This window comes from Bufo gargarizans, chromosome 1 (genome assembly GCF_014858855.1).
Source record: "Bufo gargarizans isolate SCDJY-AF-19 chromosome 1, ASM1485885v1, whole genome shotgun sequence".
Lineage (NCBI taxonomy): Eukaryota > Metazoa > Chordata > Amphibia > Anura > Bufonidae > Bufo > Bufo gargarizans.
Genome location: NC_058080.1, coordinates 640,769,552 through 640,841,640, shown reverse-complemented (window position 1 = coordinate 640,841,640; position 72,089 = coordinate 640,769,552).

The following is a 72,089-nucleotide window of genomic DNA, read 5'->3' as shown; positions in this document are numbered from 1 at the left end:
TACCTCCTACCTGGTCCTCTGGTGGTCCCTTTTGTTAGGATCGACCACCAGAGGACACAGGTAGGTCAGTAAAGTCGCACCAAACACTACACTACACTAGACCCCCCCCCCCCCGGTCACTTATTAACCCTTTATGAACCCCTGATCACCCATAATCACCCCATATAAACTCCCTGATCACCCCCCTGTCAGACTCCGTTCAGACGTCCGTATGATTTTTACGGATCCACGGATACATGGATCGGATCCGCAAAACACATGCGGACGTCTGAATGGAGCCTTACAGGGGGGTGATCAATGACAGGGGGGTGATCAGGGAGTGTATATGGGTGATCACCCGCCTGTCATTGATCACCCCCCTGTAAGGCTCCATTCAGACGTCCGCATGCGTTTTGCGGATCCGATCCATGTATCCATGGATCGGATCCACAAAACACATGCGGACGTCTGAATGGAGCCTTACAGGGGGGGTGATCAGTGACCGGGGGGTGATCACCCTGATCACCCCCTGTCATTGATCACCCCCCTGTAAGGCTCCATTCAGACGTCCGCATGTGTTTTGTGGATCCGATCCATGGATCCGTAAAAATCATGCGGACGTCTGAATGGAGCCTTACAGGGGGGGTGATCAGTGACAGGGGGGTGATCAGGGAGTCTATATGGGTGATCACCCCCCTGTCATTGATCACCCCCCTCTCATTGATCACCCCCCTGTAAGGCTCCATTCAGACGTCCGCATGTGTTTTGCGGATCCGATCCATGGATCCGTAAAAATTATACGGACGTCTGATTGGAGCCTTACCAGGGGGGTGATCAGGGAGTCTATATGGGTGATCACCCCCCTGTCATTGATCACCCCCCTGTCATTGATCACCCCCTGTAAGGCTCCATTCAGACATTTTTTTTGGCACAAGTTAGCGGAAATTTTTTGTTTGTTTTTGTTTTTTCTTACTAAGTCTCATATTCCACTAACTTGTGTCAAAAAATAAAATCTCACATGAACTTACCATACCCCTCACGGAATCCAAATGTGTAAACATTTTTAGACATTTATATTCCAGACTTCTTCTGACGCTTTAGGGCCCCTAAAAAGCCAGGGCAGTATAAATACCCCACATGTGACCCCATTTCAGAAAGAAGACACCCCAAGGTATTCCGTGAGGGGCATATTGAGTCCATGAAAGATTGAAATTTTTGTCCTAAGTTAGCGGAAAGTGAGACTTTGTGAGAAAAAAACAAAAAAAATCAATATCCGCTAACTTATGCAAAAAAAATAAAAAATTTCTAGGAACTCGCCAGGCCCCTCATTGAATACCTTGGGGTGTCTTCTTTCCAAAGTGGGGTCACTTGTGGGGTATTTATACTGCCCTGGCTTTTTAGGGGCCCGAAAGTGTGAGAAGAAGTCTGGGATCCAAATGTCTAAAAATGCCCTCCTAAAAGGAATTTGGGCCCCTTTGCGCATCTAAGCTGCAAAAAAGTGTCACACATGTGGTATCGCCGTACTCAGGAGAAGTTGGGCAATGTGTTTTGGGGTGTCATTTTACATATACCCATGCTGGGTGAGAAAAATATCTTGGTCAAATGCCAACTTTGTATAAAAAAAATGGGAAAAGTTATCTTTTGCCAAGATAGTTCTCTCACCCAGCATGGGTATATGTAAAATGACACCCCAAAACACATTCCCCAACTTCTCCTGAGTACGGCGATACCAGATGTGTGACACTTTTTTGCAGCCTAGGTGGGCAAAGGGGCACATATTCCAAAGTGCACCTTTCGGATTTCGCAGGCCATTTTTTACACATTTCGATTGCAAAGTTCTTCTCACACATTTGGGCCCCTAAGGGCTCTTTCACACCTGCGTTATAGTCTTCCGGCATAGAGTTCCGTAGTCGGGGCTCTATGCCTGGAAGAATACTGATCAGGATTTTCCTAATGCATTCTGAATGGACAGTCCGTCCTTCAGGATGCATCAGGATGTCTTCCGTTCCGGAACGGAACGTTTTTTGGCCGCAGCAAATAGCGCAGCATGCTGCGCTTTTTGCTCCGGCCAAAAATCCGGAACACTTGCCGCAAGGCCGGATCCGGAATGAATGCCCATTGAAAGGCATTAATCCGGATCCGGCCTTAAGCTAAACGTCGTTTCGGCGCATTGCCGGATGCGACGTTTAGCTTTTTCTCAATGGTTACCATGGCTGCCGGGACGCTAAAGTCCTGGCAGCCATGGTAAAGTGTAGTGGGGAGCGGGGAGCAGCATACTTACCATCCGTGCGGCTCCCGGGGCGCTCCAGAGTGACGTCAGGGCGCCCCAAGCGCATGGATCACGTGATCGCATGGATACGTCATCCATGCGCATGGGGCGCTCTGACGTCATTCTGGAGCGCCCCGGGAGCCGCACGGACTGTAAGTATACCGCTCCCCACTACTACTATGGCAACCAGGACTTTAATAGCGTTCGGATCCGTCTTCAAATGCTTTCAGTACACTTGCGTTTTTCCGGATCCGGCGTGTAATTCCGGCAAGTGGAGTACACGCCGGATCCGGACAACGCAAATGTGAAGGAGGCCTAAATTGCCAGGGCAGTATAACTACCCCACAAGTGACCCCATTTTGGAAAGAAGACACCCCAAGGTATTCCGTGAGGGGCATGGCGAGTTCCTAGAATTTTTTATTTTTTGTCGCAAGTTAGTGGAATATGAGACTTTGTAAGAAAAAAATAAAAATAAAAAATCATCATCATTTTCCGCTAACTTGTGACAAAAAATAAAAAGTTCTATGAACTCACTATGCCCATCAGCGAATGCCTTAGGGTGTCTACTTTCCGAAATGGGGTCATTTGTGGGGTTTTTCTACTGTCTGGGCATTGTAGAACCTCAGGAATCATGACAGGTGCTCAGAAAGTCAGAGCTGCTTCAAAAAGCGGAAATTCACATTTTTGTACCATAGTTTGTAAACGCTATAACTTTTACCCAAACCATTTTTTTTTTTTTGCCCAAACATTTTTTTTTTATCAAAGACATGTAGAACTATAAAGTTAGCGAAAAATTTATATATGGATGTCGTTTTTTTTGCAAAATTTTACAGCTGAAAGTGAAAAATGTCATTTTTTTGCAAAAAAATCGTTACATTTCGATTAATAACAAAAAAAGTAAAAATGTCAGCAGCAATAAAATACCACCCAATGAAAGCTCTATTAGTGAGAAGAAAAGGAGGTAAAATTCATTTGTATGGTAAGTTGCATGACCGAGCGATAAACGGTGAAAGTAGTGTAGTGCCGAAGTGTAAAAAGTGCTCTGGTCATGAAGGGGGTTTCAGCTAGCGGGGCTGAAGTGGTTAAAGCATAACATAGTTAACCATTACAAAAATACATATATATGCCATCATAGATTGCAAGCGGGTATCTTAACAATAAAGTTATACACCATTATAAACTACGAAGACATACTCCAGTAATTTATCCCCATTCAATTTAGCTTTTAAAAAAACCTCATATAACATCCCCCCCCCTCCCTTCCCCAAGAAAAACCTCCCTCCCTCCCCTCCACCCCTTTTTGGTTGTCTTGGGAGTATCCAAAAGGCCTTTCCTTTCAGTAACCTCTCTTCAGAAACCTTGTAGTTCCCTCACTTGTACTTTTCCTTATTTATTCATGGCTTCATCTGCCTGGCTTTCTCGTAACTTGTCACCCGTTCACATAAATTTTTCCAGTCCGCCACATTTGGCGGGCTGTCAGCTCCCCATCCTCTGGCCAAGACTACTCGTGCCAACATCAGACCTTTTTCCCATTTTCTTTCACTTTCTCTGTCCCCCCCAATTCTTCTAGTGTCTCCCAGGACTGCAATACTAATCTCCAAAGGGGCCGGTTTCCCTGTCTCTCTCTCAAGGTACTGAAAAACTTGCGACCAATACCCCTGAACAATCGGGCAGAGCCAGATCAAATGAACAAAATTGGCCCCCTCCTCTCCACACTTCCAACATTTTGCACCTCCAGTTTTATACATCTTACTCTTAACCCTTGGGGTAACATAGGTCCGGTGAAGAATAAAGAACTGCGTCAATCGAAAACTGCTGGATATTGTGCTCCTTTTAACATTTTTGTATATATTTCTCCAATCCAAAATTAAGGGTGCCACATCTTGTGCCCATTTCTTTTCACTGTTGAATCTACATTCCACAAAGTTAAAAAGAAAAGTCATTGAAGTGGCAAAACTGTGTGACCCTAAAACTCCTCAGCAGATTATGACTTTATTTACAGTGCTTTGTGAAAACACTGGATGGTTTAAATGGCCCTGTTTGCTGCTGAAATATTATGCAGGGTGACCAGAAGGAATTTTCTAACATTTTTCATTGTTTTGATTACCTTTTATAGTAATGCCATGACAACATGGCATAACTGTACGTTGTTGGTGCAGTTTAAAAGTATGGAGTGTGCTCATGTGCTAAGCCCGCTCCATACACAGGGGCTACATATGGGCTATATGATACAGCTGGCACTCAGCTGCAATGAACAGAATTGGCTATTTAACCAGTCTAGGTCATTAAACTGTGGCATCTGAAGGTTAGACAGAGGGAGCTGCATCTATCCCCTTCCCCCCCCAAAATAACAGTCTGAGGCCATGCGAAGACTACCAGCCCTGTGATAGAAAGCTGCCACCAAAGCCAGGAAATCACACATTCAAGTCCCCTAAAGAGACTAAAAATTACAATTAGAAAAGTATATAAAAACATTTTTTAAAACATGTAACAAACAAATAGATCACACAATTTCACAATTTTATATATAAAAAGAAGCAATAAAAATAATCACAATAGGTATTTTCACATCTGAAAATGTCATATTAAAAATATAAAAGATATTTTTCTGTGTGGTGAATGCCGTAATGGAAGAAAATAACGAAGATACTGTTTTTGGTCTCCTCTGCCCCATAAAAAAATTGAAAAAAAAGTGATCAAAAAATCATATGTACTCCAATACAAACTACGGTGTGCCCCACTAAAAACAGGCCCCCACACAGCTCTGTAGATAGAAATATACAAAAGCTATGGGAGTCACAATATAGCAATGCAAATAAGCAAATCATTTTTGAAAGGTTTTCATTTTCAAAAAAGTAGTAAAACTTAATAGCTATATAAATTTGGTATTGCCTTAATCGTAATGACCCGTAGAATAAGATTGTCATGTCATTTTTAGTACACAGTGAATATCATTTTAACCCAGTTTCACCCTACAAATAATTATTTTCCTGTTTTCCAGCACAATCTATGACATTTTTGGCTGTGTTTTTTTATGCTGTAACATTTTGTACCAGATGCCAAAAAACAAAATGCTCTGTATGTAGACTTTTCAATATTTTACTGCAGACTTTAAAATTACACATATGGGTTAAAAATGATCATGAGATGTGTGTATCTAGCCTAAGTGTTGTTCAGAATTGGACCTTCACTGGACATTCATCATTTATTATTGTTGTTAAATGTAAGGGTCAGTTTATCCACCCCAATTTTTTAAACTACTAATGATTGATAGTTTGAAAAATGGCTGAGAATTTGATGGAAAATGATAATCATTGATGGTGGGTATGAAATAACTCCTTATTTTTGCTTTGCTGCATTCATGCAGATTAAATATCAATATGAAATAAGCAAACTTTGGCCTCTTTTTTCAGAAATTACATGAACGGTCAAATTTGGATTAATACAGAATTTACATCAACATTCTTTAAAATAATTATTTATGAAAGGAGCTGTAATTCTGTAATGTATTTATTTTACCTTTATTGCTGCTCATTTGTCCCATTCTGGGCTCTGGTCACATGACCATGTCCATGCAGATCTTTCCCATCTCCCGTGACGTTATGTCCATGTTATGTACCAACACGACGACAATGCAGTTATATACGCACCTTAAATGATGATTGTTGATTGCATTCAGACAGGTCTAGTCATTGTGCCTATTGGCGAAAGGTCACACTATGCATATTTACATGAATAATTTTACAAGTATTTAAACAGGCATTCTTAGTAAAATTGTTTAGTTGTTAACTACATTCACATTACATGATGAATCGCTAGTATTTTAAGCGTAACGATTATCTACTCATCTAAATGAAACTTTAGTAAATGTAATGTATTACAGGCGTTATGAGGTGAAAATGAAACCGCAGTCCCAATTTCCCTTGAGTTGGACATGATATATTATTTCTGTTGGGTTGTGGTACAGTATTTATAGTCTATCTTCATCTAGTAAATCTTAAACTTGCTTTAGGCATACTGTGGACACAATTGCTGTGTTTGTCTGCTCCCATCAGAGATCAAGAGTTCAATATCACCTGCTAAAGTGGTGTGACTAGTCCATCAATAAATCTCTCTTAACATCCTGAAAAACAAAAGTTGAGGTTTTCATCGAACATGAATTTATTTTTCAGACATATTTATATTTCTTGTTTTCAGTTCATCAAAAATTGTGAGTCCCTAAGATGTAAGCTTCTTACCAGAGGGTGTTGTGCAATCCTGGGCAAAACCCCACAGCAGAGCAAAGTTCTTAGGGGAGCAGCAGGCTGCTGTGCCTTCCCACCTGACACATCCACTGGAGGCTGGAAGCAGAATCAAAGCAAAGACCACTTACTGTAGGTTCAAAAATAATTTTAACTATGCTAATATATATATATATATATATACAGTACAGACCAAAAGTTTGGACACACCTTCTCATTCAAAGAGTTTTCTTTATTTTCATGACTATGAAAATTGTAGATTCACACTGAAGGCATCAAAATTATGAATTAACACATGTGGAATTATATACATGTTGGGACCATCAGTTGTGTTGTGGAGAAGTCAGGTGGATACACAGCTGATAGTCCTACTGAATAGACTGTTCGAATTTGTATTATGGCAAGAAAAAAGCAGCTAAGTAAAGAAAAACGAGTGGCCATCATTACTTTAAGACATGAAGGTCAGTCAGTACGAAAAATTCGGAAAACTCTGAAAATGTCCCCAAGTGCAGTCACAAAAACCAACAAGCGCTACAAAGAAACTGGCTCACATGCGGACTGCCCCAGGAAAGGAAGACCAAGAGTCACCTTTGCTGCGGAGGATAAGTTCATCCGAGTCACCAGCCTCAGAAATCGCAGGTTAACAGCAGCTCAGATTAGAGACCAGGCCACACAGAGTTCTAGCAGCAGACACATCTCTAGAACAACTGTTAAGAGGAGACTGTGTGAATCAGGCCTTCATGGTAGAATATCTGCTAGGAAACCACTGCTAAGGACAGGCAACAAGCAGAAGAGACTTTTTTGAGCTAAAGAACACAAGGAATGGACATTAGACCAGTGGAAATCTGTGCTTTGGTCTGATCTGATAAGTCCAAATTTGAGATCTTTGGTTCCAACCACCGTGTCTTTGTACGACGCAGAAAAGGTGAACGGATGGACTCTACATGCCTGGTTCCCACAGTGAAGCATGGAGGAGGAGGTGTGATGTTGTGGGGGTGCTTTGCTGGTGACACTGTTGGGGATTTATTGAAAATTGAAGGCATACTGAACCAGCATAGCTACCACAGCATCTTGCAGCGGCATGCTATTCCATCCGGTTTGCGTTTAGTTGGACCATCATTTATTTTTCAACGGGACAATGACCCCAAACACACCTCCAGGCTGTGTAAGGGCTATTTGACCATGTAGGAGAGTGATGGGGTGCTGCACCAGATGACCTGGCCTTCACAGTCACCGGACCTGAACCCAATCGAGATGGTTTGGGGTGAGCTGGACCGCAGAGTGAAGGCAAAAGGGCCAACAAGTGCTAAGCATCTCTGGGAACTCCTTCAAGAATGTTGGAAGACCATTTCAGGTGACTACCTCTTGAAGCTCATCAAGAGAATGCCAAGAGTGTGCAAAGCAGTAATCAAAGCAAAAGGTGGCTACTTTGAAGAACCTATAATATGACATATTTTCAGTTGTTTCACACTTTTTTGTTATGTATATAATTCCACATGTGTGAATTCATAGTTTTGATGCCTTCAGTGTGAATCTACAATTTTCATAGTCATGAAAATAAAGAAAACTCTTTGAATGAGAAGGTGTGCCCAAACTTTTGGTCTGTACTGTATAAATATATATATATATATATATATATATATATATGTACTAAGGCTGAAGCTCAGCCTGTGTTTGTGGGAGGGGCGGAGGAGGCCTATTTAGCGCCGCCTCACGCTCCCATCAGAGACGCCGCGCTTTCACGTGACGTCTCTGCGCATCGAGGATTCAGTGCCGCTGCTGTTTGCCCACGCTGCTGCTCCCTCAGCCTTCGCTCGATCCAGTACCTCCCCTGGAACCACGCTCCCCCGGTAAGCTAAGCGGCGCCTTGAGCTGCTCCCTGTTGGGAGCCTCGGCGCCGCGCTCTCTCATACCCACACCCACACGTCGCTTCCTGGCCGCCCCTCGCTGCTCGTCAGGCAGCATCAAAACCGGGTCCCCAGCGCTCCCACTCACTGCACACGTCCGCAACCTGGCCCCACCTCCTGCACCGGCTGGTCTCCAGGCAGCACTGACGCCGGCCGCCCCCCCCGCCCCCCCTCCCCCTCTCCAGAGGGCATATGCCCGACACAGATTCACCATCTCACAAGAAAAGTGCCATCCTGGCCAGCCTGTGACAGCAGGTCTTCTGCTTTGGAGCGAGTGATGTTCCCAGGATACCAGCAGAAAAGACATGTCAGGAAGTGTGAATGCAGAGTCAGGACCCCGCAGACAGTGCAGCTCACAAATACCGCACTTGTTCAGGAGCCCAAATGACTGTTCTTTCTGGATGCTTAAAATGTGCATTCAATGCTCAAACTTGTAAAACTGACAGCTGAGGCCTCCCCACAAACAGGGGCCTCAGCAAAACAGCACACCGCACATTTTATTCCACGCCATTATCTACCAGCAGAGTCATGTCAATGTTTTTTCTTCCTTAAAAAAAAAAAAATAATAATTCATCCACGTTATCGTCTGCCACGCAGCAGATTCATGTCTTTTTTCCTCAGGTTCGCTTACAATATTGTCTGCCACGCAGCAGATTCATGTCTTTTTTCCTCAGGTTCGCTCACGCTATCGTCTGCCACGCAGCAGATTCACGTCACTTTTCCTCATGTCCGCTCACGCTATTGTCTGCCACGCAGCAGATTCATGTCAATTTTTTCTTCCTTAAGTTCCATCCACGCTATTGTCTGCCACGCAGCAGATTCATGTCAATTTTCTCAGGTTCGCTTACGCTATTGTCTGCCACGCAGCAGATTCATGTCAATTTTTCCTTCCTTAAGTTCCATCCACGCTATTGTCTGCCACGCAGCAGATTCATGTCAATTTTCTCATGCTCGCTCACGCTATTGTCTGCCACGCAGCAGATTCATGTCAATTTTCTCATGCTCGCTCACGCTATTGTCTGCCACGCAGCAGATTCATGTCAATTTTTCCTTCCTTAAGTTCCATCCACGCTATTGTCTGCCACGCAGCAGATTCATGTCAATTTTCTCAGGTTCGCTTACGCTATTGTCTGCCACGCAGCAGATTCACGTCAATTTTTCCTTCCTTAAGTTCCATCCACGCTATTGTCTGCCACGCAGCAGATTCATGTCAATTTTCTCATGCTCGCTCACGCTATTGTCTGCCACGCAGCAGATTCATGTCAATTTCTCATGCTCACTCACGCTATTGTCTGCCACGCAGCAGATTCATGTCAATTTCTCATGCTCGCTCACGCTATTGTCTGCCACGCAGCAGATTCATGTCAATTTCTCATGCTCGCTCACGCTATTGTCTGCCACGCAGCAGATTCATGTCAATTTCTCATGCTCGCTCACGCTATTGTCTGCCACGCAGCAGATTCATGTCAATTTTCTCATGCTCGCTCACGCTTGTCTGCCACGCAGCAGATTCATGTCAATTTTCCTTCCTTAAGTTCCATCCACGCTATTGTCTGCCACGCAGCAGATTCATGTCAATTTTCTCATGCTCGCTCACGCTTGTCTGCCACGCAGCAGATTCATGTCAATTTTTCCTTCCTTAAGTTCCATCCACGCTATTGTCTGCCACGCAGCAGATTCATGTCAATTTTCCTTCCTCAAAGCTCCATCCACGCCATGGTTTACCACCCAGCGGAACACCTCAGTTCCCGAGCATGTTTCAGATTTCATCCACCGCCTCGACACGTATCAGGCACAGGTTCGCACGCTCACGCACCACTCACCCGCCCCGTCCCGACCCAGGCGCTTCAACGCGCCTCACGAGCTTCACTTCCAGCCCGCAGCTAGTTCACGGGTTCGGCCGCCTGTAAGGCATCGGATCACTCAGGGGCCGTCCTTCGCACCCTGATTCACGTCAGGATTTCACCTTCTCCTGCTTATTTCAACGTCACCCCATGTTTCTAGGGTCCCTCCGGAGGCCTGCTCGTGTCAAAATTCGCTAGGCGAATTCCCCAAGGTACCAGTCCTAGGTCACCTTTCATCCAGGTCGTTTTTCATTTACGATTTCATCAGCCGAGTCCAGGTAAGTTGGTTTCACTACTTTAGTTCTTAGGGTCAGACCAGCATCAACAGGTCCTTCTTTCGGGGGGCTGAGGCCAGCGCATCAGGTAGGTTGGGCCTCTTAACCTCTTCCTGGTAACGGATTGGGTCACTCTTCGGTGTCATTCTGAGGGTTTCACGGACTCACTCACTGGTGTCAAGTGGCTCAACCACCCTTCTCACTCTCCATTTTCCTTTTCACAGCATAATGTCCCACGCATCGGACATCGCCGAGACTCGCTCCATCCCGGAATCACCCGGCTCAGCCCACGGAAGCAACTTTTCAGGCAGGCAATGGACCATTCCTAAACTTATGGCCGAATTAACCAGGAGAGGCATCCGCTATCCTGCCACAGCCCGCAAAGCGGACTTGTATAGGCTGCTAACGGCAAGACCTATCCCAGCGGCTGCAGAACAGGTGTCTCTGTCCTCGGTCCAGACTGCGCTGACCCAGCTTCATGCAGCGATCAACACTCTCACCAGCTCAGTGTCCGACATGCAGACCAGGTTGCTAGCGGTGGAAACCAGGCCATCAAGCCCAAGCACTCCCATCTCTCCAGTTCCAGGCCCGTCTACCGTCCATGCCCCAACTCCGAGCCAAGCCCCCAGCTCCTTCACAATTTCCCCATCACATTTTGTTCCCGACAATGTCCGGAAGGATATCTTGGCAGGTAAAGACGTTAATTTGGCTTCCATACTTATTTCCACCCACGACTTCGATGAGAACAGGACCATTGCCTGTGGAGATATATCGGTGGTTCTTAAGTCCAAGGATGCCCGGCTGCACAAAAAACTCTCCATCCCAGAGTTCGTGTTGGCCTTCAGCCTTTTCCGAGACATCTTGTGCTCGGCCCAACCGCATCGCAGAGAGGAACTTGACACCTACCTCTACAGGGTCACTGATTTGGGACACAAGTACGGAGGTCACGCATTCTACGACTACCATCGTTCCTTCTCGGCCAAAGCCGCCGCTGCTCTGTCCCAGTTCCGGCACATCACGGACTGGTCCATATTAGACATGGAGCTCTTCTGCAGGCACTTCGCTGGCCTCAAAGCTCCCACCTGCGCCAACTGCCAGTCCATCCTGCATTCCTCCGACTGGTGTCCCAACTCAGGGGCCCTGGCCCAAGGCAGACCCTCCGCTCTCCCTTCCACCTCTTCTAGTTTAGGGCAGAACGCAGACAAATGGGGCAGGCCCATAGTGTTTTTGGGCAGAAGCCAAATCTGCAACAATTTCAATTGGTCCGACTGCTATTTTTCAAAATGCAAGGCCCTGCATATTTGCACGATCTGTTTCAGGGCCCACCCCCAGTCGTCTTGTCCGCAAAGGTCATCAAAACAGCTATGACTAGCCGGAGTCAACATTGATCTGCTAGCCGCCCTCCTGCTGCATCACCACGATCCCGCCTTTGTGCAGTTTTTGGTCTCCGGATTCTCACAAGGGTTCCATACAGGGCTAGTTTCCTACCCGCAAACCACTTGGGAAGGCCCCAATCTTCGTTCTGCCTTGGCGGATCCCGAATCAGTAGACACCCTCATCCAGTCTGAGATCAGCAAGGGTTTCCTCCTGGGTCCATTCACAGTCCCCCCCTTCGACATCTGGAGGGCCAACCCCATTGGCCTAGTTACGAAAAAAATTTCAAATAAAAAAAGGCTGATATTTGACCTCTCTGCTCCTCATGTTTCCAGCACACCTAGCTTAAATTCGCTCATCCCTTCAGAAGATTTCTCCATGCGGTACTCCACCTTGGACGACGCCATTCGGTTGATCCTCCAGCTGGGGTCGGGCGCGTGGCTTTCCAAGGCGGACATCGCCGACGCATTTAAGCTGCTTCCGGTCTCACCCCATCTGTGGAAATATTACGGCATCAAGTGGAGGGAACGGTACTATTTTTCAGACAGACTGACATTTGGTTCAAAGAGCAGTCCCTGGCTCTTTGATCAACTAGCCACAGCTCTTCACTGGGTCTTGGTCAACCATGGCGGATGCTCCAGGGTCATCCATTATCTCGATGATTTCCTGTTGATCGAGACCGCAGACCAGGCACCCAACCAGCTCCAGGTACTTCTCGACTTGTTCTCCAAGTTAAACGTCCCGATCGCCCCAACAAAAGTCGAAGGTCCATCTTCAGTTATAACATTCCTGGGGGTCATCTTAGATACCGGCAAGATGGAAGCCCGCTTACCGGACGAAAAACTCCTGAAAATCCAGGATTCCATCAGGAGGTCTGTCGCGGCCAGGACCCTCACTAAGGTCGAACTCCAGTCAATTCTGGGGATGTTAAATTTTGCTTCCAAGATTATGCCCCAAGGGCGGGCATTTACCTCCAGACTGCTGCAACTTTTACCTGCTGCTTCGGATCAGGACTCTTTGATCCACCTTGACGCCGCCGCAACGGCCGATCTTCACATGTGGCACCATTTCCTGACCAGCTGGAATGGCATCTCCCTCTTCGTCCCTTCCTGGGACGATAGTTCTCCCACCGTGTTTTCCGACGCAGCAGGTTCAAAAGGGTTTGCAGCCATTTTCAAGACCCACTGGTTCGCAGGTCCCTGGCCGCTTCAGATATCTTCCACCCAGAGTTCCATCAGATCCTCTCCACTGTTAGAGATTTATCCCATCGTGGCAGCTGCCCAGACCTGGGGGGAAATCTGGAAGAACAAGCCAGTCGTCTTCGTCACGGACAATCAGGCAGTGGTAGAAATTCTCACCAAAGGCCGCTCCTCCTCCCCACAAATCATGCCCTTCCTCCGCAGATTAGTATGCCTCGCCTTAGAACATAACTTTCATTTCTCATGTCGTTTCATACAGGGTTCAGCAAACACAGCAGCTGATGCCCTCTCCCGTTTCAACTTCCCGGTTTTCTTTCAGGTGATGCCAGACGCCGATCCATCAGGAGTTCCTCCACCCGCCATAGAGACACTGATGATGGATTGAGCAAACACGTCAGAACTGCCAAGTTACTCATCCACAACTCCCTATCCCTCAATACAGCCAGGAACTACAAGACCGGGTGGGAAACCTTCTCTCGATTTTCCATCAAGCACCCACAAGGACATCTGGATCAAATAACTCATCTCATGGCGTTCCTGGCCTATTGTCACACAGACCTTCACCTATCTTTCAGCACCATCAAATTGTACCTGGCAGGGGTACAGCATTACCTCACTTTAGATTTCCCATGCAGCCAGTCCCTATTTTCTTCCCAGGCCATCAAGTCCACCCTCAGAGGGATCCAAAAGAGCACCAGCAAGCCAGAGTCCCGCAGGAAACCAGTCACTGGGGCAATGTTCAGAGCCTTTTCCACTTCCCTAGATAACGATCCTTTCGGGCCATACAAAAGCATTGTGATCAAAGCTGCCATGTATCTCTGTTTCTACGGATTCTTACGGCCCGGGGAATTCACTAGCTCTCCAGGACATGCAGGCCCCACGTCAGACCAGCTGGTCTGGCAGCAGACTCATTGCACCCTGTCTCTCCCTTCCACCAAAACTTCCCAGGTAGGTCCTCCAGTCAAAATCATTTACTTCCCGACCTTCAATGATTGGTGCCCGGTGGCCGTATTCAGCAAGCTTCTCGCTATCTCAACAGTTTCCGCGCCAGGCAGCCCTCTCTTTCCCTTCAACTCCAAAGGTCTATCAACTTCTCAGTTCATCCATCACATCAGAACTTTAGCTTCCGGGCTGGGATTCGATGCCAAGGCCATCTCAGGGCATTCGTTCCGCATAGGCGCAGCTTCCGCAGCATCAAGTCACGGGGTCCCAGCACACGTCATCCAGAAAATGGGTAGATGGCAATCCTCTTGCTTCACGCACTATATTCCCAATCCACAAGCCGAGATCGCCAAGGCTTTCACCAATCTAGCCCTATGAGTTCTACCCTCACATCTTCCTACCCGTTGACTTTTTGCCCCTCATTTAGTTCGCACCCGGCCATGGCTTCCCGCACACCCCAGCCATCTGTAGCAGACAGCCGCCATCCCCCCCCCCCCCGTCCTCAGCCACGGTCTCTCACCGTAGCCAGGACCACAAGTACTAAGGCTGAAGCTCAGCCTGTGTTTGTGGGAGGGGCGGAGGAGGCCTATTTAGCGCCGCCTCACGCTCCCATCAGAGACGCCGCGCTTTCACCCCTCCCACCCTTCCCCTTCCTTCACCTTTCACCATCAGGCATGCCCCTCATTTAGTTCGCACCCGGCCATGGCTTCCCGCACACCCCAGCCATCTGTAGCAGACAGCCGCCATCCCCCCCCCCCGTCCTCAGCCACGGTCTCTCACCGTAGCCAGGACCACAAATATATATATGAAAGTAACAGTCACTGAAAGTCATCAAAACAAATGAGCGAGCTCCACATCAACCAGCTCCCAAAATGGCACTCGACTGATGCTCATATGATTCAAAGAGAGGTGATGATAGCAAGAGACATCTTACCCTGATGATATCTTCAATGGAGCCGAGCCCTTTGTTTCATATCTACAATAAATGTTTTATAGTCTCTTGGCCCCTCCTAGCCCCACCTAAAGGTCAGTATGCATGTACAGTTAATTCATCCTGCAGGAATGCAGCTAGGTATCAGACATCTCTAACCAACTACACTATAAGAAGTTGAAGGGGAAGGACCAATAGAAACCTTGGTATACACCAGGAAAAACAGCATGCTGCACTGATGATTTCTAATTAAAATATTTTATTAAAAGAAATAAAATAGTATAAAGCAAGCTATGCATTTCAGCGGCAGTCTTAGGAATGTGGTGGAGTGCTGCTGAAAAGCATAGCATATTTTATTTAAAGTTTTAATGTTTTAATCTATCATTGCTACTTACCTCTATTAGTTGTACTCTGAATTTTGTCGGTAGTGTTTATCCGGTATATCAACATATACCGGTCCACAAATTTGCACCTTTCCACATTTGTTATTAAAAAGATTCAGTAAAACTTGTATTTCATTCTAGGCTTTGAAGTCAAAGTCATTCCTGCTCATTCTAGGCTTTGGAGTCAAGGAGGAAGTCCTATCAGTGATGACAGCTATCTCTGTATACTCAGACATAGAGGGAAGGCTATCAATCGCTGATAGGACCACTTCCTGGACTTCAAAGTCTAGAATGAGCAGGAGTTTAGATATATATAGTGCAAGCAATACTGAATCTTTTCCCATAGAACTATATATCAATCCACTCAGCTCCTCCTGCCCTATAACATGCTGCCTGTAGCTCAGATAACATATTCAACATGACAAATTACCTTAGACTTTCTGCTGGTTCTGACCTCAGCTGCTAGACTGCAGGAGATCCCAGGACCTTGTCTTATGAAAGCACCTGGTAAGTCTATCCAAGCATGCAGCAGTGTCTGTGGAGGAGGGTGCAGGGCTGCTGGTGGTGACTCTCATTGTAACAGACCTGCACTGCCCTCAAGTATTGATGATTACTGATCTGTAAGTTCCCTCTGTGAGCTCCCTGTGCCCCCTCTGGGAGAGCCCTTTGCCCCCTGTGTTCGCTCCTTGCGACCCCTGTGTGCACTCTCTGCGTGTGCTCCCTGTGCTCTCTGTGTCCCCCATGTATGCTCCCTGTGTCCCCTCTGATCCCAGTATGTGCCCCCTCTGTGAGCTGTGTGTGAGCTTCTTGTGTCCGGTGTGCTCACTGTGACTCCAGTATGAGCTAGGTCTGCAGCACTTTTAGGACACCACCAAACAGCGTGCTTGTGACGTGGCTTGTGGTGCTTGTGACGTGGCCGTTTTGCATTCAATTGCCACATGGCTGTTTGGGCCATATAGGCCATTGAAGACGGCATTGTTTAGGTGGTCTGCATTGTTAATTGGGGGGGGGGGGCATTGGAGTATAGATGTGAGATCCAAATTAGCAGTGTCTTTTTTTTTTCTTTCTAGTAATTGGGGGGAGCAGACCAGGGTTGCTAATAAAGGAATCTGTAAAGCTATTTCACACATTATAGCAGTGTCATCCATAGATCCCCAATAAGCATCATCCACAGATCCCCATAACAGTGTCATCCACAGATCCCCATAACAGCGTCATCCACAGATCCCCATAACAGCGTCATCCACAGATCCCCATAACAGCGTCATCCACAGATCCCCATAAAGCCTCATTCACACGTCCATGCTCAGATCTATGAGCAGGTGGTCAGTGATGCATAGGGTAAGCCACTACAAACCATTATATTTGCATCCGTGAAGCTGTCCGTGAATGATCCGTGTTGGGTCCGTGTGTCTTTTTTTGCTGTCCGTGTTGCATCTGTGTTTCACTGACACTCAACAGCTGAACAATTATTTTCAAACAATCTCTTCTTAATAATCCGTTAAACACAGATGCAACACGGATGGCATTCTTGGTTTTCCAGGACCAATAGACTATAATGGGCGTGATGGATCTGTGAACACGGACAAAATAGAGCATGCATCCGTGCAAAAAAACGGACCATGCTAAAACACTGATGTGTGAATACACACATTAAAATGAATAGGGACGTTTGATGTCCATGGAGAACACGTACAGCACAAGTCTGTGAAACACTGACGTGTGAATGAGGCTTATCAGTGTGTCATCCACAGATCCCCATGACAGTGTCATCCACAGATCCCCATAACAGTGTGTCATCCATAGATCCCCTATAACAGTGTGCATTTGAAGCATTATATCCATTCACTGCTATGGAATTGCCAGTGATCAACTATTTTCAGAACACTATTAGCATAATGGAGGATGCCCATGCATGCACATTGTGCTCTCCCTTCACTTCAGAGGCCCGGATGGGACAGCCCCTTTTTGTTTCCTGCTTATAAACTGCACCATGAAAAAACAGAAGTGCCCTGTTCATTCATAACGCGGGGTCCATGTCCAGAATTCCCTTAGAAAATGGCCATTAATGAAAATCCACAGCAAATACGCATCAAAAAGTGTGCTATAAAATCATCAGAAAAAAACTCACCCAAAAAAAACTTGATGCGGGTTCTGCATTAGGCTTTTTTAAGCACATAAAATACTCTGTGTGAACATACCCAAAGAGGCTGCAGAATCAGCAGCTTACAGTGGAAAGGCTAAAGAGAGATAATGTGGCATTCTACACTCAGCTGCTCTGGTTGCAACCATTGTCCTTGCCTACAAAGTTCTGTCAGACTTCTGGTCCAATATTTCAGGATTTGGGGCCTCACTTTCAATTTTGCCCAGGGCGACACTTTGTCTAAAACCGGCCCTGCCTGCAGGGGTATGGCAGTTAACACTCTTCTGTTAATCTATGGATCAGACTTGGCTTAGGCCTCCAACAAGATGAAGTATCAGATTCTAGTAAGTAGTTTACAAAGAGAAGGTATGTCAGGATCCTCTTAGGACAACCACTCTTCTCTGGAGATCCACTGTAGTAGATTAATTGTCATGCTTTTGCTTAATCCTCTTCCTCGCTGTTTTAATAAACAGACGTGTTTCTTTACCCTTCTAGCTGTAGATAGCCGTCCCTTAGTAAGTCATCCTTTGCTAATCAAATGTCAGTTAATTACCAAGTGCCAGTTACTTATCTCCAGCTCACTGCTCCAAGAAGAGCTGGGAAATGTAGCTCCGCTGCCTTCCCCAACAACTGAATAAAATTCTACTTATTGATGACCATACCCTGTACAGCTAACTCCCCTCTATAAATCTATTATAGGGGTTACACTTAAATCTTGCAACTTTGCTAAACGTGTGGAATAATGAATCCTATTTCAAGATCTTTGCCCATTACAACTATAATCTTATCCCAAACAACTATAATCTTATCCCAATACCTTTAGCATTTTATATGTTCGACCTAGATTATGCCTGTGTAAGGGTCCTTTTACAAAATGCAATGTGTGGCTAAAATGAGCACAGCTTGACGACATAGGACCTTTACTAGGAGTGATGCAAACTGCACCCATACAGCTTGTATATTGTCAGGAGGACATCCCCTGTTTACATGTGGACATGTGCCACTGACAAATAAGGATTTTTAAGGCAGCATAAAAGATCTGCTCAATAAACATCCAGTCTAAACTCCCCACTGATCAGCCGCTTGTTTGCTGGCTGATTGATGGTCTTTTTAGACCCGATAATGATTGGCTGAAGACACTTTTCTACAAACATTCGTTCCAATCCTTGGCCCACGTAAGAAAAAAGATAAGGCAGCCTTTGCTTAGCAGTTATTATTTATTTGAAAGCACCATTAATTCCAAGGTGCCAAACATTTTAAAGAGTGTATACATACATAATATAAAACAACACAAGTACAATGAATTTAGTAACAGACTTGTACAGGGGATCTGAGGACCCTAGAGGGCTTACAAGTGAAGGGGAAGGATTCAGTAGGTGAGGGTAAAAGCTGCTTATCTGGCTTTGTGGCAGCGTTATTGAAGGATTTCCTGAAGAGTTGGATTTTCAGGTTGCTTTCAAGGGTTTGGATATTGGAGGACGGTCTGATCTGCTGGGGTAGTGAGTTCCAGAGTATGGGGGATGCATGTGAGAAATCTTGGAGATGATTGTGCAAGGAGCAAACAAGAGGAGAACAAAGAGGATGAGTGGGGATGTATCAGAGAAGTAAGGAGGGAACAGTTAAACATTCAGAAAACTGCCTCAGTACATAGTAGGCTGATCTGGATGGACAGATGTCTTTCTTTCAGCCTTATAAACTATGTTGTTATGTTACTATGTTACATATAGCTACATGTATTGACTGCTTATATCAACAAAATGGGCAGTATATCTCGAAATTTAGTTAAAATAATCTTGTAATCATTTCTATCATCATACAGACAATAGTTATTTGATGTTTCTAAAACATATATACAGTAATAGTCCACTGATGGTGGGGCTGCTCGACCTATCAGAGAGCCAGGACGATGGACCGATCAGGCTAAATAAAGCATGATGAGTTTTATCTGAGGGCTAAACAAACTTCTATTTTCCATTGGAACAATGTCTATTCTTTTTTAGTGGGACTGTGGAATGGACATACGGATGCAGACAGCACACAGTGCGCTGTCTGCATTTTTTGCAGCCCCATCTAAATGAATGGGTCTACATCCAGTACAAAAAATGTGGTTCAGATGCAGACCAAAAATATGGTTGTGTGAATGGGACCTAACAAAAAGAAGATGCTGGATGAAAGCTGCCTAGCAAGTTCTTCTCACCGTGTCTTCCTCTTTTCAAACCTATGTTTTCCCTGAAACACTGCATAGTTTGTGTAAAGTGAAGTTTGTTGTAATGAGGGAGCCTGTTGCTGTTTTATGTTGCCCATGAATAAAACTAAAGACTAGGCATCCACAGAAACACTATGCCATCCATGAGTAGCTGTAACATTACAGATTACCATGTTGAATATTTGCCATTTGCACAACGTCGCTAGTGAAACATTGTAATAGTGATACTAGTCTCAGTAATCTTGCTATTTTATAGAAACACTAACTTAAAGGGACACTGACAGGCCCTATAAACATATTTCGATATTCCTATGCAGTCATAGGTCTATTAAAGTGTATTCCAATGATATAAGAGTACCCCCTGTCCGCATTTTAAACCATGTAAAAACAACTTTATATTCAGCTGTCAATCACATTACTTTGTGCCCAAGGGACGCTTTTTCTCCTCCCTTCGTGCCCAGCCGCGCCCCAACTGTTGATTCCTACCGCCGCCCAGCTCATTATTATTTACTGCGCTGGGCGGCTCTTACATTCCCCGATCCTGTCAGATCCCGCGCATGCCCGATAGAGACTTATGGGCATTGGCCTCAATCGGACCATCTGCGCATGCGCCGGATACCTGCAGATGGTCCGATTGAGGCCGATGCACATAAGTCTCTATCGGGCATGCGCGGGATCTGACAGGATCGGAGAATGTAAGAGCCGCCGTAGTGAATAATAATGAGCTGGGCGGCTGTAGGAATCAACAATTGGGGAGCGGCTGGGCACGAAGGTAGGAGAAAAGAAAAACCATTGGGCACAAAGGAATGGGATTGACAGCTTAATATAAAGTTGTTTTTACATGGTTTAAAATGTGGACAGTGGGTACTCTTATATCATTGGAATACACTTTAATAGACCTATGACTGCATAGAAATATCGAAATATGTTTATAGGGCCTGTCAGTGTCCCTTTAAGACCTATTTGTATCCTTCTCCACTCACTAGGATCTCTTGCTTTAGAAACAAAGGAGGTATAGCATAAAATATAACAACTCCAATTAGTATCCATATATAAATGCAAGAAAGGATAGAGAAGAAAAGCTTTAGGTTTAGTTCATACTTTGCAATTTTAATGTAGGCTTGAAATGCTGTGTTTTTTCTGTTGGAGCTGGGACTGGATCCAAAACATGGGAGACTCATAAACCTTTCAAAAACTCAAGAGAACAAAATCTAAGTAGTGATGTGAAAATGCAGGTTTAAGCCTATTTTATATTGGGTCATGGCTATTATAGTCATCATACAATGCCTGAGCCATGTCAGGTTTACAACGATCTATTTGTCGTGCTGAATGCCATAACTGGCTAGGGCTCCTTCTTCATAAAAATTGATCTATGTCTTTAACACAGGAAAATATATTTATCATTATCTTTGCTTGTTTGATATACAAAAACTGTAACTGCTAAGTTGGCTTTGCGGATTTGTGCTGACAGTCAGCTGTCATTCATTGTCCTTTATTCCGACAGCCTCGGGCATTCAGTCATACTGTAGATTCATGAGGTATTTTCTAATGTGAAGAAATGGGGTGGGGGAGGGGAGGACATTTTACTACTATCCAGCACTGAAAAGACTCGTGCTTTGCCCTGTCTTTAGCCATCTGACTGTGTCAAATAGTCTGTGTCCCTCATGCAGCATCTCTCTTTAGCAATCTACTGCTTGGTTGACTAGCCAGGATTCAGACAAACAAGGTTAAAATAGTCCCTCATGACTTGCTGAGCCTTCAAATAAGTAATTACCCTGAGAGCTTACAGTACATGTCGGCCAAAAGTAGACAACCTGCTGACTAGTGTTTAAACATTTGATTTTGGAGTGTTTATGTTAAATCCATTATGCACACATAGCAGATTAACAGAGCAGGTATAACCTAAAAATATTAGTAGATATTTTCCATAAGTGAAGGAACAACAAAAGAACAACGACTTTGGTAGGAACATTTTATGGAGAGAAAATTTAAAGGTCTTCATGATATAAATACAACTTTTTTTCTTTACTGTTATTTATCCTTTGCCCCTTTAAAGAGTTTCAGTTGCAAACTATTATAACATGTTAAACTCAGGATAGTACGGAGCAGTTACTGTTTCTCATGTAACAGTACCCTCAAACGGACACTAAAGGCTCCTTTACACAGGTCAACAATCAGGCCAATTATCAGGAAAGAGTGCTCCTAGAAACGCTCATTAAAGGTAATTGGCCTCTGTAAATGTACAGAACCCCAGACAGAGAGGTATCTGCAGTTGTTTTATATCGATTGTAATGTAATATTGTGCTATGTTATATTTTATTCCCAACATTCCAGCGAAAGAGGTATGTGTCACAGACGTTCGTGCTACAGGTGGTCAGGAGATCGGTGAGACTGGCAACACATGGTTTGAGCTGACATGCTTTCCGTTTGGATCAAATGACGTCTGTGTTGTGTGGTAAGGTGAACAGAAAAGTGTATGGTAAAGTCCTGGAAGGGGTGTATATCCCAACCAGCTTCCTCAACTGGGTGAGGTAAATAAAATCCAGAAGGTTAAAATGGTCTCAGCAATGTGTAGTTTGCTGAGACAGTTTTGTTAAGTTTATGGGCTGGATTTTATTGAACTGGGAGAAGGTAGAATTGATAGAGGGACCTCCCCAGTACACCCCATTCCAGGACAGGTTTCCCCTAGCCTGAGGAATCCCCAGCTTCAGCTGGGATCGTCAAGGGGAAATAAAGCACAGTCCAGGCTGTCAGTCTGAGGAGAGTAATGCCTGGAGAAAGTCTGGGAAGATGGCTGCCCCACCGACTAGAGAAGCCGAATTCTCTGTGTGACCTGTGTTCAATAGGTAAGCTATCTTACCTATTCACTGTAGATCTTCACTGTATTAGCCAGAGCCCAGACGGGCAGGTGTTTATTTTGGGTTGGTTTATGTTTTGTGGTGCTGGATCTTCGACCTACCCAGTGAATTATAACTGGGGTGCCTGTATTGCCGGGTGAGTGTTATAAATAAAGTAACGTTTGGACTTTAACCCTGTGGTCTGCAAGATAATCTGTCATCGCCACCCTGCCTGAGAGTGTAACCCCTTACAGTTGTTTATGGTGCGTGCCACACCTTCTTTCCCCAGGTGTGGCTATTATGGTCATTTAACCTTCTCTATTTATAGTTGCTTCTCCCACAATTCTGTGCGGTTTATAGCTTCTGTTTGGACCTTTGGATAGATTGTGGTTGGATCTCGGCTGAGTTCCTGGTGCTTCCATTGCTCCTTTGAAGTTAAGTCTTTCCTTTCCCTTTTCTATTTTTTGGGGGTTTGGGTGTTGCATTTTCCTATTGTTTGTATTAGGCCTGAAGGAGAATCCTAGTAACATAGTACAATAAGGCCGAAAAAAGACATTTGTCCATCCAGTTCGGCCAGTCATCCTGCAAGTTGATCCAGAGGAAGGCAAAAAAAAAACTGTGAGGTAGAAGCCAATTTTCCCCACTTTAGGGGAAAAAAAAATATTTCCCGACTCCAATCAGGCAATCAGAATAACTCCCTGGATCAACGACCCCTCTCTAGTAGCTATAGCCTATAATATTATTACACTCCGGAAATACATCCAGGCCCCTCTTGAATTCTTTTATTGTACTCACCATCACCACCTCCTCAGGAAGAGAGTTCCATAGTCTCACTGCTCTTACCATAAAGAATCCTCTTCTATGTTTGTGTACAAACCTTCTTTCCTCCAGACGCAGAGGGTGTCCCCTCGTCACAGTTACAGTCCTGGGGATAAATAGATGATGGGATAGATCTCTGTACTGACCCCTGATATATTTATACATAGTAATTAGATCTCCCCTCAGTCGTCTTTTTTCTAAAGTGAATAACCCTAACTTTGATAATCTTTCGGAGTACTGTAGTTACCCAATTCCAGTTATTACTTTATTTGCCCTCCTCTGGACCCTCTCCAGCTCTGCTATGTCTGCCTTGTTCACAGGAGCCCAGAACTGTACACAGTACTCCATGTGTGGTATGACTAATCATTTGTAAAGTGGTAGGACTATGTTCTCATCACGGGCATCTATGCCCCATTTGATGCAACCCATTATCTTATTGGCCTTGGCAGCAGCTGCCTGACACTGGTTTTTGCAGCTTAGTTTGCTGTTTATTAAAATTCCTAGATCCTTTTACATGTCAGTGTTACCGAGTGTTTTACCATTTAGTATGTACGGTTGACTTGCATTATTCCTTCCCATGTGCATAACTTTACATTTGTCAGTGTTAAACCTCATCTGCCACTTATCTGCCCAAGCCTCTAGTCTATACAGATCGTTTTGTAGTAGTATACTGTCCTCTTCAGTGTTAATTACTTTACACGGTTTAGTGTCATCTGCAAAAATTGATATTTTACTATGCAAGCCATCTACAAGATCATTAATAAATATATTAAAGAGAATAGGGCCCAATACTGATCCCTGAGGTACCCCACTAGTGACAGTGACCCAATCTGAGTATGTACCATTAATAACCACCCTCTGTTTTCTATCATTGAGCCAGTTACTTACCCACATACAGACGTTTTCTCCCAGTCCGAGCATTCTCATTTTATATACTAACCTTTTATGTGGTACAGTGTCAAATGCTTTGGAGAAGTCCAGATATACGACATCCATTGATTCGCCGCTGTCAAGTCTAGAACTTACCTCCTCATAGAAACTGATTAAATTAGTTTGACATGACCGATCCCTCATGAAGCCATGCTGATATGGCGTTATTTGCTTATTTCCGTTGAGATGCTCTAATATAGCATCTCTCAGAAAACCTTCAAACAGTTTAGTCACAACAGATGTTAAACTTACCGGCCTATAGTTTCCAGGCTCTGTTTTTGGACCCTTTTTGAATATTGGCACCACATTTGCCATGCGCCAATCCTGTGGGACATTCCCTGTCAGTATAGAGTCTGCAAATATCAGAAATAAGGGTCTGGCTATGACATTACTTAATTCCTTTAGGATACGGGGGTGTATGCCATCCAGTCCCGGCAATTTGTCTATTTTAATCTTTTTAAGTCGCTGATGTACTTCTTCCTGGGTCAGACAGGACACTTTTAATGGGGAATTTATTTTTACATTCTGCATGTCATCTGATATGGGGTTATTTGCTTATTTCTTTTGAGATGCTCTAACATAGCATCTCTCAGAAAACCTTCAAACAGTTTACCGACAACAGATGTTAAACAGTTCGACTTTCCTTTTGGAGGGACAGGTAGTCTCATCCCTGCCTTTGGTACCAGGGTCCAATAGGGCTTGATAGGACTCTAGGTATTCCTGCGTATGAACTCATCTACCTTTGGGGTCTGTTCATACTGGTAGTCAGTCAGAATTTTGTTTAATGTTTTCACTAGGAGGTGTCCATTTTTGTTCCCTAGTTCTCAGGCCTGATTCCCTGTTCCCCTCTTACCTCCTATGCTTGGTGTGGTGTTTCCCTCCCACACTGAAGTGTGACAGTATCGTTGGCAGTGGTTGGCAAGAACAAAGCTAACCACCCTGTTCCTCCCCTCTTGGTAGGGGTGGGCTGGCCCTACTTCCTGCTGGAGGTGGAGTTTGAGTCCAGACAGCAAGGATGAAGATATCTTATGCTACAGCTTCTACTCCAAGGGACCATATCCAGTTTTCTTGTGAGACCCTTACTCCAGGAAGAGTATAATAATCAAGAATACTGCTTCCAAGAAGCTCCAGTGTGTCTAGACAGCAGAGTAATCAGCAAAACCCCTGTTTCACAGACCCTGCTGCCAGTGAGGGAAAACAGGTCAAACACTCATCAGCTAGAATAGGGGTCAGCAACCATTGGAATTCCAGCTTTTGTGAAATTACAGTACCCAGCAGAATCCTTCAACTTCTGTGGGAGCTCTAGTAACAGCAGGGAAACTGGGCACGCTGGGTGTTGTAGTTTCACAACAAGCTGGAGTATCCGAAGGTTGCCTACCCCTGACCTAGAACAACCGTCAAGCAATAATAACTTCAAACCTGTATCTCACAGTGGACACCTACTGTATGTCCACAAGTGCCTGCTAGTGCCATTTAATTGCCATTAAACCAGCCACCATACCTTCTTATCTGGTACAAGAAACTACACTTTGTACTCATCATTGTTGGATTTGCTATATTTTGCAAAGAGAGACTGTTATACTTTAACTTCTGGCCTGATTCTTTAGACCACCTTTTCACTGCACCAATTCCCAGGGAGCAACGGCCTGAGGGAGAAGACAGTGACACCATACCTCATCAGGACCACTATTATTGGGTGATCACATCTTTACATTTTGTTACCATACAGAGGGGGTTATTGCTTAAAGGGTTATTTCAGGTACTTGATATTTATGACTTATCCTCAGAATAGGTCATTAATATATTTGATCGTGAGTGTCCAACATCCTTACACCTCCAAGATCAGCTGTTCCCTGCAGCCTTTGACACTGGAACTGGCAGTTTGAACGGAACTTTGAATGGAACAAGAAGCACATTCAAAGTGTAGTAGTTGTGCTGGGTTACTGCAGCTTAATTCTCATTCAGGTCAATAAGAGCTAACCTGTAGTGACCCAGTACGGCCATTACACTTTGAAAAGAGCTGTACTTCTGGCTCCATTCAAAGTGCTCGTTCCATCACCAGAGGCTGTAGGGAACAGTTGATCAGTGGGGGCGCAGGGTGTAGAACCCTCAGCAATCACATATTACTGACCTATCTAGAGGACAAATGTGGATAAATAGAACTGTAAGAAAGCAATAAATGACAAAAATAAAGCATATAATTCACTGAAACAGGAGGGTAGCACGGAAGCACTGAAAAACTATAAGGAAAAAAATAGAACATATAAAAAAAAATGAAAGCGGGCAAACTAGAGACCGAGAGATTAATTGCCAAAGAGAGTAAAACTCACCCTAAAATGTTCTTCAATTATATAAATGTTAAAAAGTATAAATCTGAAGGTGTCGGCCCTTTAAAGAGTAATGAGGGGGAAGTCGCAGAGAGCGATGAGGAGAAAGCAAAGCTGTTAAATATTTTTTTCTCCAATGTATTCACTGAGGAAAATAAACTGTCAGATGACATGCAGAATGTAAAAATAAATTCCCCATTAAAAGTGTCCTGTCTGACCCAGGAAGAAGTACATCAGCGACTTAAAAAAAATTAAAATAGACAAATCGCCAGGACCGGATGGCATACACCCCCGTATCCTAAAGGTATTAAGTAATGTCATAGCCAGACCCTTATTTCTGATATTTGCAGACTCTATACTGACAGGGAATGTCCCACAGGATTGGCGCATGGCAAATGTGGTGCCAATATACAAAAAGGGTCCAAAAACAGAGCCTGGAAACTATAGGCCGGTAAGTTTAACATCTGTTGTGAGTAAACTGTTTGAAGGTTTTCTGAGATATGCTATATTAGAGCATCTCAACGGAAATAAGCAAATAACGCCATATCAGCATGGCTTCGTGAGGGATTGGTCATGTCAAACTAATTTAATCAGTTTCTATGAGGAGGTAAGTTCTAGACTTGACAGCGGCGAATCAATGGATGTCGTATATCTGGACTTCTCCAAAGCATTTGACACTGTACCACATAAAAGGTTAGTGGCTCAATGATAGAAAACAGAGGGTGGTTATTAATGGTACTCAGATTGGGTCGCTGTCACTAGTGGAGTACCTCAGGGGTCAGTATTGGGCCCTATTCTCTTCAATATATTTATTAATGATCTTGTAGAAGGCTTGCATAGTAAAGTATCAATTTTCACAGATGACACTAAACTGTGTAAAGTAATTTACACTGATGAGGACAGTATACTGCTACAGAGGGATCTGGATAGATTAGAGGCTTGGGCAGATAAGTGGCAGATGAGGTTTAACACTGATAAATGTAAAGTTATGCACATGGGAAGGAAAAATGCAAGTCACCCGTACATACTAAATGGTAAAACACTCGGTAACACTGACATGAAAAAGGATCTAGGAATTTTAATAAAGAGCAAACTAAGCTGCAAAAACCAGTGTCAGGCAGCTGCTGCCAAGGCCAATAAGATAATGTGTTGCATCAGAAGGGGCATAGATGCCCGTGATAAGAACATAGTCCTACCACTTTACAAATCGCTAGTCAGACCACACATGGAGTACTGTGTACAGTTCTGGGCTCCTGTAAACAAGGCAGACATAGCAGAGCTGGAGAAGGTCCAGAGGAGGACAACTAAAGTAATAACTGGAATGGGGCAACTACAGTACTCCGAAAGATTATTAAAATTAGGGCTATTCACTTTAGAAAAAAGATGACTGAGGGGAGATCTAATTACTATGTATAAATATATCAGGGGTCAGTACAGAGATCTCTCCCATCAGCTATTTATCCCCAGGACTGTGACTGTGACGAGGGGACATCCTCTGCGTCTGGAGGAAAGAAGGTCTGTACACAAACATAGAAAAAGATTCTTTACGGTAAGAGCAGTGAGAATATGGAACTCTCTGCCTGAGGAGGTGGTGATGGTGAGTACAATAAAGGAATTCAAGAGGGGCCTGGATGTATTTCTGGAGCGTAATAATATTACAGGCTATAGCTACTGGAGAGGGGTCGTTGATCCAGGGAGTTATTCTGATTGCCTGATTGGAGTCGGGAAGGAATTTTTTATTCCCCTAAAGTGGGGAAAATTGGCTTCTACCTCACAGTTTTTTTTTTTTTTTGCCTTCCTCTGGATTAACTTGCAGGATGACAGGCCGAACTGGATGGACAGATGTCTTTTTTCGGCCTTATGTACTATGTTACTATGTTACAATGCATCAATATTAGGAGCCTGTAAAACACATTTTTTTCGGGAATTATCGAGAACAAATGGTATGCCACATATGCTACTGAATGTTCATAAAGATGCATATATCAGAGCCTTTTGTCAACGGTATACATCTGGAAATATTCTTGACATATCCTGCTCAGACACAGTGTGCACAAAGCCATATTTAACACTCATAGTGATGATAGAGGTTTGGGGTACTATGTTGGAGTAATCTGCTTTCCTATAATGAATAAACTGCTGATGCTGAGTTTTTTTAAATGTTTTCTGGGCCTGCAGTGGAAAAAAACGGCTTTTTGCATTATCTTTTTTTTTGTTGAACAGATTGCAGGAGCAGCAGGGATTATTTATTGCAGCCCAGCAGCAATGCAGACAATGTATGCTTTGTTCCCCACTATTGGCAGTTCATCATCTTTGTCTGTCACTTGCTCATGTGTTTTTAACTTGGACAACACTACCATTAAAGGATTTTTCAGATATTTTTATATTGATGGCCTGTCCTAAGGATAGGCCTGATATTGGTCACTGCAGTGAAGGGTCATTTAAGTTAAGGGAGCGTGCTGCAGTAACTAGCTCTGTCCACTACACTATGGATGACGCTGTGTCGTTTTGGCGCCATTGTGCAGTGTTGGACTGCCACTGTTTAGATATTGATGGTGTAAACTGAGAAAAGGCCATGAATATAAAAGCACTATAAAAATCCTTATAATGCCATATTATGAATGTATCCTAAAGAATCTCAATATAACTGTTGGGAACCAGTCAGGTGGTCCACAATGCAGGTGCTGTAAAAAGGAGGAGGTTAGAAGCAATTATTTCAACAGCTGCGATACTACTTTGAGACCGCTTGAATATCACCACCAGTGTCATAGATATAATAGAGGCCAGAATCCTATGACTTTTTAGGTCAACAGACCATGGCAATGGCACAAACTCACCCATTCTGCTATGGAAACAACGGTTGGTCCTGTTGGAAACATTTAGTCTAAAATAAAGAGCTGGTTGAATGGCAGTACCTGTACCAGCCATAGTTATCCAGCATGGGAAGAATAGAGAAATTTAATCCACTACTGCTAGATGAAATAGATTAAGATGCACCCCATTTTAACTTCAGCCTACAGATGTAGCCATCATCATTCTAACTGGCTTAATGATTTTACACAATAAAAATACATTATAGTTTTACAATAAATTGTGTTAAAGTGACTATCCTGGCAAAGCTGGTGTTAAAATAACACTGGCTACATCTGTACTGCTGCTTTTATCTTATGTCCCCACATGTCAGTATAGTGGTGGTTATTTGTTCTTGATCCTTTCTGTATTTTTCACTGACTTTCATGGACAGCAACTGTGCAAATACTGCAATATTTTAAATAAGAGCACAGATCCCTCATTCTTGAGATCAGTGAGGGTCCTAAAATACAATGAGCACACTCTATTGATCACACTTTTTGGCTTCTCTAATTGACAGATGTCAAGGCAGTGAGTGTGGAACCACTGTGTCAACCAACAAATCTTACGTTGGGCTACTCCAAAGAGGGTTTTCCTGGCAGTCACCTGATTTTCATCCTTTCAACCCCTGTACATGGATCTGGACTTTGCTGCAGTAGAATACCAGGCTGATGCTTCCTGGGGTAGTCTCTGTACAGTAGGGAAAGTGAGAGAATGGGAATGGGTGTGACAGTGGCAATGACAGTGGACCAAGGAACTGATATAGTGGATTCAAATCAATCAGCTGCTTCTCTAGCATTGATGGTAACTGGTCAGAAGCAGGTGCTAACTGTACCTCAACTGGTGTAGGCTCCTCTGGAGTGACCACTTTCAGGCACAACTTTAGCTGATTGCGGTGCACTGTTTGTGACAAACGTTCTTCCTTGGCAATTTAATACACATCAGTAGCAATGTGTGGCATAGCTGTTACAGTGTATGGTCATCTTTCTACTTGCTTTCCAGCTTGCTGGTGCAGTGATTGTTTTCAGCCACATTTGGTCAACATTTTTGAAGGGCTCAGCTTTGGCAGATTGTTTGTAATTTCACTGCTGTTACTGTTGTGCTCCTGCCAACAGAATTTGCTATTCGTTTCTGAGGTTCATTCATCCATTCTGTCTGTGCAAGGGATTTATGGCATCTGGGACCAACACATCCAAAGGGAAATCAGCTGATAGTTTCCCTTGATGGCCAAACATAAAATAATATGGTGTGTATCCCTTAGAGCAGTAAATGATGTTGCTATACAGGTACAACAAATATGACACCAAAGTTGGCCAGTTAGCCTTCTTGTGGAAAGTCATGGTACACCTTAAGGACTACTCTGGCATCGCAGCTGGGGATGATGATCTGATACAGATATCACTGTTGATGGGGTCCAGAGTACTCAGTAGCATCAATCCCTCTGTTTTTACAATCGGGTCAGCTCTGGGTCTGTGTTACCTCAGCTAATTCTCTCTGACATCCTTCTGCTAGGTAAGAAAACCTTGCAGTTCTCCCAACACCCAACTCTTGGCTTGAAGCCTAATCCATTGTTCCTTCCCCAGAAGTGGCACTGAACTTTGCTGTTTCTGGGAGCTGAGTACCTCTTGGTCATTGTCTTTAGTGAAAGTATTCTGATAGGCAAATTGGGGGTTGAAAGCCAGCATCTTTCTCTTACTAGATGTCATTTTTTGGGGTAGAATCTTTTGCAGTGAGAAAATAGCATAGGACATTTGCATTCTCATTGGACTTGCAGGTTCTGAACTTGTACATGAAGTTGTAGTTAGCAAGACTAAAGGTTCATCTCTGTTCCAGAGCTACTATCTGAACTGTAATTAAATGCACCAGATAAATATAGTCAGTGTAGACCACAAATTATATTGCCATGAGGTAGTTTTTACATTTCTCAATGATGGCCCACACTAGTGCAGGGAATTATATCTTGAAAGAGTTGTAGTTCTGGCTGTTCCCTTCTGCACCTCTTAGAGCTCAGCTAGCAAAGATGTATCCATTCACTTACATCTTGAATCTGGGACAGGACGGCTCCAAGAGCCTTCTTACTGGCATCAGTGTAAAGGTGGAAGGGTTGATTTTAGTCCAGGTATCTTAAGGTGGGAGGTTCAGTTAACTTTTGCTTTAGGAGCTGGTAGGCAACTTCTCCATCTTCATTCCACTCTATGGGTATTCTGGTCATCAAGTACTTCTTAGGATGTCCCTTTAGGAGCTCTTGCAAGGGTTCAGCAATCTAAATAAAGTGAAGGATGAAGAGTCTATTAACCTGCAAAACCCAAGAAACTTCTCACTGCTTTCACTGTCATGGGGGTAGGCTAGTTCTGGACCACAGTAATCTTCTCTGGATCTTGCCTCATGCCTTCAGAACTGACAACATGTCCCAGGTACTTCAGGTTTCAGTAGGTGGAACCTGGAGGCCTTGACTCTGAGAATATGTTTTATGAGGGCTTAGATGACCTTGGCCTCAATGGTCTTCATAAGACTTGGAATAAATGATTTACAGGAGAATAGTTTCAAACAGGCCTATGGTGGTAGTGAATGCTGTCTTCTCTTGGTCTTCTGAAGCCATAGGTACTTGCCAATGCACCTTTTTCAAGTACAAAGTGGAGAAGTTGGCAATCCCAATGCTGTTAATGACTCTTCTATGCATGGCATTGTATGGGTTACATTGTTAATTGTTCTTTAGTATGTGGAAAACCGGATGTTACCATTAGAGACCAGCAAAATTTTGACATATTTGAATCGGCAATTTTGCAGAAGTTTGCCAAGAAATTTGATTAGTTACAGCCAATTGGTCCACAGCTGCCTTTCATTTAATAATGACGTCCGCACTGTATAGTCCTTTTTCCTTGTTAATGGCCACGTGGCACATTTAAACAGGGGCTGTTGCTAGTATGGGGATTGGTTGAGGCACAAAATGCAAATTATTGCTGTTCTGGCCTGCAAACTCCTGCAGGTTATTTGACAATAAACACTGAATATTAATCAGCCGTAGCATACCCACTTCTCCAACCTCAGCGCTCTGCTGCCCTACAGGTGGGAGCTCTTCTGCCATCTGCTTTACCTTCTTTTCAACATCATCTAATATTGATGAGAATATGTCGTCGGGAACATCCAGCTCCTCATCTCTCTGCATCTTGCTGACTTTTATAGGACATGGAGACTTTGAAGGATGATTTAGAAGAATTAAAACCAATAAAAGATGAGGATGGTCATAATTAAGACCTGCCCCTCCTAATGGGTGCAGACTGGATGGTACTGGCTGGCTCGCTGGCACTGGAATAATAAAGACTTTCATCTTAGGGTGGGTTCACATCTGCGTTCTGGATTCCGTTATGGCTTTACATTATAACATAGTTATAGCGGAAAATAACGGAATACATAAGACAAAAAGACAGATCCGTTATACTGCCCATAGACTTTTATTGTGAGGGAATGCAAAACGGAAGACTTTAAAAGGCATTCCGTCTTAATAGAAGTCTATGGGAATCATAACAGATCCGTCCCGTCCCATAGACTTCTATTAAGGTGGAATGCCTTATAAAGGCTTCCGTTTTGCATTCCGTCATAATAAAAGTCTATAGGCAATATAACGGATCTGTCCTTCCGTCTTATGGATTCTGTTATTTTCCATTATAACCATGTTATAATGGAAATCCAGAACGGAATCCAGAACGGAATCCAGAACGTAGATGTGAACCCACCCTTGTACTGTAGAAGTAAGTAAATGTAGGAATAAATAAGTAAAACTGGTGCAGCATAAGTCTTCCTGCACTCTCCCTCTTCAATATTCTTCTATTAATAATTTTCAGCAACAGTGTCCCTAGCGTATGAGCACTTGCCACATCTCTCCCTATGCTCAGCTCACAGGACAATGGCAGAGGCAGCGCTGGATGAGGGTTTTATAGAGCTATGACATCACAGGGGATGGTTATCTGTGGATTGACTGGCGGCACAGCATTATGGGTGATCTTTCATTCTTGGGATTCTCACTTTTACTTTGTAACACATGCATACATTATTTTAGGAAAAACTGATGCATTACCACAAAGCACGAGGGCATTCAAATGAGTTGCATTTCCTAAACTTTGGACTGAATTCTGCTTAGAATGCTTTGCTTCACTCAACACTAGTTGCCATCCTTCTTCTTGTCAAAGACTAAAGGTACCGTCCATGGACTTGAATCCTGAATGACCTTGGCATTTTTCATCTCTTGGATGATCTTTTTGATGGGTTGGTATGTGGTTGGTCGTATTGGGGATACTTCTTTTTGATCAGAGGATAAGAGCCAGTTGGAATGGTGTTCTTGATTAGGCTGGCTTTTTTAAAGTCCAAGAGATGCTTGCTAAATGCTTGGTGGTGTTCTCTTACTACATTGAGTACACCTTCACCTTGGTCAGCAGGTGTGGATAGAAGTCCATTATGAATTTTGGCCCACCTTGGCATAGCTGAAGTCTCTTTATGAGTATTCTGCTTTTGAGAAGTCTGTGGGACAGAAGCTGCTGGTATGCTCACAATGTCCTTGAAGGTTACTAGAAATAGTTGGGCAACAAGATAATGCTTCATTAATTCTATGCTGAGGCATATTGGTACTATTCCATGAAGAACAGCCCCAAGCTTCTTGCAGCTTGCATCATGTTCTTCCAAGTGGAAAGGTTCTACCGGGGACTGGTAGTCGCGGCCAACACAATAGGTTCATGGTACAGGGTTGCATGATCACTTAATGAGCGTCTTTAATGTGAGCACTCAGATCTCTTTTGTTAGATGCACAGCATATGAATTGTCTGTTGGCTCACCTTCTTAGTGGAATGGGAGGCTGTAGGCAGAGACTGCTGTAGGGCATCTAAGAGTTTCCAAGGATGTTCATCAGCAGGTTGCTGTCCCAATATTTTTCAAATATATTTTTCTGGATGAAGGTAACTTGAGAACCTATGTTCAACAGGGCTGTAAGAGGAACCCTGTTAATCTGATTAACAACTTCTGGATTGGGACTGACATATCTGGGTAGCCAACCTGGATTTTCTGGGCCCACAGTCCTTCCACCCTAAGGAGCAGTCCTAGGCCTCAGGGGAAACTCTTTTAAATGCCAACACTGTCTTTACACATGATAGCTTTTATAGCAGTACCTGCAGATGGGTCTGTCTTGATCATCAATGTGATTGGTAATTTATAGAAAGCTAATCACCAGGGTAAAGTCTGTAATCATCTTTGATCCACATGTACAGTGGTAATCCTTATGGCAGATAGCAATTCTTATTCCCTCAATCTCTTTTCAGTTTCTCCAGGAGGTCCAATCTTAAATAAGGGTTAATTGAAATAGGCTGTGACGAATACCATGCCTCATGCCCGCTTGACGTCACCTACATCGAGCTCACGAGTCGCGGTATGGTCACAGGTTACCAAAACGTGATGTTACGCCCTCCAGAGGAGCAGGTAAGGTCAGCCTGGTACAGTTTACACAGACACCTCCTGTCCACGTGGGCACAGAGAGGCAACAAGCTGAAAGAGCCTTTTCACTGCCGCAGTGAAAACAGCTCTGTCTCAACCCGGGTATTTGCCACCAGCTTCTCGTTTTATATAAGCCCGGTCTGCTAACGGGAATATATAGGGTGAGAAATCAACCCAGGGTAGCTTATAACTAGGCCGAAAAACGGATGTGGGGATTCGTGATTGAGATACAAGATAGCACAAGATTAAATTATATATTTAATCGCCTTAAGGGCACATTAGATATAACACAATATACACAGAGAATTTATACACTGGTCTGAGGTTACAGATACAGGTTATATAGGTACAACAGGGTTAATCAGAGGCAAAAGTCAGTTACTGGGTAAGATCAATGTTCCCTTGGGTTGTGATGTGTTCTTAGCTATAGTCACATGCAGGTGCAGTGATCTCAACTAGTTCCTTGGTCCCCTTTAACACATTACATGATGTAACCCTTCTTCAGAGAAAGACACCCCCGCTTGATGGCACAAGCCTTTTAACCTGTAGCCGACCCCTCCCTTCCCACTCTTTGGGAGGGGTCCACCCCCCCCACCCCCCCTGTGTTGGACAGGCTGCAAATGACCCACAAAACCCTTTAGGTTTCATAGCTCCAGTCCAGAAGGTCACAGGGCAATGGTTCTAGGACCAACGGATCCGCCTGGGTTCTGGCTACAACTAGAATCCAAACATGGTACTGTAGTGTCCCACTAGGTAGGGGTGGGCACTACACAAGGGTTAATTGGTGTGCGCGTTACTCCTACTCACAAGGAACAGAAATGTCATGTTTAATTGTGCATTTTATGTATGCTCTAATGTGTTTTTACATTCAATGTACACCTGTATGATGCAACAGCAGGCCTAGTTGGGTGTAGTTAGACATCCCAGACACTAGAGGGAGATAGGGAGCCCCTAGTATAAATGTCCAGGCCCAGACAGGGAGAGTTAGTGTAGAGTCAGGAGTCTGAGAAGACAGAGGTTAAAAAGCCTGCTCCTGTCATGCAGCTGGATAGCCCTGGCTGCTAGTGATGTCCAGGAGGCTAGTGAGAAGCTCCAGCCTGCCTGAGAACAAGAGAGCCTTAGTTAGCTCTGAAGATACCCCAGTTGCAGGATCCAACCTCCTGGGAGAAAACCCACAGTAATCCACCTTACAAGGGAAGGCGATCCAGGGTAAGCTAAGTAACCCTGATGGGCAGATTACACTAGAAAGTGTAGCAAGAATCTAATACCTGAGGAGGAAAGTAACCAAGGATTTAAGCCACCCTTTAGGCATCCGGGCCTTGGGATATAAAGCCAGAGCAGGAGTTCTAGAAAGGACAGTGTACATTGATTCTGAGGAAAGGTACAACCTGCTGCTGAGTGCTTGTGAAGTTTACCCTCTGCGTATCTTGCATGAATATTGCCTGCCATTTTGTGAATAAGCCTCCTTGTGGAACTGTGTTTGAAAGACTGTACTCCTACCTGCTGTACAAAGTTGGATTGTTCAGTAAAGTTACGTTTGGTTCACTATATACTTGTGTACCTCCATCATTCCAACCACCAACCGGCGTGCCACCGTCCAAAGGCACTGGCGTCACGAATACCACAGGGACCTTGCCCCAGGCACACAAAATACCTGTAACATCCAGGGCACCTCATCCACCATCAGGCCTGGTCCCTATCTACAGAGCGTACCCCAGAGGAACCGTGTCTACCTCTCCTTCACTGCCACGCGCCTGCCCGGTTTTCTTCAAATATAGTGAGTACCCTCGATTGCCCATAACCGTGACCTCACTTCGTCATACCCTGCAGGTCTGGCGTGTTGCATAAATTGGCATCCCCGAACAGGATTCGAATATTCCTGCGCCATTGCGGATTTAAAAATTTGTGTGCTGAAAATTGTCTTAAAGTGACATGCCCCAATTGTTTTATTGAAAATTGCTGGGCCCAAAGTGAACTGTAAACAATTGCGGTGTGAAAATAGCATTGTTTGGACTGTTTTCTACTTATTTAAGCCACCGCTTGCTGTCAGTGAATAGACAGCTATTTTGCTCAAAGATGGCCGCTTAGCTGGATTGAAATTGTTTGCTGCGTCATCTTCATCCTAAATTGGCAGTAAAAATTGGCGCCTTCTGCTAAAAGTGTGGGAAGGCTGTATGCTGGCGCCACCGCCCTGTCTGGACATTTGCATGTCTGCTGAAATGGACCCCGCCTCCCCCATACTGGAGTACCTGGGGGGCGGCCTCCCAGTGCAATGGGAAGATCTGTCTGAACTTGTTGGCGCCACCCTGTCGCTCTCCAGAGAAGGATCGAGCATGTTGAGGAGTGAGGACTTTCCTGCTGAGATGTCCGCGCCTGATTTGTTAACCCTGAATATGACTGGTGTAGAGCAAGAGGACGCTCCACCGGCCTACTCTCCGGGACCGGAGAGACCCGCCTGCCCGCCACCGAGGACGCAACCGGAGACCTACTATGGCTCCTGGAGAGACTTCTTCCAGCCCTCGTTCAAGTGGTCAGCTCTAATGGCAGAGATCCGGGAGGCCGCCATAAAGAAGACAACTAAAACCAAGATATACTATGAAGAACTGGCAAAGACCGTTCACGAGTGCCACACCGACACACAACCCCGTCTGGAAAGGAGAATGGGGTTGGTTGTGGCCTTTGACAAGGACTGAGGCTTCAGTTTCATAAAAGACTACCTGACTGGAAGAGACTTATATGTCAATAGGAGGTCCGTCAAGCGGAGCTACCACCCAGAACGTTTACATAACCTCCGCGAGGGAGAGGAGGTTCAATTTACCCCTGCTGAGGGCCTGCGAGGCCCCTACGCCACTGCCGTGTCCCGTCCTAAAAAGAAATCGGAGGACTGGGACCTTGATGAGGACCACCCTGGCTGCGAGCGCGAACCTGTGTGCTCTCCAGAACCGGCCCATCATGCCTTTCAAGAAAGGGGCTCCTTCATTGGCCCGAATGTATTTTGGCAGCCGACAGTGGTGGAGAAGAGGGTTAGCCCATGGCCCTCACCTGAGTTGCCTCGCAGGGAGAAAACTGTCCGTGAGCTTCAGGATGCCGAGAGATTCCGAGCTACCCTGGAAAATATCCGCAGAGGGAGGAAAGCGGACGCCTCACTTGAGCCTGCAGCGGCTGCGCAGGACGAACCACCCACCTTCCAAGTGCCAACGGCGACAGCGGAGACCAGCGATCCCGACTCTGAAAGCCTGGACGACCAGATTGTGCGGCTGGAGTTAAAGTTACGGGAGCTACGCCAGGTTGCTTCCGCCAGGATCCGGACTCCACCTGACCTACAAGAAAGAGGACGTAAGGACTCGGACGTCTCCGGGTCTAAGGTGAGAGTACCTGTCCCTGCCAGTCGTCCCTCATTAGTACCGGCACCTGCGGTGGGATCCTCTTACGCTGTGCACCGGCGCACAGAGCCAGTCGTTCCAGAACCCACCGGATCGCTTGCAGCAGCGGTACCCAGGCCAGTGCAGCAGCCCACGATTGTTATGCCTGCTCCGGTGAGGTCAGCGACTTTGATAACCTCTAGGCCTATGGGGCCTATACCTATTAGGGGTCCGTTTATGTTACAGTTGCCCCCCAATACTGTGTTGTGGGCACATCCATCTGTTGAATCTCAATACAGGCCCAATATACAAATGGAGCCAGGGAGCACCACTGAAATGCAAAGTGGATATGACTTGCCCCTGTGAATTGGCCTGCTAGGCCCTTGATGGTTGATTTGTTTTACCAAGGGATCCTAAAGAAGACTTAACCCTTCCAGGACAGGAGTCCTTCGTTGTTTTGGCCCTCTGTTGCTGCTGCCAGTTACCCATGGCTCAGTGGAGGCGGCAAGCCACTGAAATACCACATGCAGCAAGGACATCTTGTTACAGGACCTCCTGCCTGCTTTCCCAGAGTGAAAACCCAGTTGTGCCTGTTTTCATAAGTTGCACCTTTAACCCTTTAACCCCCTTTTCAGGTTGATTACGGGTATTACAGCACTTGTTTTATATATGCCATTTAAATAATGTGGACTATTTTATGTGCTGCTATTTTATTATGCAACTTGAATTTCAAGAATTGGGCCCAGGGATAGACTCAAATGCACATGAGCCTCTGAGATTTTGCTACTATTTTAAAGTATTGTGCCCAGAGATGGACTCCACCTCGTGCGAGCCTCTGTGATTCTATCTGCCTTTCTAGTTTCATCTGCGATATCTTTACGTGGCTGTGGATTAAACAAAAAGAAAATAACCTGGGTACGGACTCATTTTATATGCTTTGAGCCTCCAAGAATTGTTATTTAATGTTTTACATTTTTCCATGGACTACAACTGTTCTATTATGGACAATTTGCACTTTTGGACTATCCTGGTATTTATTGTTACGCTGTGCCAGGTCAGCGCCCCTGTTCCCATTGTGTTATCCTAAGAGAAGAGAACGACTCCCCTTTTCACCATTACTTGCTCCTAATCCAGTGGAACTGCCTGATGTATGCATATAATGTATATCTTGCAAATGTAGATGTGTTTTCCTGCTTTGCTTTATCTTCCCTATTACAGGTGCAGTATCCAGCTGTGCGGGGACCCTCCATGTTGCGCCGAGGACGGGCAACGTTATAGCGTGGGGGTATGTAGTGTCCCACTAGGTAGGGGTGGGCACTACACAAGGGTTAATTGGTGTGCGCGTTACTCCTACTCACAAGGAACAGAAATGTCATGTTTAATTGTGCATTTTATGTATGCTCTAATGTGTTTTTACATTCAATGTACCCCTGTATGATGCAACAGCAGGCCTAGTTGGGTGTAGTTAGACATCCCAGACACTAGAGGGAGATAGGGAGCCCCTAGTATAAATGTTCAGGCCCAGACAGGGAGAGTTAGTGTAGAGTCAGGAGTCTGAGAAGACAGAGGTTAAAAAGCCTGCTCCTGTCATGCAGCTGGATAGCCCTGGCTGCTAGTGATGTCCAGGAGGCTAGTGAGAAGCTCCAGCCTGCCTGAGAACAAGAGAGCCTTAGTTAGCTCTGAAGATACCCCAGTTGCAGGATCCAACCTCCTGGGAGAAAACCCACAGTAATCCACCTTACAAGGGAAGGCGATCCAGGGTAAGCTAAGTAACCCTGATGGGCAGATTACACTAGAAAGTGTAGCAAGAATCTAATACCTGAGGAGGAAAGTAACCAAGGATTTAAGCCACCCTTTAGGCATCCGGGCCTTGGGATAAAAAGCCAGAGCAGGAGTTCTAGAAAGGACAGTGTACATTGATTCTGAGGAAAGGTACAACCTGCTGCTGAGTGCTTGTGAAGTTTACCCTCTGCGTATCTTGCATGAATATTGCCTGCCATTTTGTGAATAAGCCTCCTTGTGGAACTGTGTTTGAAAGACTGTACTCCTACCTGCTGTACAAAGTTGGATTGTTCAGTAAAGTTACGTTTGGTTCACGATATACTTGTGTACCTCCATCATTACAACCACCAACCGGCGTGCCACCGTCCAAAGGCACTGGCGTCACGAATACCACAGGGACCTTGCCCCAGGCACACAAAATACCTGTAACATCCAGGGCACCTCATCCACCATCAGGCCTGGTCCCTATCTACAGAGCGTGCCCCAGAGGAACCGTGTCTACCTCTCCTTCACTGCCACGCGCCTGCCCAGGGTTCTTCAAATATAGTGAGTACCCTCGATTGCCCATAACCGTGACCTCACTTCGTCATATCCTGCAGGTCTGGCGTGTTGCAGTACCGTTAGTTGGTTTGTGTCAGGAGATATGTATATCTCCCTTTTCGGGAATCTTATCCTCAAACAAAGACCATGGGCACGTTGTTCGTGGCCACCGGGACACAAATATGTTTACGATTTGCGCCTGCGATGGCGGGGCGATTCATAATTCCTTATGAAATGTAGGCGCCAACATGTCTGGGAGGTAGCATTGATCCTGGCAAGGGCTGATACCTACTGAAACCTGCTGGTTTTTTTTCCTGCAGGATCCATGCTGTCTGACTGGAGGTGTGAAAATGTAACAAAAGGTGGCCTGCTAGGAGTTTTTTGCTATCTGGCGGCGGCTTTGAAGCAGGGCCCCCCTATGGAGCTTGATTTCCTCTGCCATCTTTCAGCAAATGGTGGGTGTGAGGACATGACTGACAGTAAATATTAATCCATATTCCTCACATAGGCTGACTACTGGGATGTATTTTTCTGAGAGTCTATAGGTGGCCATACACATTAGATAGAAGTTGGTTGATGATTGAACAGCTGTTGAAAAACAAACATCTGGTGAATATTCCTTTCACAGACATGACCATACACATTTAAGCCCAAATTGGCTGTTATATTTGTTCAGATTGCCTATACGTGTTCAATGAAGCCAGGCAATGGATGAACAAAGAAAGATCTATTGTCTATCAGATGGAAATATTAAACACTGCCAACTTATTTTTAAAAGATAATCCTCTGTTATCAGTCTACTAAAATGATTGTTCATTGTTAAATTTCAACAGATGAACGCTCATTTTAGTTGAAATCATCCATTTTGATGAACTTTAATGTGCATTACCACCTTAGGATAGCCACCCTGATATTCCAAAGTATCCCTCTACTAAGCTACCCATTCACATTCGATAACTGTCGGAAGAACGATCATTCAATCGACAGGTGTTTCTCCAGATTCCCTCCTAGCTGCCCCATACAAATACACATTTAGCTCTGCCAAACTTGTAGGTGTTTTTTGGGGGGAAGAGCAGAGAAGGACACTTCTGGTAGCGGCTTAGCCACCCGGAGAAGAAAAGGATTCGGCTGACAAATGATTAATGTGTATAGACCTCTTGACAGGAGAATAGTGGACATAGTAAAAGTTTTTGACACTGCTGAATGAGGCAGACATTCAATAGAGAATGTTTAGAGGAGTAGATTAAAAAGAATGAAACACTCAAATGGATGCAGCAGAGGCAAATTGAGAATGAACCCCTTACCAACCACACAGTTATACCTAGAGAACTAGAGATAATGAGAGAGAGACTAGTATGCTACTGTGGCAGACCGAAACTTAAAAAGTTTGCTCATGTCTAAACAAACTTACACTAGAAAAGAAAGCATGAGAATACACCAAATAAATAAATATGCAATGTGATATCCAATATATATTCAGAACAAGCAAGAAAGCAAAAACCTATAGCAAATCTATGTGTTGCAAGATCCAGGAAAAGGGGGCCTGCAGCATTTTCTGTCCCACGGATATCACCAGCCCAACCAGCTTCTAAAAGGGCCATTACTGCATTTTTTATGTCTGTGTTTGTGGCTTTAAATAAAATTATTTATTTATGTGTATAATTTTGGATGGGCTACACTTTTTCTTACTAGTCCTCTTTGGGCATCCTGTAAAGATAAAGCAAAGTCTCAGAGGGACTCACCAGACTCTTGTTTCTTTATTTATCTAGGATGCAGGTCCTTTAAGAACTATGGCTGCAGGGCTTTTGAGTGGGCTATATTGTGCTCTGATAGCCTCAGACAAACTATGCAATGTTGCTTCCCCAGTGGTACTATTAGAGGAATGGGTCCTCTTCAGTCTTTGCTTTTCCAAGCTCTGGGAACAGATCAGGATAGAATCACTGGTTCTGTGCTTATCCCCAAGATGGCAGCACCCTCTATCTTCAATCAGGGCTCGGCTAAGTTTTCCTTCTCTCCGCAACTGTATGCAGCAGCTCTGATTCTGCTGGAGGTTTGGCGCGGGACTTTGGTGCTTCTTGCGGATGGACCTGTCCTCTCTTGCTCAGAGTGGGGTCTAGCAACCAAATTCCTGTGCTTAGTGGGGCAGTTCTTAGCTAATATGGACCAACAGGTATTCTGTAGTTAACTCCTCATGGTCTGCTTAGAGACAACTTGAAGTAGTTCATTCAGTGACAGCATGCAGTGCACCTGCAACAACCTTCTGCACCTCATAGCAAACCAGTGACACACAGCAGAGGGAATATCAGGCTATTTAGCAGCTCAGTCCTACAGCAATAAAGAGGTTTTGAAGCAAGCAAGTTAATCCTGTTTGTGATAACAAAATTATGCAGTGAGACCAGGAGGAGAGAGCAAAAGGAACGGAGTGGTAATAGTAGCCCGATAGTGGCAGTAGTACTTACAGTGGCGTTCTTCACTTTGTCTCTCCCTGAATCTTGCAGTAAAGGGTGTACCATTTCTTTCCGTCAGGGGCCTCCTACTTAGTGGTAGATTTGGTGCCTTTGGTGTCAGTAGGAAATGGGTGGCAATGCAGGGGTCCATGGAGTCCAAGGTCATGCAATACTGTGGTAACATTTTCAGGTCTCTCCAAAGATGTTTGGTTGGGTTCAAGTCAGGGCTGGGCCACTCAAGGTCATTTACAGAGTTATACTTAAGCTACTCCTGTGTTTTCTGGCCCGGGTGCTTAGGGTCATTATCTTGTTGGAAGGTGAACCTCTGACTCATTCTGAGGTCCAGAGCACTGTGGACCAGGTTTTCATTAAATGACCTGCATATCGGATCCGTCCCGTTTCCGTTATGCAGGAGAGGACTCCCCTGCATAACGGAAACGGGACGGATCCGTTTTACAGCCCATAGACTTCTATTATAATGGAATGAATAATGGAATGCCGCTATGCATTCCTTTATAGAATTGCGTCATGGTCCGTGGTAATGTAATCCATAACACAATTCTGCTTTTACCACCAAACGAAGCATGAACAAATTTCAAAATATGAAATTCGCTCATCTATAGAAGAGTCCTTGTTGTTCCAAACTTCTTCCATTTAAGAATTATGGAGGTTCGGTGCTCTAGGGAACTTTTTGTACAGCAGACATTTTTCTACCCTACTCTGCACAATCCTGTATCCTGAACTCAATACATAGTTCTATTTTGCTCAGATATGCATTGTCAGTAGAGATGTCCCGAATAGTTTCGCCGGCGAATAGTTCCCAGCGAACATAGCTTGTTCGCGTTCGCCATGTCGGGCAAATATGTGCGATGTTCGGTCTGCCCCCTATTCATCATCATTGAGTAAACTTTGACCCTGTGCCTCACAGTCATCAGACACATTCCAGCCAATCAGCAGCAGACCCTCCCTCCCAGACCCTCCCACCTCCTGGACAGCATCCATTTTAGATTCATTCGGAAGCTGCATTCTTAGTGAGAGGAGGGACAGTGTAGCTGCTGCTGATTTAATAGGGAAATCGATAGCTAGGCCAGTGTATTCAGTGTCCACTCCAGTCCGGAAAGACTCATCTGATCTCTGCTATAAGGACAGAGTCCTGACAGCACCCCAAAAAGCCCTTTTTAGGGCTAGAACATCAGTCTGCTTCTTTTTATTTTTATTCCTGTGTAATCAGATTGCAGTTGCCTGCCTGCCAGTGTGTGTGTCAGGCTCACAGCGTATACTGTGCCCACTTGCCCAGTGCCACCACTCATATCTAGTGTCACAATAGCTTGCATTTAAACAAAAACAAAAAACCTTTTTGACTGTAATATAATAGCAGTCAGTTGCCAGCACGCGTGTGTGTTTCAGGGCCTGCCAGGGCACAGTGTCACACCAGTGCAACTCATATCTGGTGTAACAGTAGAGTACATTTAAAAAAAAAATATACAATTTTGCCTCTAATAGATTGAATAGCAGTTAGTTGTCTGCAAGCGTGTGTGTCAGGCCTACAGCGTCTACTCTACCAACTTCTGCCAGTGCGGTTGTCTAAAATCTATTCCATACACGTCCCCTGATAGGGGACGTAACAGGGATTAAACTGATAAGAATAGAACAACATAACAGACCGCTCATATCTGGTGGCACATTCGATTGCACGTGCCCCAAATTTGAAGTAGGAGGACCGACCAAGCATCTTTTTCCATCTCCCTGTTCCTAAAATCGATGCCATATACACGTCCCCTGATCGGGGACCTAACAGGGATTAAACTGATAGGAATAATACTACTTAACACACCTTATAATAACACAGAGAGAGGAGTCTGAAGAAGAGGAGTCAGAGAAGGAAGGTGGCTTTCAGGAGGTGGAAGAGCAACCACAGCAGGCGTCCCAGGGGGCTTGTTGTCACCTTTCGGGGACCCTTGGTGTTGTACGTGGCTGGGTGGAGGAAGAGACCTTCAATGACATCAGTGAGGACAAGGAACAGGACATGGCTAGCTTGGTATCCAACCTTGTGCAAATGGGGAGTTTGCGGTTGTGCAAATGGACTATTTGCGGTTGTTTGCGGTGCGTTAAACAGGGAGTTTGGTCTGTCACTGTGAAGTGGGTGTAACCGTTACACTACCTGATCGATACAACATCATACCTGATGTTTTAAAGCACGTTATTTCAAACATTTGCGAATTCGTGTTCGCCATTCGCAAACGGAAAATTTTATGTTCGCGACATCTCTAATTGTCAGCTGTAAAACATTATAAAGACAGAGGTGCTTCTTTCCAAATCATGTCCAATCAACTGAATTTACCATATGTGGACTCCAATCAAGGTGTAGAAATATCTGAAAGATGATCAAGAGAAATGGGAGGCCCCCAGAGACCCGCAAATAGCTTGAATACTTATGACTATGCCAAATTTTTGTTTTTCCAAAACATTCTAAAATTCTGTTTTCACTTTCTTATTATGGGGTATATAGTACAGATTGCTGGGGGGGCTTGCTTTTATTTATTTTTTAGCACAAGGAGGCTGTAGTATAACAAAATATGAAAAAGGGGAAGAGTGGAGGGAGAGAGTGATGCGGCAGTCTTTATGTTCAGGCTATGCGTGAGACTCCTGCTGTCAGAGGGGGGAGCATTGTGGGTAGCACAGATCTCCAGCATCACACAGGTCAAAAACCTCATTAAACACAGGACATTTCTGGATGTACTGCAACTAAAATAACTCAACAGTAGGTAGAGAGACAAGCTGCAAAGTGTGCATGTATGTTCTTTCATGAGACAAATAGTTATTGCAAAAAATTGTAATTTCTTATGAATATGCAGCTGTATAGTAAGCTCATAATAATTAATAATAATAATAATAATTATAATAATAAAAATGGGTGCTAGTTATTGTTTGTTTTATGTAACTAATAATGTAAATCTCACATGTATTAACCCAAAAGCTGTAGTTTGAAGCGTTTTCTAGATCAAACATTGCTTTTGATCTTAAGGCCACTTTATTTAGTATTTGTTTTTTTGTGACTAATTGTCTTGTGTAACGCTAACAAACTTCAGGCTCAGATCATTTATATTATCCACTTAAAAGTTTGAAGCCCTCCAGTGACAAGAATATTAATGCTGCAACACTGTCATATCTATTTCAGCTCATGCATATGCAACGTCTCCATTTTCAAAGATTTATGTCAGACTTTGCTGAACAGAGGTATCCTACTATTTTAGATAATAGCATGCCAAATCGATGTTATCAGACACGGGTAAGGATAACAGGAGCTCAAGCAAGCAATGTTCTGTTCACTGCTCCAACATCTCCAATGTTATTTACCCCACTGGACAAAATGAATCCTACGAGGATACATTTACAAAAAAAGATTATGGTCATTCAGTGGATTATCACTTAATTAAGAATGGATGATTTGTGCCCATTCTTCTGTAGCAAACATCTTGCTGCTAATGAAGTTTAAACAGACTTACTTTATTTAATTGAAGCTAATCACCAGGGTAAAATCTGGAATCGTCTTTGATCCACATGTACAGTGGTAATCCTTATGGCAGATAGCAATTCTTATTCCCTCAATCTCTTTTCAGTTTCTCCAGGAGGTCCAATCTTAACTAAGGGTTAATTGAAATAGGCTGACTACTGGGAAGTATTTTTCTGAGAGTCTATAGGTGGCCATACACATTAGATATAAGTTCGTTGATGGTTGAACAGCAGTTGAAAAAACAAACATCTGGTGAACGTTCCTTTCACAGACATGACCATACACATTTAAGCCCATATTGGCCGTTACAGTTGTTCACACGAGTTCAATGAAGCCAGGCAATGGATGAACAAAAAAAATCTATCATATGGAAATATTAAACAATGCCAACTTATTTTTAAAAGATAATGCTCTGTTACTAGTCTCCTAAAATTATTGTTTATTGTTAAATTTCAACAGATGAACATTCATTTTAGTTGAAATCATCCATTTTGATAAGCTTTAATGTGTATGGCCACCTTAAGGAAGCCACCCTGATATTCCACAGTATCCCTCTACTAAGCTACCCATTCACATTCGATAACTGTCAGAAGAACGATCATTCAACCAACGGGTATTTCTCCAGATTCTCTCCTGGCTGCCCCATACACATACACATTTGGCTCTGCCAAACTTGTAGGTGTATTTTATGGGAAGAGCAGAGAAGGACACTTCATGGTAGCGGCTTAGCCTCCTGGAGAAGAAAAGGATTCAGTGAAAATATTCATTTCAGGAGCTCCCCACACACATTGGTGTGTCGGCTGACAAACGATTAATGTGTATAGACCTCTTGAGAGGAGAATAGTGGACATAGTAAAAGTTTCTGACACTGCTGAATAAGGCAGACATTCAATAGAAAATGCTTAGAGGAGTAGATTAAAAAGAATGAAACACTAAAATGGATGCAGCAGAGGCAAATTGAGAATGAACCCCTTACCAACCACACAGTCATAACTAGAGAACTAGAGAGAATGAAAGAGAGACTAGTATGCTACTGTTGGTTTCTTGCAAATATCTCTCTTTCTCAACTTTGGTTCGGGTAGAATCGATTAAAAAAATTTGGAGAACCTGAAACAAACCGAAACTTAAAAGGTTTGCTTATGTCTAAAAAAATCCCAACTTACACTAGAAAAGTAAGCATGAGAATACACCAAATAAATAAATATGCAATGTGATATCCAGTATATATTCAGAATAAGCAAGAAAGCAAAAACCTATAACAAATCTATCCAGTAAATAGGGGCCTGCAGCATTTTCTGTCCCACGGATATCACCAGCCCAACCAGCTTCTTCAAGGGCCATTACTACATTTTTAATGTCTGTGTTTGTGGCTTTAAATAAAATTATTTATTTATGTGTATAATTTTGGATGGGCTACACTTTTTCTTACTAGTCCAGCTTCTCTAGTAATTGGGTGTTGGGTGCACTTTTTGAGCTATTGATCCTTCAGTCCACATTGAATACCGGTATATGTGCCCATGCCACCATTTTTGTTTATAATCAGTAAAACGATGCAGAATATGTTGGTTCTATTTTAATAGAGATTATTATTATAATTAGTGATGAGCAAAGCAATGAAAAATTAGATTTGGCTGCTTTGTCACAAAGTGCATTTCTTTGTATGTAGCTGGAGCAATGACTGGGAACAGCGGGTCATTGAACTCCTCAGATTCCACATCCATTGCTCTCTGAAAGCAAATGGATGAGTTGAGTATGTTTTTTATTTTTTTATTTTTACCGCCATTTCAGGAAAAATTAAGCATGAGAAAATTCAGCTTCGAGGCAATAAAAATTTTTCCTGGAATTCAGATCAAAGCCAATTTGTTTGGCTTAGATTCGCTTAACACTAATTATAATGCCAAAATTGTCAGTCCACCTTCGAGATGTAGCTTCATCTGCATCACTCCGGCTCTCTCGAACTAAAGTTTTCCTAATGCCTTGTGGAACCATTAGATATCAGTACAACTCTTTAAAACCCCTTTTCCACTGCATGAAACTTTCTTGATTTTACCTGACGCTACCCTGTTTTTTTATTTTTCCACTAGGCTAGAGTTAAGAATAGTACCTGGTACCTGCTACTTTTTTGGTACCTTTTCTAATAATAATAATAATAATAATAATAATAATAATAAAATGTATTTATATGGCGCCACCATATTCCGCAGCGCTTTACAAATTAATAGGGTTCATGTACGGAACAAAACTAACTGGCTAATATGCAACTGAAACACTACGAGTAAGGGCCCTACTTGCAAGAGCTTACAATCTGTCCCACGGATATCACCAGCCCAACCAGCTTCTTCAAGGGCCATTACTACATTTTTAATGTCTGTGTTTGTGGCTTTAAATAAAATTATTTATTTATGTGTATAATTTTGGATGGGCTACACTTTTTCTTACTAGTCCAGCTTCTCTAGTAATTGGGTGTTGTGTGCACTTTTTGAGCTATTGTTCCTTCAGTCCACATTGAATACCGGTATATGTGCCCATGCCACCATTTTTGTTTATAATCAGTAAAACGATGCAGAATATGTTGGTTCTATTTTAATAGAGATTATTATTATAATTAGTGATGAGCAAAGCAATGAAAAATTAGATTTGGCTGCTTTGTCACAAAGTGCATTTCTTTGTATGTAGCTGGAGCAATGACTGGGAACAGCGGGTCATTGAACTCCTCAGATTCCACATCCATTGCTCTCTGAAAGCAAATGGATGAGTTGAGTATGTTTTTTAGTTTTTTTTTTTACCGCCATTTCAGGAAAAATTAAGCATGAGAAAATTCAGCTACGAGGCAATAAAACATTTTCCTGGAATTCGGATCAAAGTCAATTTGTTTGGCTTAGATTCGCTTAACACTAATTATAATGCCAAAATTGTCAGTCCACCTTCGAGATGTAGCTTCATCTGCATCACTCCGGCTCTCTCGAACTAAAGTTTTCCTAATGCCTTGTGGAACCATTAGATATCAGTACAACTCTTTAAAACCCCTTTTCCACTGCATGAAACTTTCTTGATTTTACCTGACGCTACCCTGTTTTTTTTATTTTTCCACTAGGCTAGAGTTAAGAATAGTACCTGGTACCTGCTACTTTTTTGGTACCTTTTCTAATAATAATAATAATAATAATAAAATGTATTTATATGGCGCCACCATATTCCGCAGCGCTTTACAAATTAATAGGGTTCATGTACGGAACAAAACTAACTGGCTAATATGCAACTGAAACACTAGGAGTAAGGGCCCTACTTGCAAGAGCTTACAATCTATGAGGAATTGGGGGTGACACATCAGGTTGTTGATTGTGATAAGTAGGCTTTGAGCCATTATTGAACTGACAGAAGTGGTGCCAATCTGCTTTGGTTTTGGGACTACTAGAGGATCGAGTTCAGGCCAGAGAAATTGGTGGGGGAGAGCTTTAGTCGGGGAATAGTCAGTTTAGGTAGCTTGATAAAATATATGCCTGAAAATATATGTTTTTAAGGCACGTTTGAAAGTGGAGAAGTTGTGAATTGACCTAGTTTTCCAGGGCAGAGTATTCCAGAGAGTAGGTGCAGCTTGAGAAAAGTCTTGAAGACAGGAGTGAGAGGTACGAGTTATGGAGGTTATTAATCTTAGGTCGCTAACAGAACGGAGAGCACGAGTAGGGTGGTAGATGGAGATGAGGGAGGAGATGTATGGAGGTTCAGCACTGTGGAGAGCTTTGTGGGTGAGGGTGAGAAGTTTGAACTGTATTCTGTGGTGGATGGGCAACCAGTGAAGTGACTGGCACAGACTAGTAGCATCAGTGTAGCGGTTGGATGGATAGATGAGCCTGACTGCAGCATTAAGAACAGACTGAAGGGGGGAGAGTTTAGTGAGAGGGAGACCGATTAGTAATGCATTGCAGTAGTCAAGACGAGAATGAATCAAGGCAACAAGAGTTTTTTCCGTTTCCACTGTAAGAAAATGGCGGAATCTGGCAATATTCTTGAGGTGCAGATGGCAAGAGCGTGTAAGTAATTGAATATGGTGAACAAAGGAAAGATCAGAGTCAAATGTGGTCCCAAGACAGCGGGCATGTTGCACAGGAGTTATGATAGTGCTGCAGACCGAAATTGAAATATCAAGTTTAGGTGAGTTAGTAGATGGTGGAAAAACAAGAAGTTCCGTTTTTGAGAGGTTCAGTTTTAGATACAGAGAGGACATTATATTAGAGACAGCTGCCAGACAATTACTGGTGTTTTGGAGTAAAGCAGGGGTGATGTCAGGGCATGAAGTGTATAGTTGGGTGTCGTCAGCACAGAGATAGTATTGAAAGCCAAATCTACTGATAGTCTGTCCGATGGGGGCTGTATAGAGGGAGAAGTGTAGAGGACCTAGTACTGAGCCCTGAGGAATGCCGACATCAAGAGGAAGAGGCGAAGATGAAGAGCCAGCAAATGATACACTAAAGGAGCGGCCACAGAGATAGGAAGAGAACCAAGAGAGAGCAGTGTCCTTAAGGCCAATTGAGTGGAGCATGGTGAGGAGGAGTTTATGGTCTACGGTGTGAAACGCTGGAGAGATCCAGCAGAATCAATAGCGAATAGTCACCATTTCTTTTTGCTGTTAGGAGATTGTTAGACACTTTCTGTAGAGTGAAGAGGGTGAAAGGCAGATTGTAAGGGGTCAAGAAGAGAGTTTGCAGAGAGATAGCTTACTAAGCGAGAGTAGGCAAGACGTTCAAGGAGTTTAGAGATGAAGGGGAGGTTAGAAACAGGTCTGTAGTTAGCATCACAGGTCGGGTCAAGAGATGCTTTCTTTAGTAGTGGGGTGATAATATATCTGAGGGGTTTCTCAAACTTTTTCAAAACAATTAGCGATATGAAATAGACAAATATAAAGGGGTTGCAAGAAAAACATGGCTGCTATCTTCTAGAAACTGTGTCACACCTGTCCTTGGTATGTATCTGAAATTGCAACTAGACACCATAGAACTGAACAAGTCTGAGCTGCAATACCACGCACAATGTGTGGACAAAGATGGTGCTCAGTTTGGTTGACATCCTGATTTTATTATTTTTCTGGACAATCTATTAAAAAAATAATGAACAGCCAATCTTTGTCTATGGAAAAATTGGTAATCCAATATTAATTATAAAGATTCTAACTGATGTGCAATTATAACTATGAATAGCAATATGAAGACAGATCAGCTGCATTTACTGTGGACCATGAAATGCAAGCTTCTCCAGCTCTGCAAAAATCACAGACGCATCAATTTTTTTACAGAGAAAACTTATCCTATTTTACGGACTATTCAGGAATTTGTGGACAACCCTGGTTCAGGCATTAGAATAAAACAGCCATTTTTATTCTTGGACAAGACCTACATATAAAGAAATTGTCTAGCATCCGAGTATTTTTTTAAATAACCATTCCCCATCCTATGGGACCTGTCAAGGGAAGCATAATTACTTGCTCCCCGATGCTCAGTTGCTGCTCAGCCAATGACTGGTTTGGGTAACAATTTAGGGCTGCAGTCACCGGCTACACAGACACACGTGACCCTTGTCTGTGCCAGAAGTTTACATATGAGGACCAAAGTGCAGTGATGACAGAGGTGAATCTAAGGAACCAGTACCAAGCATTGGAAAGCAGGTAAATCTACATGGAAGTTTAGTGCGTTTCTGCGGCCAATGACTAGCTTGCGGGACATGTCATCAATGACTGGCTGCTGAAATGTACATGACCCAATCCATGATGGAAGTTTTCATGTGGGGACCAATGCACAGCAAAGATGGTGGGGGATCCAAATAGATCTGAGCATTGGGGAGCAGGCAAGTATGCTCTTCCTTTGACAGGTCCCGCTGGGTGGGTGGAAGTTTGAACACCTCTTTAAAGTTTAGATTTTCACGTGAATGTAGTGAGTGTGACATTCTGATACAACACTTTTCAACTTCTCTAATATTGCAGATGTATCTCAAATCTATTTAGAACTGATACAGTAACTATCAAATCAAATACAATACAGTAATGTGGCTTTGCTATTTCATTACAAGTATATTATTGAGCCTTTTGTAAAGTATATGTTCTTAGAAAAATGCAAACATTTAATGCCTTTCAACACAGTCACCCTTTACAACACTGGCTGTTCTCAGCCTCCAAGAGCAGTAGATATCTCCTTTGCATTCAGAAAGAAATGTTAACATTGCCATATGTGACTATGTTCTAAGCATATGTAAGTGTGTAATAGTGAGAAAGGTTTTGAACTATTTCTTGGCACTTGTTTGAGGAGAGGTGGTAAATGTACCAAATTAAGATGCCATCTGGAGAACTATACCAAATGAATCAAGAACAGAACAGACACGAAGCAACACCAGCTATGGGTATCGAGATCAAAACCTGTAAAGTACAGTTAAAATAAAGGTTTAATCTATAAAATATTTAAAACTAGTAGATGCAGAGAAAAGTGATTGTGAGCTACTACAGTAGAAAACAAGATGTAATTCTTATTTAGGTAATTAGCCATTGCAAAGAAAATTTAGATATTGGTATTGGTCAACCAGCAACATTTTTTGCCTTTGTGACGCTGTCATTTTTACATTCAATACTGTAACACAATAATAAGTTTACCTGAAAACAACTACTGATCAAATCTGTATCTACTTTAATATTCCTGTCAGAGCAGTACAATAGAGAATTGTGGTCAAAAGATAAAAAATAGCTACATGACATTATATCAGAAATCAGAACAGTAACCAAAGATTACAGAGATATGACCAAATGTCATGTTTGGTCTTTGCTGTGAGTCATCTATCTGCCTCCTAATGCAGTAGTTTTCAACCAGCTGTACCATACCTGAGCAGGTATGTGCCACAGGCTCAAAGGGTATGCTAGGAATTATTAAAAAAAATACTAACACTGCCCTAGCATCCAGTGATTTCATTGGTGTGCAAGCTGAAGTGATTACAAGCTAAACTGTCACCTCAGAAAGCCTGCTGTTCCCAATACCTGCCATGCTTTGAGTGTCTCGCTGCCACCAGGACACTCATTCTGCCATCTCCTTTGCTGTAAGAGCCCCACCACAGCGTCCTCCATCTTCATGATTCTCCTCCTCCTGCTATAATCCTATGCAGGCAAACATTGTTATAAAGGTCTGTAAATGGGAATAGAACTCACAGAGAAATGTCACGGTGGCCCGATGCCCAGGGTTCCGCCCGAGCGCCTCTCTCTGATAATGGCGAGGTGCAAATGAGCTCTGAGTGGTAATTGAGTGGTGTGCCAGTGACCACACATACCCTCCTAAATTTAGCTATGGCCCGCATATTATCTCCTAAGATCCCTGCTCCATATCTTAATCAGATACAACTGGAGGAGGAGAGCAAAAATTGTAGCTATTGATTGCTAGCACAGAGGCATAGCTTTTGAGTAGTGCTGAGCACAAATATTCGAATCGCGAATTTAATTGCGAATATTGTCACTTCGAGAATTCGCGAATATTTAGAATATAGCGCTATATATTCATATTCGCAAATAGTGTCAAATATTGTAATCGAGAATTTATGGCAAATTTATTGCAATATATTACATTGCCGATTTTTGCAATCAAGTAAACAATGACTGGAGATCACAAATTCTCGAATTTGCTAATTTTGGGGCGAATATTCGCCCAAAAATTCACAAAATATCGCGAATTCGAATATTGCCTATGCCGCTCATCACTACATTTGAGGCAATATATCGTGCTGTGCTATGGTTTATGCTATTTTGTGCTATGGTATTGCTGACCTCCCTTATTGTATTGTCCCGCCTCTTGTCAATTTAGACATTCCTACAACATGGGGCCACTATTAGTTTTTTTTTATAGGGCCACTTTAAGTTCCCAATCCACCCCTGGAGTGGGATGATTTGGGGCTGTATTTTTTGGGGGGCCTGATATTAAAGGGAACCTGTCACCTGGATTTTGAGTAAAGAGATGAGGACATGGGTTGCTAGATGGCCGCTAGCACATCCGCAATACCCAAAGCTCTGCGTACTTTTATTGTGTAAAAAAACCGATTTGATGCATATGCAAATTAACCTGAGATGAGTCAGAGCTTGAAAATATGACTCTTTTCTGGTCACACAAGTAAGATATGACTCTTTTATGTTAATTTGCATAAAAGGGGCAAGTACAAAAATGCATAATACTTATTGAATTTGTCTGCAAATTAAATTAAATGTGTAATTTATATGTTTAGGGTAACACAATGAAAATTTAGAAACGCTCAGTGAGGGTAGCATAGTAGAGGTGACAGGTCACCTTTAAGTCTATGAACGGGGACTGGTCTGTATATAGAAGTGGTTCTGACCTTGCGGACTGTATACAGAGGTGAGCTATGGTCTATACAGGGAGTGCAGAATTATTAGGCAAGTTGTATTTTTGAGGATTAATTTTATTATTGAACAACAACCATGTTCTCAATGAACCCAAAAAACTCATTAATATCAAAGCTGGATATTTTTGGAAGTAGTTTTTAGTTTGTTTTTAGTTTTAGCTATTTTAGGGGGATATCTGTGTGTGCAGGTGACTATTACTGTACATAATTATTAGGCAACTTAACAAAAAACAAATATATACCCATTTCAATTATTTATTTTTACCAGTGAAACCAATATAACATCTCAACATTCACAAATATACATTTCTGACATTCAAAAACAAAACAAAAACAAATCAGTGACCAATATAGCCACCTTTCATTGCAAGGACACTCAAAAGCCTGCCATCCATGGATTCTGTCAGTGTTTTGATCTGTTCACCATCAACATTGCGTGCAGCAGCAACCACAGCCTCCCAGACACTGTTCAGAGAGGTGTACTGTTTTCCCTCCTTGTAAATCTCACATTTGATGATGGACCACAGGTTCTCAATGGGTTTCAGATCAGGTGAACAAGGAGGCCATGTTATTAGATTTTCTTCTTTTATACCCTTTCTTGCCAGCCACGTTGTGGAGTACTTGGACGCGTGTGATGGAGCATTGTCCTGCATGAAAATCATGTTTTTCTTACCTTGCAGACTTCTTCCTGTACCACTGCTTGAAGAAGGTGTCTTCCAGAAACTGGCAGTAGGACTGGGAGTTGAGCTTGACTCCATCCTCAACCCAAAAAAGCCCCACAAGCTCATCTTTGATGATACCAGCCCAAACCAGTACTCCACCTCCACCTTGCTGGCGTCTGAGTCGGACTGGAGCTCTCTGCCCTTTACCAATCCAGCCATCTGGCCCATCAAGACTCACTCTCATTTCATCAGTCCATAAAACCTTAGAAAAATCAGTCTTGAGATATTTCTTGGCCCAGTCTTGATGTTTCAGCTTGTGTCTTGTTCAGTGGTGGTCGTCTTTCAGCCTTTCTTACCTTGGCCATGTCTCTGAGTATTGCACACCTTGTGCTTTTGGGCACTCCAGTGATGTTGCAGCTCTGAAATATGGCCAAACTGGTGGCAAGTGGCATCTTGGCAGCTGCACGCTTGACTTTTCTCAGTTCATGGGCAGTTATTTTGCGCCTTGGTTTTTCCACACGCTTCTTGCGACCCTGTTGACTATTTTGAATGAAATGCTTGATTGTTCGATGATCACGCTTCAGAAGCTTTCGCAATTTTAAGAGTGCTGCATCCCTCTGCAAGATATCTCACTATTTTTGACTTTTCTGAGCCTGTCAAGTCCTTCTTTTGACCCATTTTGCCAAAGGAAAGGAAGTTGCCTAATAATTATGCACACCTGATATAGGGTGTTGATGTCATTAGACCACACCCCTTCTCATTACAGAGATGCACATCACCTAATATGCTTAATTGGTAGTAGGCTTTCGAGCCTATACAGCTTGGAGTAAGACAACATGCATAAAGAGGATGATGTGGTCAAAATACTCATTTGCCTAATAATTCTGCACGTAGTGTATAAGGGGGTCTGACGTGGGGTCTGTTTCTTTATTTAGGGAGTCTGCTGTGTTATTTAGATGCTGTTAGTTGGGGGCATGCCCTATGTATTATAAATAAGTGGGACATAGGAAAAAAAGCTTGTGTTCTTTGCATTTTACCAACTGATATAATTTTATGGATCCATACACCACACACTCGCTCCTCCAAGAACAGCTAAGGAAAGATGATCACAGTTAAAATGTCATAGTTCTCAGCGATCAATGGAGGTCTAGACACCCCAACAATATTTCTGATATGTGATCTCTGCACTGAGCTGAGGTCCTTGCGATCCAGTGCTAGTACTAATTTTTGGTTAGCCTATAAGTCAAGAACATCATTTGGAATATGAACCAAAAACAGACTTTTGCCATCCTCCCAGAAAATAGCCGATTTACATTCCCGTTTTCCCATGACTCCATGTGGCAATTTTGGCAAGGAGAAACTTTATTTCCTTAAATCCACTGTTGTTTTCACAACCACCTCTATTCTTCACACTCTATTGAAATATATGCAGGATTTCTGTGCTGTGTTTTATGGGGGGGGGTGTGTACAAAGAAACACATACATTCAGAGAAAGATCAAATTGCTAACCCAGTATAAGATAGACAGACTCAGTATCTCTCATGCACAATCAAATGCGAAATATTTTACTTTTGCAGAAAATCCTTTAAATGCTCAGACTAATTGCATTCCATACAGAAGCTCTGGCCTGTGCTTACCAGTCTCTGTGTTTGCCTATACTGTATCTTACTGGATATTATATATACGCGGTCATAGAGCCTGAGCACCGTGGGAATATATTTAGCAAATGCTACAATGTTACAGATATTACAAAAAAAATTCTAAATGTCTTTACAAATACATTTTCTCAGAGAAAAAGAAAAAAATTAACTAAAATCAGACTCAGCTGATACACTTGACTTGGTATATTATATGAAGCCATGATATGGACATGAACAAGTACCCACAGAATGAAATCATCAATAATCACTATCTAAAATGAATTGGATATAGAAGCTCAGACTAATGATTTATTTTTTCTCCATAGAAGAGATCTCTATCTTATTGATTTATGTAGCAGCCAATCATGTTAGAACACACAGCAGCAAACGTGTGTCTATAAGAGATGATAAGCCGTGACTAACCACTCATTTGTAAAACATGTCTATATTTTATAATCTGGATCAGCAAGAACATGAAGCTAATCTGCACATTATATTTAATGGTAATAGGAAATATGTATGCATTTGTGAAGTCAGCTCCAAGTCATTCCTTTACATTGGCTGTGATTCGTTATAAAATATGCTTTTTCACTACTCTTTTGAGACCTTTTTTAGCATCTACATTATTGGCTTTGATAACTGTGCTTTTATTGTTAGCGGGACTGATCGACAGCACCACGCGTCGCTGTTTAATTGGCTTCACAGAAACACTAGATTGTACATTTGGTAGACACTGTTTTTACCCCTTAAAGACCAAGTCCATTTTCATTTTTGCACTTTTCATTTTTCCTCCCCACAGCCATAACTTTTTAAATTTATTTTCCGTTCACATAGCCCTATGAGGGCTTATTTCTTGCAGCACAGGATGTATTTTCTGAAGGTATCATTTAATTTACCATGTCTTGTATTGGAAAACAGAAGAAAAAATATTTCTGGGGTAAAATTGAAAAACAATTCAAATTTTCTTTGCATCGCCATTTACTGACAGCCATATCTTAGTTTTCTATCTACAGACATGCATTTCCGTCTACAGACCTGGAGGATGAACTGTTGTTTTTATTAGTACCATTTTTGGGGTATGTACAAATTTTTGATCACTATTATTCAATTTATTTTTGGAGGGACAGGGTTACTAAATAATGGCAAATCCATGTTTTGTTTTTTTTCCGTTACGGCATATACCTCACAGGAATCTTTTTTAAAATATATTTTAATAGTTCAGATATTTTATGTGTCAACTGTTGTTATGTTTTTATTGTTTATTGTTGTTAGTAAAATTGGAAAAGAGGGTTCATTTGAATTTTTAATATTTTTATGTTTTTCTTAACTTTTTTTACTCAAAAAATTATAGCGTGGCTTTAATCTGCCATCTTCTAATTGCTTGTCTTAGACCATAATAGAGAACTATTATGGTCTATGTGATTTTCGCTCCCTGCTCGTGAAGCTGTGCCTTGTGCGCAGCTTTATCGGCAGCTTACCATGACCGGCCTGGGAACCTTCATCAGGCCCCTGGCTGTAATGGTAACCAATGGGAGCCCAGTGATTTCACTGCAGGGGCTCCTATCTGAAGGCAGAGGGAGCCCCTCTCTATGCCTAACCTCACAGATGCCAGAATCACTATTGAACACAGCATCGAAATGGTTAAATGACTGGTTCAGGCCTATCCCAGTCAATGAGGCCAGTTGCTTGCTGTACAATACAGCTGGCACCCGCCATGTTTTGAGTGGGCTCAACACAGCAGCCTGCTCCATACAAGCCCTTGCGCCCATGTACGGCTTTATACGTTAATGGGTTAAACTCAACATTCATAAAATACATTAAAAAAAAATTTGGGGCTGTTTTTCTTTCCTTTTCAGCAGTGCAATACCATTGAACATTAAATACAAAATATTGTCCTTCTGTCACAGTCAGCACAAATTATAAGACTTACTATATAGACAGGTAATTCATTGTCAGTTTACTGCTGCTCTGAGGGGAAGATGTTATCTGAAGGATAATCCTCTTGATAATAGTAGGATGACAGTATAACAGTGTGGCAAAACTCCTGTTTTAGAAATGCCCATACTCTTGTATTTGACAATTTTTCTTTTGTTTAACCTGTCTACTAGGTATAGCAGTGGTACTATACACTCTGAAATGTGTTAATTTCACTATAAAATGTAACTGACAATTATTATTTTTTTTAACCAGTTTTCTAGTTGTAGCAGTGGTACTATACCACTGCTACAACTAGAAAACTGGTTAAAAAATAAATAAAAAATTGTCAGTTACATTTTATAGTGAAATTAACACATTTTTGAGTGTATAGTACCACTGCTATACCTAGTAGACAGGTTAAACAAAAAAAATATATATAATTGTCATTTACATTTTATGGTGAAATTCACCAATTTTGGTGTGTATAGTACACACCAAAATTGGTGAATTTCACTATAAAATGTAAATGACAATTATATATATATATATATATTTTTTTAACCTGTCTACTAGGTATAGCAGTGGTACTAAACACAATAAAATTTGTTAATTTCACCATAAAATGTAACTGACAATTTTTTTATTTTTTTTATACCTACTAGGTATAGCAGTGGTACTATACAACCAAAAATTGGTTAATTTCACCCGAAAAAGTAAATGACAATTTTAATTTTTTTGTTTAACCTGTCTACTAGGTATAGCAGTGGTACGATACACCCAAAAATGGTTAATTTTACCATAAAATGTAACTGACAATTTTTTTAATTTTTTTTAACGGTCTACTAGGTATAGCAGTGGTACTATACACACCAAAATTGGTGAATTTCACCCTAAAATATAAATGACAATTTTTTTTAATTTTCTTACCGGTCTACTAGGTATAGCAGTGGTGCTATACACCAAATGTAAATGACACAAAATGTAAATGACAAAGTAATGAAATTATATAAAATAAAACACGTACAAAAAAATAATAATGGATTTATGAGGTGGAGTTCCATATGGAGTAGGAGTTTGAGGAGACGGTGGACGTAGTGGAGTAGGTGGAAGCAGCGGTGGAGGAGGACGAGATAGCCATCACAGGTTTTTGGTTTTAAATTAATTTTGTAAAATTAAGGTACACTCCAAAAGAGTGTGAAATATCCAAAATACAAACATGAGCAATTGAGCTGCAGTATAACAATGGCTGTTTAGTGCCGGTATACGTGTCTATTCTGCACAAGGTACGGACAAGTCCTGAGGGATCCATGCCTGGTACATTTTAATGAACATGAGCTTGTCCACATTGGCTGTGAAAAGGCGGCTGCTCTTGCCTGTGATGACGCCCCCTGCCGTGCTAAACACACGTTCAGATAATACACTGGCTGCAGAGCGTAAAGGGCAAGCTCAGGCCATGTGCCCAATTTGGAGACCCAGAAGTTGAAGGGGGCAGACCCGTCATTCAGCACGTGTAGGCATGTGCACACAAACTGCTCCACCATGTTAGTGAAATGCTGCCTCCTGCTAAGACGTTCCATATCAGCTGGTGGTGCTGGTTGTTGTGGCGTGCTAAAAAAGCTTTTCCACATGTCAGCCATGCTAACCCTGCCTTCTGAGTAGTGTTGAGCGCGAATATTCGAATTGCAAATTTTCGAGATTTCGCGAATATTAGAATATAGTTCTATATATTCGCGAAATCGAATATTCGTATTATTATAATTTTTTTTTTTATTGTTATATTTTTTTCTTTACCACTTCTCTAAAGTTTTTCTTACCTGTCCTTTGGATTCCTGGCTTCCTGGCTGCTCCAGTCAGTGCCTGTTGCCGCTTCTGCCGCCTTCCGTGTTCATGGAGCGTCCCCATCACCATAGGAACGTCTCCATATACTAGAATGTACTGTCGGATTTGAGAATTACGTTGAAATCGCAATTCGATTAATTCAAGTTATAATAATCGAATTGCGATTTCAACTTAACACTGCTATATTCCATATTCGTTAATTCTAGCATAATATGGAATATAGCAGTGCTAAGTTGAAATTGCAATTCGATTAATTCAAGTTATAATAATCGAATTGTGATTTCAACTTTTTACGTATATTCTTAATATTGCTCTAACTTCGTCTTTTAGAATATTCGTAATATTCTAAAAGAAGAAGTTAGAGTAATATTACGAATATTCTAAAAGACGAAGTTAGAGCAATATTACGAATATTCTAAAAAGACGAAGTTAGAGCAATATTAAGAATATTCGTAAAATACACATATAGATTGTAATTTAGCTAATATACTGCTATAGTAATTTTTTTTATAGTGTACATATTTTACAAAACTTAAGTTCAGAAGAGGCAAAAAAAATTAGAGAAAAAAAGGATTATAGCACTATATTAGCTAAATTAAAATCTATATGTGTATTTTACGAAAATTTGTAATATTGCTCTAACTTCGTCTTTTAGAATATTACGAATATTCAAAAAGACGAAGTTAGAGCAATATTAAGAATATTCGTAAAATACACATATTAGCCTAGCCATAGTCAATTAGTCATAGGAACGTTGCCTTATACTATCAAAAGAAAAATCGCAATACGCGATTAACTAAATCGCATATTATTATACGGACCAGCGATGCAACGAATACCTCCCACTATATCTTCACAGGGCTCATTTCAACCATCAGGAGATTCCACGGTGCCGGACTCCATGGTGCCGTACCTAGAAATACACATCCCCTCTTTCCCACCCTATCCTTGAAATATATAGGGAGGTAAATCCAAGCAATCTCTGGGTCTATCATATACGGACCAGCGATGCAACGAATACCTCCCACTATATTTCCACAGGGTCCATTTAAATTAATATGAAACACCATGACGTACAATATCCATAAATACAAATATTAGGAAATCTCAAGATCGCATGAGATAGATATAAGAAAGAATTCATAAAATTATTAATCATAAACACCATCCTTTCATACTAAATATTGAATCCTGTACTTTGCTAGAATTCATATTGTTCCCCTTTGCTTGGGGTACATGTTGGGACGATAAACCTGAAAAATATGCTGGATCCTCTACTCAACGGACCAGTAACATAATGTACCCAAAATTAAGAAGCATCAGGACCACTGCATGTTTCACCAGTATGATAGATTAGGACCACCATATATACTGGACTGACCATGCATTCCAAATTAAAACAAGTCTCTCACTTACTTAAACAAATAAACTAACTACTACATTGGAGGAGAGATTGATCTCAATCAATCACCCCTAATTATGATTTTATTTTATCTTCACCTTAATTCACCCTTATATATATGCTTATATATGTGCTTATATATATCAGTGTTTCTCACACTCTATTTTATTACATCGCTTTAATTTTCACCAAATATGCTAAAAAAGATGGGCATAAAAGTAATCAATGGAACAAATGAACCTCATTTAGGTAACCAGACAATAAAGGAGTCAATCACTGCCGCCCTATAAATACTACAACATGGACCATGATCCTCTACTTACTGATGAAGGGACTAAGTCCCGAAACGCGTTTAAGCAGCCGGGGATCATTGCACTAATTGCCACTCTAAACCAGAGTAGGAGGAACACGAAAGAACAAGCCCTGAACAGGATCGCTATTGCGGGACCGCTGACGTCACTCACCAAGACGCGCGAACCACGCCCCCAGCATCCAAGGCAACACGAGGGACGCTATCGATCACACAGCCTCCCAGGAAGTGCCAACCATTACCAGAGGAAGAAAACAGCACCAGCGCTAGGAAGGGTGAGTGATCTCTGTGGCCAAGAAAACAGCACCCAGGCACAGAGCTCCGCTTCCCTCCACAGCTTGTATTACAACTATACACACATGCTTGCTATGTGAAATACATTGAATTATACTGAAACAGCGCAGTACTTACCCTGGATTAAGCGGCACCATTTTCTGCTGATGAACTATCTTTACCAAAGAGTATTATAGTATTCAGGAAACCCTCATCAACTGTATTTATTTTGATTTTTATCCTTTAAACAGCGGCCACTGTTATAGGAAAATAGCACTTGAAAGACTTTACAGACTCATCTTTCATTCTAGCTTTTTTTATTCCATTCTTTTTATTCCAGATTTTTTACCTGACCTTTTTTATTCTGTGTATGGAAATTTTTCATGATACATAACCTTGTTTTTAGGGTACCCACTACAGAGTGGTAAATACCCATATACTACTCCACAATTACATATATCTAAACACTAACTACCCATCATTTAACTATTAATTCATTAATAAATATTTATTAGAACCCAAATAGAGTGTGCCTGCTTACCCTTTCTTTCTGTGATCTTTAACTTTATGCCTGTCATGAATCCCTACAAGAGGAATCCACAGCTGGTACCCCAGAAGATGTTGGAACAGGGAGAGGAGTACGAGGTTGTTGTCCATAAACGAAAAAGAATGGAGAGGATCCAGTAGAGTCACTAGAGTGGTTGTTATTGTCACCGCCAGACATCTGAGAAGCTCTGACAGACGTTCTTCAGTACCTCCTGCTTGAGGTTCTTTTGTTTTGCTTTTGTTTTTGTTTTTTTTCCCAATATAGTTTTTATTATTTTCTCCCATCTCAAAGATCAATAACAGACATACAATTATCTGACATATGACAATCGTAAATTTCCAGTATCACACATCAATATGGTCATGGTTATGATCATACATTTTTGTCATGTCATAAAGCAGTTTGTGATAGCAAACAAAAAAGAGGAAAAAATTTTCCCCAAAGCTTCTTTCTGTTGCAAGGCCTCATTCCACTCCAAGTGAAAGACATGTTTCAGTTGCGCAATAACTGTGGAAACAGAGGGGGCCTGAGGTTGGAGCCAAGCTTTTAATATACTTTTTTTTGCCCCAAGCAGGACCTTATGTCCCATCGGTGCGATAGATTCCATTGCGTATTCATCTAATTGATCCGACTTTGCAATTTGAACGTGTGTTATTACCATTGCCGGAGTAATCTCCGCTTCACTCCCTCCACAACCTTTCATCAGCCTGCCTACCTCAGTCCAAAATTCCTTCAACTTCGGACAAGTCCACAATCCATGGAATAAGTCCGATTTTGAAAGGCCACACTTTGGACATGCAATCAATCTGTCCTTTCTGGAATTAGAAATAGGGATATCAAAACCAAAGATCGCATGGTGCAATATCTTTAAGTGGGTTTCTCTCCACTGCTCATTTGGGATGGCCTTATATAAAGCTCCTATTCCTGAACATACCGGTAAGTATATATCCTTCACCCCCAGAAGTGTCTCCCATTTCTGAAACATCTTTTTTGGATCCACCTTTTCCCATCTATCCCTAAGAGATTGATAAAGAAGTGAAATCGACGGTCTGACTCTCAATCCTAGCAGCGAGTCAAAGTTATTCACTCTCCACTCTTTAGACAGGTCATTACACAGGCCTTTACCGTATGACATGATCTGCATATACGGGAAGAAGGTTGGCTCCCTCAGAGTCCACTTCTCTTTCACCTCTATCAGTGTCAACCATCTAGACTCCACCCCATGAAACAAGTCTCCCAGTTTCTTAATCCCTGCCTGCGACCAAGTATTCAAGAGTTTGTCCCCCATACTCGGCTCAAAATTTGGGTTACCCACTATTGGGAGGTGTTTAGACATTTGGTATGACAAACCGTACATTTTCCGCAACACTTTCCAGACTATAATTGTGTCCCTCAACACTAGAGATTGCTTTACTAGCGCAGGTAGTTTAGAGATACTAGTGTGCAATAGGGCCACCAAATTCCAAGGCTTAGCTAGTTGTGTTTCCAGATTGAGATTGGAGTAATAGGACGTTCGATTCACCCAGTCTAATACATATCTACTGTTACAAGCTATATTATACCCTCTAATATCTGGGAAATTAAGGCCACCTAGATCTTTCCTCACCTTCAGTTTGCTCAGAGCGATTCTAGCTTTTCTGCCTTGCCATATGAACTGGCTAAACCTACGTTCCAACAGTGTCACATCTGCATGTCGCAGTAAGAGTGGAATAGTTTGCATGGGATACATCAGTTTTGCAACCCCCATCATTTTCACCAAGCAACACCGTCCCATTAGGGAGAGGGGTAATCCCTGCCATCTATCTAGATCCTCTTTTATTCGGGATATTAATGGCGGAAAATTAAGTTGGTATAAAGAGCGAGGGTCTTTCCCTATTTTTATCCCTAGATATGTTATATATGATTTTGCCAACGTAATACCCAGTGTGCCACTCATTCTTTTCTCTAAAGCCTCCCGCATGGGTAATAAAGGCATGCATTCGCACTTAGATACATTAACCTTATATCCAGAGTACTTTCCAAATTTTTCCAAAGCATGAAATACAATCGGTATATGCTCCTGTGGTTTGGCTAGAAATAAAATCACGTCATCAGCAAAAAGTGCTGCCTTCACTTGCAAGGAACCTACCCCTATTCCCTCGTACAAATCTGACGAACACAGATGCCGCGCCAATGGCTCCAGTGCCAGGTTAAATAGCAATGGGGAGAGCGGGCACCCCTGCCTCGTGCCTTTCTTTAGATCAAAAGGTTTCGATAAATGACCTTGGGTGTACACCCTTGCCCTAGGATATTTATATAGGTTTGCTATAAACGTTCTAAAAGCCCCCTTAAATCCCAGTTTATCTAGTACCGCCTCCAGCCATGCCCACCGTACATTATCAAAAGCTTTTTCAGCATCCAAGGTGAGCATGGCTGGAACCCCTCCCTCCTTAGGACCGTGACGTACCCTATCCAGGACTGCCAAAACCGTCCTAATATTCATGACTGCTGAGCGACCTTGTACAAACCCCACTTGCTCAATCCCAATCAGAGACGGCAAAAAGGAAGCCAACCTATCAGCTAAAATCTTGGATATTATTTTTGTATCCACATTAATGAGGGATATGGGCCTGTAAGATCCCAGTATCAGGGGGTCCTTCCCTGGTTTTGGAAGAAGCTTTATGTAGGATATATTATCTTTGTCCGGGGCTACCTTGCCCTTGAGTACATCATTATACAAATTCAGCATTACTGGAGATACCTGCGAGATTAGCATTTTGTAGTATTCCCCCGAAAATCCATCCGGACCCGGGGCTTTAGCATTTTTCAGACCCTTGATAACCATTTGGAGTTCCTCCAAGGATATGTCAGCATTTAATTTCTGAAGTTGCTCATCTTTTACAGTGGGCAATTTCACCTGATCTAGCAGGGTATCAATTATAGGTGATGAGGAGTTATCTTCATATAAGGTCTTGTAATACTGGCCCAATATCTCATTTATACCCGCCGGGTCAATAACCACCTCCCCCTTGTTATTTTTGATGCTAGATATAAATTGGGGCGCTCTCTGGCCCTTAGCCAAGTTAGCTAACATGCGACCCGCTTTGTTACCATATCTGTACAACTTGGCCTCAAATTGCGTTTGTCTGAGAGCCTCCCTTTCCCTTTCATTTATTTCAAAGGCCTGGCGTGACTCCACCCATTTGGCCTTATTTTCTGCCGTCGGGGCTTCTGTAAATCGTCTGTACGCTTGTCTCACCCTATCACTCGCTTGCTCCAACAACTGCTGACATGCTTTCTTCTTACTGAATATATATCCCATAATACGCCCTCTCAATACCGCCTTAGACGTGTGCCAAAACAGTTCCGAATCATCCAGATGGACCTGGTTATCTTCCCTGTACTCTTCCCACCAACCTACTAGCTTATTCTTAAAATCCTCGTTGTCTATTAAGCTTGAAGGAAACCTCCATAAATAATCTGTCCCCTTCAAGAACGAGTCCCTCATAACTAGGGTCACTGGAGCATGATCTGATATGGCTATATCTCCTATATCAGCATGCTCCACCAAGCCTGACAAGGTGACCTGAGTAAGTATGTAATCGATGCGTGACCATGAGTCCCTGGCGTGTGAGTAAAACGTAAACTCCCTGTCATCCGGATGATATTGCCGCCAGGGATCCATCAGTCCCACCGACCTCATCATAGGCTCCAGAACTGCATCCTGAGCGTACTAGTTCTGACTTCCCTGGAATTGGTTCTCCTATCTTCCTTTACCTCCACAACAGAGTTGAAGTCGCCTCCCACTATTAGGTTAGAAGCCTTGTCTGCGAGTAGATTACCTTCCAATGTCCTAAAGAACTGAGCGTTATTAGCATTTGGACCGTAAACATTATAAATAGTGTACTGCACATTTTGGACTTGTATCATTACTTTGACCCACCTCCCCTCCTCATCTGCCATGGAACCTAACAGCACAAAGTTGAAGGCCTTGTTAAACAGTATCAGGACTCCCGCTCTCCGCTCAGAGGAAGCCGATCCAATCACCTGTCCAACCCACAATTTTTTCATTCTTCCAAAATCTCTGGCTAATAGACGAGTCTCCTGAAGCAGAGCTATGTCAGGCTTCATCCTCCTAAGATGACGCAAGATCATCCACCTCTTTTGCGGGGAGCGCAAGCCCTTTGCGTTCCAACTAACTATTTTCATACTTCCCCCTACTTTCTAGAACTGATACCTCATCCATTAGGATTGCAACTGGGTAAATATAACCCCTGGTCATATGCTTCTGAAGAGATACGTCGGCTGATGCATGAACATAAAAAACAATTTTTGCAAAATAACACAGATGAAAATAAAGAAAAAATAGAACATTTCCCCCCAACCCCCCCCCCCCCCCCCGAGCACTTGGATCATCTAACACAGAATTCCTACTATAGCACAGCAATCAGTACCGTACCCCCTTACTATTTCTCAAGACTTCCCTTTTTTCTGGACTGCTAAGACTAACTACCTGCCCCCCTCCCTCACAATGGAGTAAACCGCAAAACAAGTATCATTCTTAGTATAACAATTGTAACGGCAAAACTGGAGGTATTACACCATAATGACCCTGGAATTATTTCCTCTAGTATATTCCTCAATACACCAGAACAATACAGTCCCCATGAGCTCTGTAATCAACTTTAACGCAGCCGCCTGCGAGTACCGCTTCATCGCGACCATGAGTCCCTTCTTCTGGAGCGAGGGGATCGTTTGTCCACCGGAACCAGCTCCCAATCTCTCCTCCGCCTGTCAGTGGGTGGCGAGCGTCTCCATTCCAGACTCTTTGCTCTGTCTTTGTCACGTTGATGTTGTTCCGGGGATCTGCCTCTTTGCCGCTGCTCACCCTTCCTATTACTCGCCAGAAGAAAGTCCGCTGCCTCTTCCGGGTCTTGAAAAGTTTTCACTTCACCCTCCATTAGAGTAACTTTTAAGATCGCCGGATACAGTAGTTGAAATCTCACTTGTTGCCTGTTTAGTTCCGAACAGACTGAGCTAAATTCACGTCGCCTCTTCGCCACCATAGCTGAATAGTCCGCAAACATCAGTAGCTTATGTCCTCTCACCATCAGCGGCCCTTTGCGGGCTCTAAAGGCCCTCAGAATGACTCCTTGTCCGTATAATCGAGAAAGCGCATGATGACTTGGCGCGATCGTAGTGGCGCATATTGAGAGGTGGCGCTATTTTGTGTTTGAGAGTCCATGGCAGGTCCCACTCTATGAACCCTTTCCACCTTGTGCCTCCCGCTAAGATTCAGAGCTTGTGGAATCTCCATCTCACATATTTCTCTCAGCGCCGTCTGCCTGATAGATTCTGGTAGGCCCACCACACGCAAATTATTCCGCCTAGACCTGTTCTCTAGGTCTTCCAGGCGATCTCTAAGGACAATGTTCTGTTTAAACAGATCTTGGTTATCGCGGTTACATCTGGAGATATCTTCCTCCATTCCCGCCACCCTCTGCTCCAGCTCCACTATGCTCCCCTCATGTCTGGCTACCGTCTCATGCAGCTCATGCAGTGACTGTGTGAGGGTTTTAGCGAGCGTTTCTTTAATGTCTGGAGCCAAGTATTTGGCAACTTCAATGGCTAAAGTTTTATAGTCCAGTTTAAGTACTTCCTCGTTCAGCTTACCACCATCTGCAGCCGTTTTCTCAACTCCCATGATGTTAACCGAGGAGGCTGGGCGGGAATCCTCCATCTTGCCCAGCGCTATGCTTGCGGTCTGACTCGTCCCGCTTGTCACTTGCCGTCTGCCGCTCCTAAGTAAATAACGGTCCATGAACCGATCACCGCTGCTGTGAGAAGTCTCCTAGGTGGTTTTCAGAGACTTCCAATGCCGCTGTGGACGGAGCGCAGGAGATATTAGGGGGACAGGCGCTGGAGCTCACTCACTCCGTGTCCTGCATTCCAGCGCCGGAACCGGAAGTCGATTTGCTTTTGTTTTGTCATCTCGTTTCCCTCTCTCAGCTGTCATCTAGTTGCCTGTTGGTCTGGGGATGAAAACAGGAAAAGAAGTCCAGGTCAATTTTGAGCAGCCGGCAAAGAGCTCTCCAGAGCTTAGAGGAAAACTGGACTCCACGATTGGAAACAATATGCCAAGGTAGACCATGCAAGCGGAATATGTGTCTCACGAACAGTTTAGTAAATTTAGCAGCCAAGGGCAGTCCAGCCAAATGAATGAAGTGCACCATCTTGGAGGAGCGGTCCACAACCACCCAGATAGCTGTAGATACGGTAGAAGAGGTCAGATCTGTAAAAAAGTCCATGGCAATGTGTTGCCATAGGGCATCAGGAACAGGAAGAGGTAACAACAGCCCGGGTAGTTTGGTTCTGGAGACTTTTTTCTGAGCACAGACGGTGCAGCCAGACACATAATCATGCTGATCCTTAGACAGTGTGGGCCACCAGTAGTGGCGAGACAAAAGTTCTGTTGTCTTGCTGATCCCAGGGTGACCAGCCAGTTTGGAGTTGTGCCCCCAAGCTAGAATACTTTTTCTCTTGGCAGATGGCACAAATGTCTTCCTGGGAGGGATGTCTTTTACCAGGACAGAAGCCACTGTGATCAAGCGAGCAGGATCTACCTGGGGCTCCTCCTGCTGGTGGGAGAAGTCAAATGACCGAAACAAAGCATCCGCCTTGATGTTCTTCTCGGCCGGGCAAAAGTGAAGCTCAAAATCAAAATGGGAGAAAAAAAGTGCCCATCTGGCTTGGCGAGGGTTCAGATGTTGGGCTATCTGCAGATGTGTAAGGTTCTTGCGGTTGGTGAAGATTATCACTAGATGCTGGGGCCCCTCCAATAGATAACACCACTCCTCCAAGGCAAGTTTTATGGCCAGAAGCTCTCTGTCTCCTATACAGTGATTCCTCTCAGCAGGGGAGAAGAGCTTGGAGGAGAATCCACATGTAAACATCTTGCCCTTGGAACCTTTCTGTAGTAAAACAGCACCGACTTCTATGGAGGAGGCGTCCACTTCTAAAAATAATTTGTGGGAGACATCAGGATGATGCAGAACAGGTGCAGCAGCAGAGGACCTCTTTAATAGGACAAAGGCAGCCTCCACCTCAGAAGTCCAGTCTCTGGCATTCACCCCTTTCTTAGTAAGAGCCGAGATCGGAAATGTAAGAGATGAAAATTCGGGATGAACAGACTATGGAAATTAGTAAATCCAAGGAAGCGCTGTATAGCACAAAGACCATGTGGGTAGGGCCAGTCCATTACTGCTTTCAATTATTCAGGATCCATCTGCAACCCGGCATCAGAGATGATGTATCCTAGGAACAGGCGTTGTCAGCAGGTGGAGCCGTAACCAGGAGCAACAGTGCAGGACTGTAGTATGAGGCAGAGGTTAAGTCAGACAGGCAATAGGTCAGGGCAGGCGGCACAGGTACAGGTCAGGCAATCAGATTCAAGGCAAGCAGGCAGGGATAAAACAGGTAGCAGAGTCCAGGAATACAAGTAGGAGTCAGCAACACATGAACACAAACGGATATCAGGAACCTTAGCAGGACACAAGGACCTTGACACTGGGGCATAAGGGGGCTGAACCACTTATATATATGCAGGAAGGGCTAGGATTGGTCAGCGAGGTCACATGACCTAACCAATAAAGCACAGGAAGTGACGAGCGTCAGCCCTTAAGGAAGTGCTGCAGGAAACAAGCAGCAAGCATGCTGTGGCCAGGGCTGAGTGGAAACTGTATAGCGGATCCCAGAACAACAGTACCTACACAGACAGAGCAAGGACTGCAGCAGTGAATGGTAAGCACTGGCAGCAGACCACTGCTGAACACGGCACCCGGGAACGCGGCAGTAAGCAGGGGAACAGCGGCGCACAGCAGCCGCTGATACAATGCCTTTTGCGGATCATTTAATCTTCAATTTGCTTAAATGTATACAGTAACAGTACTTTTGTCCAGGGGTGTCTAAACTTTTCCACAAAAATTTCAATATATATTGTAGAGATGAGCGAACTTGTCGAGGATCTATTGAGATCAAGTTTGCTAAAAAAATTTAAAAGTTTGGTTCAAACCTGTATCTGTTCGGGCTTAACCAAATTGGCTCCAATTGCCCTGGAAATTGGTATACAAAATCCATTGTTCTCCCAGGATTCAGGAGCAGTGATGGCCAGTTCGCACTGTTTGCCAGTGAACACATGCGGGTTGCCATCTTGACTCACAAGTCCACCAAACATGCGTGATTTTTCTCACGCGAGTGCAAAACTCATTACAATGTTCCCGCAACGCACCCGCACATTTTCCCGCAACGCCTGTGCCGGGAGCAGGTCTGAAACAAATGCGGCCACCGGGAGCAGGCAGTTCTGAGAACAGCCCGATGAAGGCCCCCAGAGGCTGTTCTCGGAACTGCCTGCTCCCGGTGACCGCATTTGATTTCAGACCGGCTCGTGGCACAGGTAAGGGCTTACCTGTGTATCGCTGGACTTGTGAGTCAAGATGGCAAGCCCGCATTTGTTCGCTGGATCTGGTTGTATTATCTTTAACATTGCCAAGGCAGATCCATCAT